Consider the following 72,089-nt stretch of genomic DNA (forward strand, 5'->3'; position numbering starts at 1 on the left):
ATTAATAAGATATAATTATATTCGTGTACTGCGACAAGGCTGTGTAGGGCTGTTTCACCTCTCTCTTCATGTGACTCTATTAAAAAGCCATTTAGCAAAGAGGGGATGAGAAGAGTGACAAACTAGTATACAGTACAGTACTTTAGATCTTTTTTTCTGAACCGGGGAAAATCTGATCATGTTTCTCTATAACAATAATAAAAAACATTGCCACACCCGGATTGTTAAACCAATGCATTAGCACGTCAAAGCCCATTGAGGAGCCGGGCGCAATAACTGTTTTGTCCCTTGATTTACTGATCTGCATTAATTACAGAAATCGAGTTCCTGCTCTTTGCAGACGACCTGGTCCTGCTGTCGCCCACAGAACAGAGGCTGCAGCAGAACCTGGCACTGCTGGAGCAGCACTGTCAGACCTGAGCGCTGACAGTCAATCTGGACAAGACCAGAGTTATGGTTTTCCAGAAAAAAAGCTAGACCTCCATTAGACTTCCTGAAATCGTCGGATTATGAACGAATAAAAGCATCTTATTAAAAAGACGTTTGCGTTTGTTTGGGAGCTATATTATGTATTTTTCATATGTAAGATATAATGATGTGTTCCTGCTTACATATCGCACGACTTTAAAAGCTAGAAAAACAGGTTTCGATTCACATTATCTGGTGAGCCTTGTTTTGTCAAAGGACAGCACAAAAAAAACAGACAATACACGGGGGGGAGGGCAAGCGAGAGGGAGAGTTTTTTACCCTCTGTCAAAAAAAAACAAATCACCCGGGGTAGAGACTCTGGGGGGATCATTGTGTGGTACAGAACGGAGCTCAGTCACTCCAAACAAGTTCAGCGCTGATTCAGTTTAAAAAAAACTGCAACGGACATAAAAACTCCCTTGCTTTTAACAGAGTGTTTCATAATCGCCAACTACGAAATTTATTTAAACTGCGACACTTATCATTCAACCAGAGCTCGAAATATCACAAGGATCCTCTAGAGCACAGCAAAGACTGTATTAAAAGTATACTAGTGACAAACTAGTATACTTTAGATATTTTTTTCTGAACCGAGGAAAATCTGATCATGTTTCTCTATAACAATAATAAAAACATTATTTTACATATCACCTGAAGGACAGCACATACAAGGGTTAATTGCACAATGGACCGCGCAAAGAAATTTAAAATAGTCTTCTTTAGGTGTGAGGGCAGGAGTGGATCGCAGAAGACATAATCAGCAAATTAGGAAAACAAAGAACAGGACAGGTGAAACGTTTATCCAGAGAGCGAGTGATCAGTGATACAGCTGTTACGCCCAGGTTTTACGCTCTCTCTCTGCTGAATGAATAAAAGCATTTTATTAAAAACGCGTTTACGTTTGTCTGGGTATTGACTTTGTAATCTGTGGTTTAAATCTACTGTATTGCTTTGAGATGCCACTTTTAAAGGTGATATGTAAAATAAAGTTTGATATTATTGTTATAGAGAAACATGATCAGATTTTCCCTGGTTCAGAAAAAAGACGATTAAAATCTGTAATCTTTCCACTTGTATGTCATCGGAAAATACAAGAAGTTTCTGCTTTGTGTAAGGATGGTATCAAAAAGTAATCTAAGTGGTGAGAAAGCTGTGCTCCTCAAAGTGCTTTACAGGATAAAAACATCAGCAATAGTGTTAAGCTGGGCAAACAATTTTTTTTATAGAAATACAAAATTAGATATAATGATGTGTTCTGGCTAAGGCATTAACGAGTACAACCCCCCTCTCTGCGGGAGTGCTGGCTGTGACGAATTAAACCGGTTTCACAGGCATTTTCAAAGTAGAAGGGGGCGAGATTTCCAGCGAAAGACACCTCCCCCCCTCAAAAACCCAGTAAGTACAGTACTTACTAGTTAAGAAAGCTAGGCTCCTCAATTAAATCGCTTTAACATGCTAATGCGTTGGTGTAACAGTCCGGGCGTGGCAAGCTTCTAATGTCAACTCGACTCGATTGGAAGACAATGAACATATTCTAGCCCTAAATGAATTAATAGCAAACATGGTTTACATAAAAAGACATTTTTCCAAGAAAGTTTATAATAATACGATCTATAGTTGAAATCTGAGCCTAAATAAAAAGAAAAAGCATTTTCAGAGAGCAATCACGCTGTGTTTATGTAGAAAAAGCGATTAGGTTTATGAGCAATCTAATTACTTATTCGTTTAAAACGCTATATAAAATAAAGTTTATTATTAATTTGCTGGACAGAGCGGTGAACATTATTATGGATAAGACATAATAACGATCCTGATCAGTTTAGAAATCTGTGAACGCTGTAAGGTTTTTACTTTTGAACTTTTAAAATACACGTTTCGAATAGAAAGAAATCATCTTCCTGGTACAGTATGTATAGCAAACCAGCACCACCAGACACAGATCGGCGCCAGACCAGGAGAATGCCCGCAGCGTAAAAGAAAATGCCTGATGAACTAGGGATTGGACAGTTTCCAAGTGCTTGTACAATCGATGGAAATGTTCAAATAAATGTGCAAAAGAAATAAAATAATCATTTATTTCTTTATCATATTGGCTAGCTAATGTCCTCTCTTTGCTAGTTAGTGGCTGTGTTTCTGCGTTAGGCAGCAACGGGTGAGTGTTCTCAGGCAGAAGATGTAAACAGCTTAATTTTCGTGTTAATTTTTTTAAATTAAAATTCATTCTATACAGCAATCGCATATTTGGGTACTGTTTCATAAAACTTTCATGCTTAAAATGTTTAGGGAGAAATGGAAGACTGATAATGGAATGGAATGAATGAATGAATGATAAGTGTCGCAGTTTAAATAATTTTAGTTAGAAATTATGAAACGCTCTGTTAAAAGCAAGGGAGTTTTTATGTCCGTTGCAGTAAAAGAAAATGCCTGACAAAGTAGGGCTTGGACAGATTCCAAGTTCATTTTTGCAATTTACGTTGCATTGCCCATTGTGCTGCTGTAATACAGTTTAAAATAAGTCTAAACTTAAGGGAATAAGGGAAACGTTTCATTTTTTCAAAGAAATGTTTGTTAAAAAAAAAGTCACGGTTCCACAGTGGGATTTGATCACAGACCACATGACATGGGAGTCAGGAACCTAACCCACAACACCACCAGCAAGGTCACATGCAGAGTGCTGAAAAAGCACTACAGAAACAGACAATGTACAGCATGTACTATTCTTGTGTTGCGGTACATGAATATAATTATAACGTTATTAATTTCTTTAGATACGCGATTCCATATTATATTCCCTTTTAATCAAATTCTAAAAGTATGCTTGTTGACTCTGGTATCTCGTTAGTTGAAGACTTTGATGCTTAAAATGTTTAGGGTGAAATGGAATACTGGTGTGTATTTTTTCTTTAAAGTACCAAGACCAGCCATATACTGTATGTTTATGTTCCAAAATTAATATTGTTTATGGCCTTCACACGTGTTACAGTATGCTCCTATTCTTTTTATGCTCAGCTACTTAGATTTCCCTTCAGTGGTAAAATTCCATATAAATATTATATATAAATATAAATATATATATAATATATATATATAAATATATATACTACAAAGGGCACAGTAAAGATGTTTACTGTAAATCTTTCTACGACAGACTAACGGACCACGAGTGCCCCTGTCGGTCAACCAATCACGTACTGCGGTACCGAGCGTCATCGTGCGTCACAATGCGCGATGCCATAGCCAATTACCTCCAGTACGTGTGTGTACTGCGCACTTTGAATGGCTGCATCTGTAAATGAAGAGATAATAGAACTATCCTACATATCCTCTTATTAAATAGCATGTCTGAACTCTATTTTAAAATAAAATGTGAAATGTGAAGTTTACACATATTACAGAAAACATTATACAGATACCTTAAGTCAGTAACTCCCCCTGTGCCAATTTAATATCAGGAATACCTACATAATGTGCATTACTGCAGAGTCACAAAGTTGGTAAGTGGCTGGGTTGACTGTCATTAAAATATTATTTTTTCCTATATCTTGTGTTTATATGTCTGAAACTTGGCATAATATCTAAGCAATGAATTTGATTATTTTTTAATAAGGTTAATATCTAGTGCAGTGGCCTAAGAAATAATGATTTGTTGAGCCAACTCTTGAAAAGACAACTTGGTTTTCAATTCAATAATTTTCCTAGTTGCATAAATCTTAAGATGAGATTTATACAACTGAGAGGCAAGTACAGTTGAATTATGTTTAATGTAGCCTTTGACTGTGTCCCATTAAATTCAGAAGCATTTTGATCTATTGAGTATATGATTCATGACAGAATTCGTATCCTTGCCCAGAATAATATCAAAGTCAGCTAGTTCCAACAGGGATTAGGACAAGATGTTAAAAGATTTGGTTTGAACATCGTAGGGTCATAAAAAGAAATAAAAGCTATTTTTCTGCAATTAGTCTTTCACCATACTAGTCTCCCTAATATATCCCACCCTAAATCTGATACAGTAATTCAAAAAACCCTTTGCAATACAATTACAACCCCTTTTATTTTGCTCTTCACATAAAAGAAACTACCACACAGCAGTGCTTATTTAAAAAAAAATCCATCAAATCGTAAACCTATACCATGCCAATAGCTAGTGTTTTGCCACGGTATGGGTTTCTCATTTGATAAATTTGCAAATAATCCATATTTTCACAGCAAATGTAGACAGTGAGCACACTGAAGCCCACTTACATTCCAGGAAGAAATAGAAACATTAGTAATTGTCACGACCACCAGCCAGCGGAGATCAACACGTAAGCGAGCCAATCAGCACCAGCAGCGGATTACTACTAACAAGCGCCGCCGCACGAGTTAACACACCTGCAATTGCTCTACCGTGCGGCACGCCGGGTTATTTATACCATTCGTACCTGATTCCCGTTGCTCGGTATTGAGTTCTCTACTTGTTGCTCAGCCTAGCGTTCTCACCCCCCTCTTTTGCCTTCCTGGAATTCTGCCTGCACCTTTTGCCTTCGGACTTCGGATCTCGTCTCGCCCTTTGGATTGTTTGCTATCATTGCCTGTTTTGGATTTGACCCTGTAGCTCTCTTTTCGACTACGATTCTGTCTCACGTTTTGGATTGTTCGCCACCAGTGCCTTTACCGGATCTCGACTTACCTTCGCCTTCGGACTACGGCTCAGCTCCTGGATTTGCTCGGTACGTTTACTTACCTCCCTGCGACTCCTGCATCTGCATCGGATCCTTTTCACCTCTACAGAGCATCGTTACAGTAATATGTCAAAAACTAAATCCTATATCAGCAAGGAATTGTCATGTAGAATAAAGACATTATTCTTTTTTTACATCTGTAACACGAATGTGGATAGGCAGTATAAAAGAGGTGAACTCCTTAATCTTTAGCAGAGCAAATCCCCCCCGACAACAAAAACAAGTATTCCACTTTCAAGGAGAACCTCATGGAAGAAAGGGAACTCACATTGCTAGAATCCAACCAAACTCCACTAACCAAACAACACACACCTAACTTGTTCCCACCCTCATAGAAAACTAAAAAAGTAATTCACAACAAGCCTCAGCAAAACACACAAAATGTCATGGGGTAGGTGCCAGTATGTGTGAGAGAAAAAGTAAAATTATAAGAGAAAAATAAAACGTGAAGCTGGTAACAGTCAAGAGGATCTCAGTCCTTAATAATTATTTGTAGCACAAACAATATTTCAGAGCAGACACTCCCCATGCAACAGGAAACTAAAGAAGAAGAAAAAAGTACAGGCTTGTCTCTGTGGGGCTGAAGTTGGACTGGGTAGAAGTACAGTAAATATCCCTTTGCTGAGCAAGCAGGGATGGACTAACCACTCCACTCCAAAAAGGCCTATCTGTGTGTGGACCAGATAAATCTGAAATGAAAATCCCCATGCCTGTCAAAGCCTCTAGAGAAGTTAACACAAAATAGCTATCAATGAAAACTAAAATGTACTTTAGATCACAGAGCTAATGGGCAGAATGAACAGGCTCTTTCATTTGGAGAAGGTCGTTTTAACGTAACAAGGACACACACGTTCACCATTTCCCTCAGAACATAAATAGGCTTGAGATATTAATGCAATTCATGGCACAATACAATGTGGAAAAGGAGAACAAACCAGTGAAACATCGAAAATGACAAATGAGTGTTCATAGTTTTATATGGTGTTATCTAAACTCTAAATGCTTTTACATTTCAGTTGGGCTGAACTCACTCTTTCTTCTGAATTCTGTGGAATGGAAAAGAATAACAACAAAAAATATTCTCAGAATGTTTACTTCCTATTCCATGCCATGATGTTTTACATTACTCTGAAAAGCCTCAAAATAACCAAACCCTGAATAATAGTAATTAATTAGCAGTGACCTAGTCGTCTTGTAATTTCACATTAATACCATAGTTAAGTTTTGTCTGAACAAAGCAACTGTATCTTAGTCATTTGAATGCCAGATAAGGTCAGCAGTATAGTTTAGGAGAGGTTAAAGTAAGTTATCAACTACCCCATTTAATCTGAGCCAACTAAGGAAACTGCATGAGAGAACATAAGAAGGTGAAGGAATTGTAGTTCAATTGTAGTAAACACATAATATAAAATCTTACATATATTATTTGTAGAGAATTTAGTGTAGATTCAGGAAATGAGACTACAGTTTACTGTATGTGAACTTTTTTAGGTAAATTGTGAATTGCATAGCTCACGTTAATAAACTACAACAACGTCAGACTTGGAAAAATGAGTAGTACAATCTGAAGAGCTGCAAAGATAAAATGTCGAAGTCTTTATAAACTGCACATATGATGCAGAAACATTATACTAACAATTGAATTGTTACTTTACTGTACTACAGGGTGTTACAAATTAGATGGATATCATGAAATCTTCAGCTGAAGGCCATTTATCATACATATACTTGACATTACTATGGGTTTAATCTAGATTGTGGAAAAACCCAAAAGAGCAGAAAAGATCAAATTAAAAATAAACTGATATACTGTGTGTCTTCTGGTCCACATAATGTGCTTATAGAAATGTAAAAAAAAATATGTTTTATTTGAACCAAATCATTATCCATGAAAAGATTCTCCATTAATTCAAGAAATACACTGTGTGACACGCAAGGATACACTGATGCACAATTAAAAGGCAATATTCCAGTTTTAATATCCAAATAAAAATGGAGACCTTTATACTTGATATTACTTGATAAAAAATGAGTACTATGCTTAATTGACCTTTGATATTATATTATATTATATTATATATAATATTATATATTGACTTGGGATGTACCTAATTCAATGTTTAGCAAAATAAACTTGCTGTGTACTGCACAGGTTGAGATTAACACAAATTATCAATTAAGGTGGGGTGTATTGTGCGTATGCAGCCCAAAGATGGTATGTTTTTCACTGAAAAAGGAAGACACATTCAAAGCTGATGAATGCAAACCAATTGATTGCTGACATTTATTTAAGGCGACCTGTGTGTAAGAGAACTGAAGGAGCATCCTGTCCAGGATGAAAGCATTGTTACATACTGCATAACAATCAGAGTAAAAACAGCACATTGTGCACAAAAAACATGTACAAGCTTAGAAAACATTTAAACATCTTTGATGGTTCAAACATCAGAATTGTTTTCTGATAGGCAAAGAGTAAACAGTTCTGGGTAAAGGGTACGTTTACCTAGAAGGAGGGATCACTTTATCATCTATTCATAATTTATTTCCAGTATGCCCAGAAAATGAAGTGTCACCCCCCTTTTATAAAATAGAACATATTATATATAAGGAACAAGTAACAGGTTTATTCCATGCTGAAAAGAGAAGAAAGAAAACACAATATTTCAGCCCTGGAGCCTTCTTCAGGTGTGAGAAGGCTCCACGGCCGAAACGTTGTGTTTTCTCCCTTTTCTTTTCAGCATGGAATAAACCTGTTACTTGTTCTTTTGCAGCCTACGCATGCTGACGCAGCTACCCACCTGAAATATTATATATAATTATATAATTCAGTTATAACATTTGCCGTGAACTCTAGCAGATTCATTAACTTGCAACCTATTATCAACACAACAGTTAATGATAACAGAATAAGAGATCCATTCTCTGTGGATTCATGAGTAACCTTCCATTAAAACTGCATGAAATAGACTGGGTACCAAGCCAGACCGAAGAATTCCCTGTTGTTCCGTCCATCTCCATTTTAAATAGTAATGCCTTCAAATGTTCTCCCCATCAGATAGAGTATTGCAGTGAAGTCCTTAACACTTACTGAAGGCCCCAGATGTATCCTTTTCATGGGCCAGTGATTGCTTTTGGAAACATGGAAAAATTATCTAAAATCTGCCACAACAAGCATTTCTGAACAGTGCAGTTATTTCTATCCAATGTAAGGATAAAAAACTTGGAAAAGATATGTAAACATTTACAGATTGTACTTTTGCTTGAGTAGAGTAGAGAATCTAAAATATTTTATTGTTAATGTTAATTAATTGTGCAATTACAGTATCTGATTTAACAGTTATTCAGTCAGTGCTATTAAATTATTTTACAATTTTTTAAGGAAAGTTCCAACTCCTTTTCTTGCTATACTGTATATATTCAAAGTCACATCTACCAGTAGTACTACATTTTGCTGAACTACAGGTATGTGATATATGTCTTTGTTTTCAAAACTTTTTATTTAAAATTGTGGTGATCGATCACAACATTATTAGAAGTAAAAAAGGATGAATATCAGCAAAACATACAAATATATGCAATGTACCATATGTCAAATGAGATTTAAGTTGACTTAACACTTCTTTCTTGCCATTTACCCATTCAGGCCAATGTATGTAGGGACCAGGATATTTTCTACATATAATTTTGCATCTCAGAAATGGAACTTTGCAAATCGTTCAAAGTCACAATGATACCCCTGACCAGTTTCTTGCATGCTCAGATGCTCACTTTGGAACAGTGGCCTGATCTAGGTATTATAATGAATCCATTAAATGATGGACTTCACTACATTCAAAGGAATAAGTAACCTTCTTCAGACCTATGCCACTCTATGACTTTGTCACCAGTTTGTTTCAAAGGCTTCATCGATGTTTCTCGTATTGCCATGTGCCATTGTTAAAATTCAATATCTACTGTATGTGAGGGAAATCACACAGACATACAGTATTCACTCTGAAGTCAAGTACATACTCATTTGTACCTCAACTGCTGTTGGGTTATGATTTAATCTTCTATTTTTTTTTACAAATCTATAGTTTATTTTACATACTATCAGCTTTATTTTATTAGCTGATTTGCAAAAATAAAGTCATAATTTAAAAGTGTCATGATTGCAAGCTCAGACAACAACAAAAATTGCATTGTGAAAAAAACTGTGAGAAATATTTGTAGGAAGGGTCAAATATTTGCATGACACTTTATAAATGTTTCTGGCAGAGACAGAAATCTGATTTTATGATCATGGGGCAGTTTGAAAATAGACTTTCTTTTATTGAAATGGATAGTTTCAATAAAACAGTAGTTAAGATTTTAGATTTTTCGGTCCACTTCTCTTTATTCATGCTTCCTTTTATTAGTATGTATTATTCTAATTTCCATTTTCTCCTGCTTTGTATCTTTATCATACTTATCTGTAGGAAATACTGTGCAAATACTTTTCTTTAAATTGTTCTAATGGTATCTCTGCACAACCTGGGCCAACAAGTTTTCATCTGGACTCATTTTACCCAAAGACAGTAGGAAATGTTTACATCTGTAGCAAATAAAGAAGTAATTATCTTTAATTAGTTTTAGCTGGTGCTCTCACATTTATTCATTCCTCCTGCGTTTAATAATAACAAGAAAGTTTTTCTTTGATTCCTGGAGCCCAAATTAAATCCACAGCTTTATATCACATTCAAAACAGAAAAGGACAACAATATGCAAATTTTAAATTAAATAGAACCAATGTTGGGACTGAGAGCAGGAAGCAGAAGGATTAGTGTTCAGAAATAAACTGTCACTTCATTAAGTATTCATCATTCCACTTGGCAAATTATAATAGTAAGGAACAAATAAAGGTTTATTCCATGTTGAAAAGAGAAGAAAGGAAAGAAACACAACGTCTCAGCAGTGGGTCCTTCTTCAGGTTTGAATTATTATTATTATTATTATGTTTTTATTATTATTAAATAAAAGCTAGATCTGAATTAAGGGACAGAATGGATCAAGGAATACATCATGTCTGTCCCTTCCAGCTTTATACTGCCTCTTGATTTAATCCATGCAGCCGCCAAAAGATCTATTTAATGATTAAACAACTGTCTGGCAACATTCTACAACAAAAAGGTCATCGTAGCAGAAGAACCCTGGGTTAAAACATTATAAAAGCCACTGATTAAAAAAAGCTGTGCAGGGGCTGTAAGTCACATAATTACATGGGAAAAAATTAAGTACATCAAATTAACAAAACGTGGTCTTCTCCATTTCAGGCCATGATGTGGTAGTGAAAGAAGACAAAGTTAAAACAGATTATTTTTTTGAAGTTTAAAGCCATTTTTTTTCTTTGGTTCTGACAAAGATGACTTGATGAGAGTATTTAAATTTCTGAAGAAAACTGTCACAGGTAATCCAGAGCAAACATCAGGACCAACAATGAAACAAAGACCCAAGCAAACAGATGGCGACTAACGAACAGATACTGTAAAGGTTGATTCCATGCTGGCGCAGCTCCCTACTCAAACTTGCCCACCCTTCTTTGCAGCCATTCTTCCTTTCCTTCCTTTACGAATGTATCACAGGCTACAACGAGAAGAGGTCATTTGACCTCTTATCTCCTTCAGTAATAATGCTCCTCATTGGTCTCTTCCTGGACGCGCTCTCATCATCTCAAACTGAGCTTCTCTAAGTCTACTTTTCTTTCCTTCCTCTTCTTCCCCTTCTCTTGTTCTCTCCATCTCTATTGCTCTTGACACCACCACCATCTCCATTTCCTCCTCTACCCAGAACCTCAGTTTCATTCTTGACCTCTAACTCTCCTATTCCATTCACATTTTTACTCTGATCCACTCCTACTACTTCTTCCTGAAAAATATCTGCAGAACCAGCTCCTTCCTCACTGATTTATGAGCACAACCTTTAGTTCAGACCTTGCCCTTATGCTCAAGACTATTGATTTTCTCTAACTCAGAAATCTGACACTTTACTGGTCTTTTCTCTGCATTGTTTTTCTCATGCCATACCATTACTATGGTCCTCCACTGCTACCTACAGCTGCACACATCAATTGCAAAACACTTATTCTTGGCTACTGCTGACCTAGTTATTTTCAGCCTCTTATCTCACCTTATACCCCTCCAAACGTCTATGCTCATCCTCCTCTGTCAGACTGTTTTTCCACTCTGTTCCCTCACATCCAGGGCCTGATCATTCTCATCCGTGGTCCTGCAGTAGCAAAATGAACTACTCACTGAACCCAGAACTGCTTAGTCCCCAACCACCTTTTGGCATCAACTCAACACTCATCTGTTTAAACTGCATCAGTGCTCTTTCTTACACTGTCTTCAACTTTTACAATAATTTAGATTTCACTCTGCTGTGTGTTGCACAGTCATTGCAAAATGAAAGAAATGGGCTCTGGGTCCATTATGCTAGGGCTTTCGGGCATTCACAGTCACTACGGGGATTTCACTAGGAATAAGAGCACTCATGAATTAAGTGTATTGAAAATATTTTCGAATGTTTAAGTCACAATATATTTGGTTTAACCTGCTTGGCTGAGGGCCAGCCTCCTGGCTATAGGGCGAGAAAGCTGGGGCCAGAATGAGGAATGACCAAGCGGCAGTAGCAAATGTAGAGATAGGATGGAGGAGGGATGCAAAAGATAAATATGAAGGAGTGAAAGGGCTTATTTACGGCATCTATAATTTTTATAATGTGATGAAATTATGTCAGGAATGATTATGATTCAGGACAGCTGAGGCAATTGAACACGACTGCTGTTACCCCCCCCGAACGTCCATTGCAAATTCCATGTCAACTGCAGGGACACCCCCATCATTGAGCTGCACCTGGACGACTCAATTTCTGCATGAACAGTGCAGATGGCTCCACAATCTGGGGTTTGAATCCTGATCATAGTGAACAGAAAACTCAAGTGGAGCAATGTCCAATGCTTGCACCACCTCCACATTGGGATTTTTATTGCTCATCATCACTGATGTTCTGTATTAAATTAGAAAATAGCTGAGCACATGTTACCATGGAGTTTACTGGAGAAGCAACCATGAAGACTGGATATGATAACATGCTGATCTCGACAAGCTGTGCTTAATTTGTGCTGGAGCTCCTCCTCCTGACATGAAAAACCAAATATGTACATTTGCTCTACTATATAAAAATAATTGTAAAGATTGTCACAGTTGTATCTCATTAACACCTTCATTACATTTCCACAAAAAAATCCTTATTTGCTCACAATGTGTGAATTCCTTAAAAATAGATTTAAAGTGAAAAAAAACAGATCAAGATGCAGATCTGCTGACACACTGCTCTTGTTGCCAGTGTAGATTGTCAGAAATTCATTGGTATTGAAATAGGAAGGATTTTGCATTCCAACTGCTGAAACAACAACACATTTCATCAGAAATGGGAAGAAAACATTTAACAAGACACAACAGTGAACTTCTAAAATCAGGCTAATGCTGGTAGAGGCTTTCATATTGAACAAAAAGTGCTTTATTTGTGTTACACACCTGCTTGTACCTTTTTTAAACCAAAAATAATATCTGGCTTATTGTGGGTGCACACGCTGATAAGATAGTTTTCCATTTATTTCTTATACACTACACATATTACATGCATCGCATTTCATATTCACTTCTCATATTGTTCTCCATCTTTGTTGGACGGGATTGTGAGTGCGAATCCGCTTTCGTCTTCCTGGAAAAGGACCCAATTTGAGCCGTAGCCGCTCAGGCTTGCTTTATCGTGCCTGGGTCAGGGCTTACTTGCACATTACCCATAAAAGTGTGGGAGACAACATTAAATGAAGCAAGGTTAAACCATACGTTGTTTAAATATAGTTAACGTAATACTGTGTCATACTGACATGTAATTGGGACATATTGTTAATATATATGTTAGTGAAATGTATGTGTTATAATATCTTGATTATGTACCTTAGTGTTAATTGTTGGAGCCTTTTTGGTATTTGGTCAAAGGGGAGGGGCTTCTAGTAGAAAAGGACCACCAGCTCAGAACATGTTAAGTTGTAGATTAGTGTTGCCTGTGTAGTGCAATTATGTTTTTTGAGGTTTTGTCTTATTTGTGTTCATACAGTATATTATTTTTTGTTATTTGCCGGTTTTTGCATGAACATCCAAAGAATGGCGCCTTTTTTACAGTTGAGTGTCATAATCACAGAACCCACACAGACCACAGGTGAGCGCCCCTACTGGCCCCACTAACACCTTCTCCAGCAGCAACCTTAACTTTCCAAAGGGGTCTCACATCGAGGTACTGGCCAGGCTCAGAGGACTCCTGAGCTTCAGAGGACTCACCCTGTGAGTTGCAGGGTGATATAGCTGCAAGCTGTCTTATATACAGTAGCTGTTGACGTTAACAGGTGCATTTTGGGATTACCAGGTTTAACATCTTGTTGCACTAAATACTTTTGCGGCTGAGCCATTTTACTTTCTCTTCTTGATAAAGAGTTTAAAGACCTGCATGGGCAACATTAACTGACAATGCATTACACTGATGTTAAATGTTATGCTCATATCATAGTTCAGCTTATGTCTGGTACATCTTTTGCCCCTTGTACATCCACTCTCTTTTGCTCACATTGAGCTATGGTACCTCCTGATTAACAAATTATGCACTGTTGACAAGGTGCTGTGACTCATGTCTTGAAAATCATGGCTTGTCACTGAGGGCTGTTTTTGTGTGCTCTCTCTTGCAGGTTAGAAATTGCTGGCATGCAGCAGTGCACTGACTTAGTCTAGTCTCCAACATACTGACGGAATAAAAGCATTGTTCTTTGGATAAGGGAATAATATTGGTCCTCTTCTAGTTTTTCATGAGGCTTGCCATTCAACAGGGTAGATCAACTGTACTATACCAGCTTTCTCACTAACACATTTTTGTGTTTTATTCTACATTCAAAATCCTACTTACTCTATCAGTAAGAAATGATCAATTAATCAAAATACAACAACAAAGACATTTAATCAGTATGCCAAATGTCTATACTGTACATCATTTTTTAATAACATAATTTTGTAGAATAACATCATTTATTTCTATGTGTTTTCTCCACATTATATGTACATTTTATAAGGAAAGCTTTTCATGGTTTTAATGTCTTCTAACAGTATGTAGTTGAAAATAATTCTGACAATGGATATTAATTAACTCTTGCTATATTGCAGAATAGAGAGGCAGAGCCATCTAAACACATTCTAAATCATTCTTTTCATATATTAAATCAAAACCTAATTAATATTCATTCCTACATTATGTTTGTGCATGTTAATTTAATGTCTTTATAGTCTTGATCAGTGCTGGTATTGAAGCATTATATAAAAATGTCATATCCAAGGATCCCAGCACTGCAGAAAATACTATAGATCTGTAGTTCTGTCAATGTACTGAATTTGCTGAAATACAGTGATTGCGTACTGCCTCATCCTCTGCACCAGCTCAAAAGGGGGATCTCATGGTAAGGAGGCTGAAAGTAAATCATGGCAGGCAGAGCTTCATAAAGGCCAGATTCTATTAACCTGAATAGGATTGTGCTGCACCGTGCTCTAGGTTATTAGAAAACAGTGAAAACTGAACAGCAGAAACTATAAATATCACTGACAACAAACATATTTCATTGAACTACAGTAAGCAGTGTATTGATATAATATTTTTCATGTCATGCACAACTAAATGGTTTACAATATGATATTTTTTTTAATATACTGTATTTGCTATCTATGTGACTTTGGTGAGAGAACAGACTTCTATTCTTCAAGCCAGCACCTGGCTTCTTCAACTGATTCTGCAATAACAAAGTGTTTTTTATTTTCTTCATTCCTGCACATACGGAATTTGTGTTGCATTATGCTTGTATGTTTTGATGGATGTTGCCTATAAGAATAAAGTACACTTCCAATTGAATTGAACATACAGGGATTTGTCTAAACCTTGACTTATTGAGTACATTTCTCAAACGTATCTGTCATTCCCTACATTACAAAGAACTCTTACAAATGAGGAATGTAGCTCTTAAGTGAGAGGTGCAGGTAAAATGGCTCTGCTAACAACCCAAAAGCAGTAATGGTTCGATTCTATAACTGTTTGTTATAATATGTTGTGCTAATTTGGATCTCTAGAGGGCAGCACAATACAGACAATAAATAGTATTAAGGTCAGCAATGAAAGCAATTTTAGACTGAGTGTTTTCATAGTCTGAATTATTGATACCTCATATTTTGATATTTCATTTTGGTTTTCTCAGAATACTTGTTTAATTCAACAGAGCATGTGGTGTGAAGGCAGAAAAGGGGATTCTTTATAATGTAACTATAAAGATACTTTATTGAAATTGAATACGTGAAAGCTTCACTATTGTACTAGACTTAATCAGATATGTATAATGTGCTTGAGTAATGTAACTATGACAAACCTTTGCATTGCTGATTTATATTTTTCACATTCAGGAATCATAAGCCACAAAACCCATCAAAAATAGGAAATGCTTTGATTTTTGTATAAATGAGGAACTGTTACACAAAAGAAAATTAATGTTTGTCATCTGCTATCAACAAGATGTTCAACTGCTGTAGTTAAAAATGTCACCCCTGTTCAAAATTACTATTTGCATTTTTTGTTCTCTTGTTATTGCTGAGTAATGAAAACAGAAATACAATTTAAACGTTGGCACCAGAAAGCTGTAATACATTATTATTAGAACTCAGCGCAACACAGTGACAATATAGTAGGTACTGTATACACAACATTAACAGCAGAAAATGCTAGTCCTTTGTATTCCATAAAGTAAATATGTTTAAGATTCAGTAGTTTTTTCATAAATTTTAAACATACTGTACATTATTATCGTATGGTTAGCTTGGCGAGTTACTTTAAATGTCAATGTCAAGATTGTGACATGCATTGACATGCTGTCTGTATCTGTAGAATATCTTAATGAAATATCTTCAGGAGTGGCATTACAGTATGTACAACATGTTTCTGCAATTACCTAAGTAAATAATGTGTGGTAATGTACTGTTGCATATTGAAGCTTAAATATCAACTGCAAGACTGATGTGAGCAAGAACAATACTACATCACAAAGCATGCAAACAAGAGGAGACCCACTTAGCCTGTTTGGTTGTTAGTATCTAAGTGATCTTAGGGCTTCCCGCAACTTTCTGAAAAAAGTGATTGTATCTGCGTCTACAACATTGTTGCATAGCTTGTTCCATATAAGCACATATGATGTGATAATAAACTACTAGAAGTGTAGATAATCTTCTACAAGAACTTCAACAGATGTGTTTGAGCAAGTGAGCAAAGAAGAATGTGTGAAAATCTTGCAAAGAATTGCAGCTGTAATAGTTGCCAATTGTACCTCAACCAAACATTGACTCATGGAAGCGAATACATACTGTATGCAATACGCATCTTTTAGTTTTTGATTATTCTCTGAAGGTTTTGCTGACTTAACTTCTATACCCGTTAAAAGTGCTCAGTTTCAGCTTTTAAAGATTAGATTACAAAATTCACTTGAAAAATATGCAAGGCATTGCAACAGTATATTGTAGATTTTGTGTTTAAATTAAAGAATCCAGTTGTTAATTAGATCTTGATTATAATAAAATATTCCAGACATAATATTGATGTATAAGAACATTAAAATAGAAAATAGTAGCTTATGAAATCAAAATGCAAATAATTTGAACTTGGAAATTGATGGATAAATTACACATTGATGGGTCTAAAATCCATTAAGCCTATATACTGTATAAAGAATCATTAAAAAATCCTTAATGTACAGGAGTCTTTGTACATTATGCTTTTTCCAGCTCTTGACAGTGTGGCAGGAACCTAAATGTGATGTGACACCCACTGAAGAAGGATTATGCCACAAAAGCAGCAGAATTATCTGGGAGTCTATTTCTACAGGTGTGGAATGGGTTCAACCAATTTCTTTTCAACTCTTGATTCTTGTCAAGCTTGTGTAGGGATACAAACCATGTGTTGCTGAAGGTAGATTAAAGATAAAGGTTCTCAAGATTTTTCCTCACCTTTTTGTTCAGATATCTGTGCAATGTGGAAAGTACTGTATAGCACTGGGTTTAAAGTCAAAACAATTTGTATGAATACCTTTATAAAATGTGTAGTTTAAAATAGATAAAATGAGCTTCAGATTTTTCCTTCTTGTCAGCTGAGGTGACAACAGCAAATTCTTACATCTACTCATCGACAGCAAATTTACATCTACTTAATGGAAAAAATATACAGTATAATCCTTCATAAATGGGGAGTGCAGTGGCTCTGTGGCTATGGATCTGCGCCTGTTACCAGATTGTATCCTGCGGCTGGCAAAGGAATCCTACTCCGTTGGGCCCCTGAGCAAGGCCCTTAACCACAACTGCTCCAGGGGCACCGTATAAATGGCTGACCCTGCGCTCTGACCCCAAGCTTCTCTCCCTGTCTGTGTGTCTCATGGAGAGTTGGGGTATGCGAAAAGACAAATTCCTAATACGAGAAATTGTATATGGCCAATAAAGTGATCTTATAAAATCAATGACTTTGCACAGTTGCATAGTCGCATGCTTGCAGAGGTCCAAAACATAATTCATGAGAGGTTTCTTATACTTTTACCAATCAGAAAATATACCTTTAAAAAATTTTTATATTAAAAATACATAAATTAAAACCCACTGTCACGCAATGCCTAAGGATTAATGAGAAGAAACATTTTAGTCACACAAATATTTGTATCTAAAGCAAGAATAAAAGATTAGAAGATCACAAGGCTTTATTTTCCTAATTAAAATAAAAGTAGCAAATGTAGAAAATGCAACCAATTATTATTCAAAATAAAGTAAATGACGCATCCCAGTCCATTCCAGTCCATCCCTGTCATCATTCTAATTCAACACAAAAATACACTCAAGTTATTTCAACTCTTCACTGAAACACATCTAAAATTAAATTATTAAAAATTATTCCCAACAATCAGAAAACATCCTTTGGCATTTCCTAATAGCAAACATGAATATTTTTCTCCAACAATTATTTAGCATGTTCAAACTGGCACATCTGGTGAGGGATCCCACTCACACCCACAAAATATAAGGTCTGTAATACAAGTCACAAGAAGTTTAGCTCGGTCTTATGGTGTGTATTTTATACAGTTGACATCAGTATAGTAGGTTGAGTTGTATGTAACATCTTAAAGGTTAATTTGAACAAGAGCCTTATAGAGGAATCTTCATGTAGAAGCTAAGATTTAATATGTATAATAGTCTTGTAAACTGTAGGAATAAATTTATTTTAATTCAATGCCCAAGTACATTAAACTCTAATAAAAGTACATAGAAACAGGTTTATAGTCAAAAGTAATTGATAATATAAAACCATACACTGTATCTCCTCACCTCACTTTAATGCAAAACGACTGAAATGAATTGATATGTTTGATATTCAGTACAGCTTGAATATCTTGGACTTTTTTACAAAACACTGGAGGCTGAAATCCAACCAGAGTTATCAAACAATTTATACTTGTTAGTGAAACAAAGGCACTGAGTGCACTGAACTATACCTTCAATATTTTAATTTAATTTCTTTTAATTTCATGCAGAAATGCTGTGGTTAGTTTGTGTTGTTTTGTTTTATAACTTGAGTACACACTGAGCAGCCCTGTCTTGTTTATGCATATAAAATACAACCCTGCTTTCCAGATATGTTATCTTTATTATTCAGGCCAATCAGACAAGTTTCCATGGCTACGACCATGCTTGATTCTGTTGAGCAGCAGAAAGACAAAGCATTTTTTTGAATTAGTGATATAGCTGAGGATCATAAGGGACTGCAAAGATCCACAAAGGTTTGATTGAATTCAATTAAAAAAAAACAGATGATGCTTTAAATTTATCAGTAAATACTAATGTAACTACCATAGTCTTCCTATCAGCAGGAGTTGGGACTGAGTTAGGGCTCCTATGGATTTAATTATCATATGGGTACAATAGAAGCTCAGGCTATAAGCAATCTGGTCTAATTGTTCCCCTTGTTGTTTTTAATTTCTGATCCTGCTGTTATGATCTATTAGAGATGTTTGTTGTTCTTGGTGCTTTGGCATGACACACAGATGCTATGTATACTGTATTTGGTGTTGGAGTATTTGGAGCCATTACAGACCAACATGAGTAGTGGCATAGAAACTAGAACTTTAAGCTTGCAATATCTGAGGAGTTATTTATACTCAGGCGTAATTGCTACTAGGTAGAGCTAGCAGCTGCAGTAAAATACCCAGGTGATGTAATAAAAATAAAAATGAACATACAGTAAATGATTGTCTCCTTGTCCATCTTAACCCGTGTGGTCACATGAAATTACTGAAGTGTACATATGTGCTTATGTAAGCATAAAGTGGTAGAATGAGGTAAAAACTATTTGAGAAAAACTATTTATGCAGAACATTCCATGAGCAAAGCAGAACCAAAAAGGACAATGGGAACAACTCCAGTGTGAGCTCTAGATTTCTAATGACCACAGAGAGTCAGGACCTCGGTTTTACGTCTCATCCGAAGGACGGCGCCTGTTTACAGTATAGTGTCCCCGTCACTATACTGGGGAATTAGGACCCACATGGACCACAGGGTGAGCCCCCTGCTGGCCCCACTAACACCTCTTCCAGCAGCAACCTTAGTTTTTCCCAGGAGGCCTCCCATCCAGGTACTGACCAGGCTCACACCTGCTTTCAATACAATACAATGATAGCATCGATAAATCATATAAAATATATGTAGTGTAGGCCAATTTGGCAGGTCTCCATTGCAGACTAAGTAAATTGCAGACATCTTGAATGTTTAAAAACAAGGGAAACAGCCATGTAAATAGGAGTCATGTACACAGAAATATTAAACAGTAAAATATTTTCTTGTAACCAATTTTATAAACCAAGACTTAAAAAACTAAACTGTAGTACAGGGCTAATTTTAATTTATATTGATTTAGTAGTATCCAAACATTGAATAGCACAGTTTTAAAGGATAGCACAATCTAACAGCCTAAAAGAACATTTTCTTCATTACTATTAGGTCAGAAAGCATAAAACAAAACACATACAATACAATTGAAAATTTAAATAGCACACAGACTGTGCCCCAGGACAAAAGAAAGACCCAAAATTTTAACATATAAAACATTTTTTGTAAACTGTCATACATTTTTGTTAAACATATATAGATAAAAAAATGATTAAAGGAAATTTTGTAATAAAAATATGATCATTGATTTTGCACGTCCATACAATACAGTAGATATAAATATATTGTTACTGCTGTTAAAATTGAGTTAAAAATTAAATGCATTTGTTTAAATACAATGCAGTCAGTATAAGTCAGAAAGAAAGACGTGGTCTAAGAATTTATATTTTAAAAGTAGTGCAAGAAATACAAATGTGACAAATGCAGCATTAGCATAGTAAAACAGTAAAAAAGAGGAATGTTGCACTTGGAACAAGGCTCTATAAACATTTACATTTCTATCTGTCTGCCTTTGTATGTTTTGTGTCTAACACTCTTGAATAATGTATAATTAGGCAATATGCACAGTATTTTTGCTAAAATGTTGTGTTGTTACATGTAGCATCTGGCTGCCTTTCTAAAAAACAGATGTGTCAAAAGTTAAAATTTGAAATGTATAGCTTATTTTTATCAGTGTCTCAGAGACAAAATATTAAACTGATGATGTCCAATACCCTTGGCTCTGGAGCTGATTTCCTGTCTAGACTCAGCTAATGTTTATCACAGTTCTCAAGAAAACAAATGGTCGTTTATGTGGAGATATTGAGCCTATACAACTTATAATGTATATTGGAAAGATGATTTTTGCCAGGTTTCCTTTTATCTTAAGGGTTATAGCACATGAAAGAGAACACAAATACTAGCATCAATGGAACTGTTTTCTCAAGTAGAGAACTTGAAATTAAGATGAAAGGAAACAGACATAAACTGAATCACTTAAAGCCCATTTTATGTATTCAATGTTATTGACAAGGGACATTGCACCACCTCCTGAACATATTGACAGTTTCAGACGTGTTAAGACAGGATAAAACAGTGCCTGGCATTATTATTATTAGTAATAAGTGATTTTAAAGTGAGCCTTTCCTTCATTTGGGAGCTGTTTTTTTATAAAACAATCTGGTAATCGCCATCCTGACAATCAAGCTAAATATCTGGTCATTATTTTAAAGGGCACCTTTTCAAAAGAGATTAATGGCTGTGAGATAAATAAAACACTTTAAGGAGAGGGTTGAAAAGCTAACAAGTCTTACAATTTCCCTTTCCATTGCACAGCTGCTCTACAAAAAGCAATTTTTGTGACAATGCAAAAATAACTAAATCACAAAATGACTTAATTACCCAGCTTGACAGAACAGCTGTCAGCAGTTAACGGAATTCCCCTTTTGTACCTGCATTAAGTTCAAAGGGGAAGAACAAACTGAAAAGAAACTAAATATATGACAACAGATATTGAAAAGTAGAATTTAAATTCTAAGTAAAATCATTTATAAATTGTGGAAAATATAATACCATGAGTATATACAACTGTTCACCAGCAATGCTATACTACAGGGTAGCAATTATTTAAATTTATTCAGATTTCCTTTGAGGATAAAAATCACTAAAATGTTTAAATTATTAAATGAAGTTTGTTGCTCTTAACTACTTATCTTCACTGAGTCATTAAATATTTAACCTAGCTTAAAATGCAGATACAACAAAGATAGATGGCATTGATAAGTCATCCCTGAACCTGCTTCACTCATTTAATTACTTTACCTGTTTATTTTTCCTTGTCTTTTTCTGAACAACCACTGTATGTATGCTGTTTACAATTCACAGATGTGTTTTTCTTTCAGGACTCCTGATGTCAGCAAGCCTCACAGGAACTGATGCAGTAGCAGCCTTTTCTGCCTTGCCTGTCTACACAAATGTAATAAAATTTTAGTATTTAATAGAAAGCATACAAAACCCACACAAAACAAAGAACTTTAAAAAGTTTTCAAATTAGAAGAGGCCATTTAACCTACATGGCTTATTTGTCTTTAAGGAGTTCTTTCAGCCATTTCACAAAAGCAGCAATCATACTCATGGGTGGGTAGCCTGATTCATACACTTACAACCACCCTTAAAACAATAATTTGTTTATCTCTTGTGTTTCTAACTCCTTTGACATTTCAGCATCTTCTATGCTCTGATTATTTAATACAGAAATTTGTGTTTTTTTAAATCTGAAGCATATTAGTTTCTTATCATGCACTTGAGAAAATAATAATTTAATACAGTGATCTTTTCCTTTTATTGTCTAAGTTTGCATTCCACAATTACAAAATCAGTACTGACATTCCCTCTAGCAGGTGAGTAAAAAAAAAGAATTGTTTCCTCTGTCTACAATTTTAGATTCAGTGGCTTACATTGTTGATGTTTTAACCTTAACATCAACCTAATCTGGGTGGGTGAAATTAAAGTCTCCTCTTATTATCATGTCTATCTTTACATATATACCCATGATTTCACTATACAAATTAGCACTATGAATCATATCTGAATTTGGTAGACTGTAGCATTATACTCTTTGAATGTACTGTATCAATTCTATAAATCTGTCCCACATAGATTTGTAACCCGTAATTAACTTAATTTGCCGTGAGACTCTTTCTGATAAATAGTGATGTTCCAGATACTTCTTGCTCCTTCCGTCTGCTCCTTATATACAGTTCCCTCCAGAATTATTGGCATCCTTGGTAAAGATGAGCAAAAAAAGCTATGAAAAAATGTCTTTGTTGTTTATCAGCTTGATCTTGCACTGAAAATATGAGAGAAATTTAACCTTTCAGTGAGGTAAAATTATTAAAAGAAAAAAATCCTTATAAAAAAATAAACATTTTTCTCAAAAACACACGTGCCACAATTATTGGCACCCCTGCATTTAGTATTTTGTGCACCCTCCCTTTGCCAAAATAACAGCACTGAGTCTTCTCTTATTATGCTGGATGAGGTGGGAGAACACATTTAAAGGGATCTGAGACCATTGCTCCATACAAAATCTCTCCAGATCCTCAGAGTCCTTGGTCCTTGCTTGTGGACTCCCCTCTTCAGCTCACTCCACAGGTATTCAATGGGGTTTAGGTCAGGAAACTGGGATGGCCACTGCAAAAGCTTGATTCTGTGGTCACTGAACCATTTCCGTGTGGATTTGGAGGTATGCTTTGGATCATTGTCATGCTGGAAGATCTAACCATGACCCAGTCTTAGCCTCCTGGCATAGGCAGCCAGATTTTGATTTAAAATCTCCTGGTATTTGATGGAATCCATGATGCCACGTATCCTAACAAGATTCCCAGGGCCTTTGGAAGACAAACAGCCCAACAACATCACAGATCTCCCACCATACTTCACAGTGGGGATGAGATTCCTTTCTGCATGACGTTGACTCTTTTTACACCAAACCCATCTTTGATGTTTGTTGCCAAAAAGCTCTATTGCGATGAAAGATGCTATTTCATCAGGTCAAAATTCTGATTTGCTAAACAAGCCATAGGAGGGGGTTGTATCCCATTTGACCACTAGAGGGGTGACTCGGTTTTCCTAACTGGGACCCTTAATCGATGTGGATGGATCAGAATAATCTGTTTTCTAAATCCAAAATTCTTTCAATAATGCTTGTTGCAATCAGAATTCTGTTTCTTCTGTTTAGATAAACTGACAAACTGCTCTTTAATTTAAGACCAACCAAGTGATATCCATGGGCATTTGCTTGGACATCCCTTGTTCCTTAAGGTTTAATGCAGTTGGTTATGTCTCTTTTTGGTATAACCATATGATTTCTTATTTTAATATCAATGGAATGGCAAAACATGGTGTTTGTGGCACATAGGATATAAAAACTGGGTGATTTTAAGGCATGTTTGCTCAGTTTCTTGAGACTGCAGCTTACAAAAGTACTTCCTTGCATTCCTTGCTAAGTAGTGGCCTCAAATTTATGGCCTTGTTTCTGGCGTTGGTGAATCTCTTCTCTTGGCTTGAGAATCACCAGGCCTACTTTGTTCATGGCCAGTGTCTATGGAACTCTTATCTCTCCTTGAACTGTTCACAGTTCAAGTAGCCTTGGTGGAGCCACAAGGAATAACAAGCCCCCATTATTCAGAGATGCAGGCATGAGGACTTATCAGTTAGCAAGAGCTGAGTACAAACGCACCTTAACATCAAATAGTACTGTATGCCCTACACTCTTTATGGATATTTCTAAATACTGCTCCCTTTCATTGTAGTTAAACTGCTCTTGAATTCCTCAGTAGATCCTTACCTCAAGCCCAGTGGTGCAAATCCACTGCATTTCATTTAAATTTATTAAGTTACCAGATTCATGTATGTACAATTGCAAGACTCAATCTATACAGCCTTTACCATAGAATGTATTTAGTAGTAGAGAAAACCGGGCCTTCTTTAGCACATTAAGTTCTCAATCATTTACAGTTACCAATTAACAGTTGAAGTTTTTCTTTACCTCAGTAAGGTGAAGGTAGGATTCCTGAGTAAACTGTTGATTTGTTCCCGCTGTTTAGTTTCTTTCCGAGGATTGTGGATTTGCTTTAATGGAACGAATGCTGCTTATGCCACTGTTTTGTGTCCCAAATGAACAACAGGATCTGGATCTTAATCTGTCTGTGCCAGGACCCTATTTGCTTTTTTTGGAAAATATCAGCCCCATGGAGACAGGATACTGTTTTTCATTCAGTGTCCTTATATCCCTGCTAAAAATAGTCTCACATAATCACCACTTATGTTTTCACATATATTTATTTGTATAGGTACTTACTGGGGTTGTTGTGACATGGTGACATGAGTGAAGTGTTTGGTATCTTGGGAACTGCTGCCCTGGTGATCAAGACTTGTTTGGCTATGTGATGTTAGGTGGCATTGTTGTGTGAGATTGCTGCTTCTCGTCTCTGTTGAAAGACAAGGACCATAACCACTTCTCTGTGTTGGTGCACTAACGATACAGGGTGCATACCAGTATGAGTGTTTAGTTTGCCACTTCCTCCATATCATGGTGATTAGCTTCTCCAGTTTATTTTTTAACGGCATGAGCTAGCAATTTTCACAGTGTAATCTAGTTGTTCATGGCTTCCAATTTGATCACATAAAAAAGCATTAATCACATTTTTAAATGAAACTAAAAACTATATGCTGAAAATAGTAAACACTAATAAGAGCAAAACAAAAATATTTATCTAGCTTTACAATGGGCATCATAGTGCATACCAATATAACTGTTACGAATTCAGCCAGTAAAACTGAAACTAAGAAATGAACCCACTTGCAGGAGCTGAAAAATAACCCTGAAAAAAATCCTTGCCGCAATACAAAAATCAAGTCTAAAGGGGAAGCCAGTAGTCCTAAATCCAGAGAGCACGAATGAGGAGTCAAAGCCACAATACAAAAACCGTAGTTCAAGGGAAAAAGCCAGGAGTCTGAAACCAGGGAGAGTGTTTTCCAAAGCCAAGCTGTAATCCAGAAACCATAGTCAAAACAAAGAAAAGCAGTTCCAAACTGCAAAAGAAGCAAAGGGGAATGAGGCGTAACGCAACGAAGTAGCTCACACGGAAAACCAATACTGAGCAAGGAGGTAGGTAAAAACTGTGCTTAAGTATAAAATGAAATGGAGGTGTGGTGGTGAATACATGATCTGATAGGTCGTCTAATTCAATGTGGATGATGCCTTCTTCTGCTGACCGAACTCCGTTTCCGGGAAGCAGGGATCGTAACAATAACAGAAGGACTTCTTAATGTTCTGACAATGTTACCTATCAGAAATCTCAGAAGATGATGATTTTTTAAATATTTATTTAAAATTGCACTAGCCTGACAAGATTCATACATGGATAGCTGTGTGCAGTCAATAAGGTCCTGCGGGTATATGCATACTGTTGAACATATAACGTATATACAGCAGCAATACTCATTTCAGAAACCTTCAACATCACAAAAATACACCTAAATTAATGTCTCCCCATTGAATTTCATTCAAGACATTCATTATTTTGGAAGCAGATCTCTTTTGTATAAATCCTTAAATCCATTAATGCTCTTAAGAAATCTGAAACCATACATACTATCAGCTGGAGTATGTAGAATATGGAATCAACCACTAGAGAAAAGAGATACTTGGTTTCTATTTTAATTGTAGTGTGAGATAGGATTCTTATTTGGTACAGATTAATTCTGTACACATCATTGCAATAGTTAGGTCTGCCTGAGGTAGTGTAATGGCATGGTGAGTTTTTAACTGCCATAGATGTTTAATCTAATGTGATGTGAATGTGATGCTCCAGAATGGGAAAAAACAAACATTGTCCATTGTATCCATTTTCCAATACTTGTTTATAAAAAATATATAATAACTTCTATTGCACATAAGTCTGTGATATATTTTTATTTTCTTTTTCTGCATTTGTTTTCATCTGTATCAATTAATCTGCATGAGAGATTTTAATAAGCAGTTAGGAGAAGGTTGTTTAGGAGAAGGAATGAGCACACATTGCTGGTCCATCAGTTTTATTTGTTTCCTTAACGTTGTGGCATATTATAAGTCACTTTCTTGGGTAGGAACACCTGCATTTGGGAGTGGGTCTCACAGAATAGAACTAGGGCAAATAGAAAATTAACCTTGGGAGTAGGACAAATTATAGTAAATTTTTCTATTGGTTTAATTGTATTGCCTTTACACAGATACCTCAACACTAGAATACCTTTCTTTTTGACAGCTATTCCTTACAAGAAAAGGGTAAATAGGTGACACATACTTCAGACTTCAGTAGAATCCTGGAGAGAGATTTAGTTGGGATTAAAGCCAAGGATCTGAGATAGTTTTCCAAAACCATTGTGCATAGAACAGCAGTAGGTTCGACCTGCCTGAGGCAATGTAGCAGAGATGCAGCTGGATGGAGGGAGAAGACTACAAACAGTGTTTTCTAGCCCTTACCAAGGAGGGGATTTCTTAATGACTCAGTCAAGTGCCTCAGACTAAATCCATACTGATAGAGTAGCGGTTTAGGGATCCTCAGCACTCCTTCATCCAGTATATTTTGAATTTCTCTCAAATGTAGTGTTAATTATTGATGAACCCATTGTCACTGTGCAATGCTATTTCAAACAGAAAATAGCTGTCAAGTTCAAACTTTTTCAAATAGGCTGTCAGAAAGCATTCGACAATAGTGGAGTCCATCATGCTGCATAACACTTATAAAACTCAGTTTTAAAACCAAAAACCACCAAGGGGCTTTTTGATGGTACAATAGGTGCTGTTTTTAGAATTTCCTTTATTTCCAGGAAAGCAGGGAAATCTTATCCTTTTACATGTCCCGCACCCTAACCACATAAAAAATCAATGTTAATGGTGCTTTAGGTTGTTTAACAAATGTATAATGTGTAAAATAAAAAAATACAAATTGCATTTTAAAAGCCAAATTTCCTCAAATCAAAACACAATAATAGTAAATAAATCAAAAACCCAAAACAAACAAAGTTTTAAATTCACAACAAAAAATAAATCATTTTATATTTATTTATTTTTTTAATTATGGCAGTCACAAAGCTGTGTTGTACCAAAGGGAGCAATAGCTGATTAAGCTCTCTTCACAAGCTGTGGATAAGCAAGAGCCCAAGAACACCAGAACTGAGCCAGTCTTTCTAGAAAACTCTCTCAACAATTCCTTTTTTCACAATGTAAATTGATCAATCCATTCTCTTCAATGCTGTCAAGCTTATTAATACAATAAACTTTCCGAGCTGAAATATCCATTCAAAGATGTTTGAAGGGTATCCAAATAGTTGCAGATTTCTGGAGAGAAAACTGAAGTATTTCATTGTTTTTCATGTCTGTTTCAAGAAGCATTTCCTCAAGAATCAGAAAACTGGCATCATTTAAATTTTATACTGTTCTCTTACAAAAGGACTATTTAGCCAGAAATGCACTCCATTTTTCAGCAGCATCCAAGATGCTAATAGCTGGACCTTGAATAGATATTTTTATTGTTTAGCTGAGAGACTATACCTGCTAATTATTCAAAGAAAATAATAAAATCTTTGCTTTCAATTTGCTGAGAAAAGGGATATTCTTTCTCCCTCAGCAAAGTGACATTTCAACTCAAAGTTCCATCAAATGTTAGAAAGCCTGACCTCTGAAAAGGCAGCCAATCTCTGTGTAGTAAAAAAGAACTTCATGGCAAAGCTGCTTGAATAGGTAACAGTTCAGAGTTCTAGCATGAATAAAGCTGGCTGCTTATACAGCTATTGACAGGACATCTTTCAGAGTTTCTGGAAGCCATTTAGAAGCCAAAGCATTAAGGTGCTAGAAGCAGTGTGTCATAATGATACGTGGAGCTTCTTTCTTCACCATGGAGGAAAATCCAGAGATCATTCCCAGCATATGAGGTGCTCCATCGATTCTATCACGATTATAGTCCCCCCTCCTTAAGGGTGCTCCAGCCCTTTCACTTGAGACTTTATTCTGTGCACCCATTTCCTATTCCCAGCCCACCTTAAAAGCCAGGCGCTGACGCTCATCTGGGCTCTGCATCTGATTTCCGTATCGTGCGAGTCCGGGACCTGGAAGCGCCTGGTCCCGTTAAGGTTTTAATCTCGGTTCCCGTTCCTGTTCCCTGTCTGCCGGTTCCAACCTGGCCTTCGTGTTTTAATTCCTTGTTCTGATGGATCTCCTGGTTTTGGACTTACCCTTGTGTTTTGGATACTCTCTAAGGACTACTCTTTTGGATTGTTCGCCTCGGCCACACCTCCCCCGTGCACCAGCGCACCTTGGACACGTCTTCAGCCCCGTATTCCTGCATGACGTTTCCCCACTTCTTCGGATTGTGTCGTCCGCATAGGGTCTGGAAAGAACTGTTCGTTACAGATTCATATTGTTTTGAGGTGCTCCTTCCAATCAAACCCTTGTTTGAAAAAGAGAGTTTTTTACTTTTCCAAGGAGGTCTGAAGCTTTCTTGGATATTGGACGAAGCTTGCTGTTACGTCCCCGTGTGTGTCCGTGTATTTGTTTTTGTCCACTTCCTGTAATCAGATACCCCCCCCATCCCATTGGTCCATCATAACGCCATTGTGGCAGTTGTGATGTCATCTTCAATCAACTCCAAACCAATCAGCAACTAGATCTACAGTTTAAATACCAAAGAAGTTCCAACATTGAGAGCTTCTCGCTCGACTTCTTGTAGTTTCATTTATTTGTATTATCCTTTATTTCACCATTACCTTATAGAGTACCAGCCTCTGTTCTCTTTTGTACCCTATTCCTTGTCTGCAATCATTTTCCCTTATTTGTATTCGTAGTTCACTTATGTATTTGTGTGAACTTTTGTGTAAAGGGTTAGTTAAGGTTGTCGGGTACATTGTGCACAAGTAGTTAGTATTAGAAACAGTAGCTGGTACAGGTGAGTGCCTTTTGTCTTGTATGGTTTTTGGGTAGTCAGTGAAGGTTAAGCTAGGGCGTTAGAAGACGCTGAAGACGCTTTCAGGTTTTGTTTTGTAGTTAGGTCGTCTTCCCCTCACTTTATTAGCCAGCTCCATTTTGTTTGTTATTTTCTTTCCTTTGGCACCGCTCAAGTTCCTTTTCCTTTGTGTTTTTGTGTCCTGTATACATACCAGTCACTTATTAACTTTAAAATAAATCACTTTTGCACCAAACTTTTGTTGTCACACTTCCTAAGTCCCTCACCAGAAACCCACTTGCATCCAAATCCATCCTAAATGTTACACTCCTTTACCCCTAGACACCTGGGGTCATAACACTTGCAAAAGAGAAGTTCTTGTTTTATGGTACTAGTGTGCACATAACAAACAAAAAGGAGAAGCTCACTGCAGTGCAACACATATGTAGTCTTTTTTATAACCTCTTTCAGAAAACTTGAAGTTGTGTCCACGATTCAATAACAAATTACATCTTTTCACAAAGGAACTTCCTCAATCTTTCTCTGGTCTTTATCGCATATGAGCTCAACCATCTGCATAGCAAAAGGCTTAATTAATATCTCTCCAATAATGAGTAGTTTCTTATAGTTTGAAATAAAAGTGTGACCTTGTATGATGTTTCTAAACAAGGTTTTTGTGTTGGAGCAAATCCAAGTTTTAGCAAAGTCCCAAATACCTCAAATCAATCCTTTTTCTGTCAGGACAAACCTTAAGATAGTCTAATACTATTTCTTCATTGTATTTAGGAAATAATTTATTTCTGTTTGATGACTCTGTAAAACTCTCTAAATATTTATATCCTAATAATTTTTAAAGACAAGAATTTGGCCTTGGATCTCCGAAACAGTATATCCACACTTCCAACTTAACCATTTGTTTCTCTGTTGCATTGAAATTGTAGGTGTTTGATCATTAGAACTGTCAAACTCTGGCTCTTGTTTGTACCTACACTAAAAGGCACAAGTCGCTTCTAGTCTCTGCAGATTTATCTTGACTCCCTTTCTGAGAAATATGTTTTTAGAATACTAGATCATATTTTTGGCTTTAAAGTAGGCACACCTTTCTTTTAGAAGAACGATTTATGCATTTAAAATTTCGTATAATGAATCTCAGCCCTTTATTTCTGTTTGCTAGGATATTGTACACCATCAGTTTGACATAGAAGCATTTGTGTTAGAGATGACAAAACAAAAGATGCTATTACAATATCAACTGAGTGGGATCAAAAACAAACAAAACAAAAAGAATGGAAAAGGGAAAACAAGGAAGTACACAACACTCTCAGATGTCCTTGCTTTTGGTTTCCCAGAGTAATGAGGGCACCCACAATAAACCACAATAGTCCACAATACTGTGATTTTCAGTGAGAATTGCTCTCTGGTTTGTGCCAGTTTGCTTGGATCTTACTCAAATGTATTCTAAATAGCATTGTTATAGGAATATCACTTACTCCCTGAAACCCAGATTTAATGTTTTTATAAAAATTTACAGTGTAGAGGCTACATTAATCAATCAAAACCTTTATGTTTAACATTTGCATTCTAAAACATTTCTGTTCGGATATAAAATTTCATTTCAATAATTCTCTGAAGCAGTCCATCAAAACGGAGCATATCCTGGAGTCATTGTTTCTTGCCAAGCACAAGAACAACACCCTCTTTATTCAGTTAAAGATGGTGAATTTTTGCTTCCCATTTGTACTGTCTAAATTGTTCTGTAGGATAAACAGTATCCTACAGAGTCATGCGTCACACATTGATATTTAGTTAAGATATTTTTTAGTTTGTCTTGATTAGTCATTATGGCAGAGTGTGGATGCAAAACTAAATGGCTACTTATACAATTCATTAAATGTGCTTTCTAAACAGCCATCCTTCCACTCACAACACATAACTACTCTCTATTGCAGATTGTATAAAATAACCTCACCCTGTGGACCAGTGCTTGTTAGTAAATGGTTACATGATAACCTACAGGACTGTGGCTGGGCAGCATGGTGACACAGTTGTTAGCATTGCTGCCTTGCAGTGCTGGGGCACTGAGCCCAGTTCCTGGGGTCCTGTCTCCATGGAGTTTGTATGTTCTTCCCACGTTGGTATGGGTTTCGTCTGTGTTTTCTGGCTTCCTCCCACAGTCAAAAAATTATGGTACTGTAGGTTAATTGGCTTCTGGGAAAACTGGCCCTGGTGCGAGTGTATCCCACCTTGTACCTGTTGCTTGCCAGGATAGGCATCACATCCCCCGTGACCCTGCATTGCATAAAGTGGTTATAGGATTGATGGAAATTGGTTTAATGTACAAATTTAGAAATAAATACAAATGATCACAATAACCTTCACACTGTGCATTATAAAATCGAGTATTTGTGTTCTCATCCAACATTTGAGCAATGGTGAGATTCATATTTCTGACAATAGTAGCAAACATCTTCTTCTCATTTTATTTAGATTTTCAAAATTCAAAATTCACTATTTGTTTTGGGAAGGTAGAATGCTTTACAGTACGTTTAAGGGTACAGAAACTTATGCAGTAGGTTTTCTCCCATGAGTACTTTATCTGTCAACAGTCTCATTTTTCATCCCTGCACACTAAAATTCATTACATACAGGTTTCCCTTAATCTTTCAGCACCAGCAATCACATCTCTATCTAAAACAACCCAGCTACATAAAATACCTATCATATTGATGGATACAAGTGTAATTTCAAATGATTCTTCCTGATAGCATTGTCTTCCCAAATGAAGGACTGCAACATCTGGTGGCAAAAGTTAAGAAAAAAGATTAAAGTGCATCATGTGGAAGGAAGAATATAACTAAACTGCAGATCTTTATTTATGCCACAGATTCCAAAGAGATTTCTGAGCTGTCTTTACCTTTAATCTAATGTATTATAATTATAATTATATTAAAACATGAAAACTATTTTAGATGTTGTTTTACCAACTTATTTTATGAAGTCGTACCATCGTACCATCAAGCATGGTATACTGTAAAAATCAGCCATTGTTTTGTTTCTGAATTATACCACCATTGGTCTAATTATGATTTTGTAAAATTAAATAAAATGAAAGTACAAACATTTTTTTTTAAATTGAAACTGAATTAGTTCTCTTAAACAGAAATGTTAAAAATGTCTGGAAAACTGGGGGAAGACACTGGAAAAATAGAAAGTCTTAAAGATGAGCACACAAACATTCAAATATGCCTTCATTGCATTTGGAGTTTGGTCCAAATCGAAATAACTAACATTGAAATGAAATGAAATGAAAACTGATTTTTTGCACTTTATGTACCACTCATACGTGTCATTAAAGAGCATTGTTACCAAGCCAAACACTTAGTAATCAATCCTTTCATGTGGTGAGAAGCTCTAAAGTGGTTGGAAACAACATCTGTTCAAATGTTCTGGAATTGTTTACAATTGCCAGTCCTTTATACTACATTTCCTCATATATATGAGTCTTTTTCTGTTAAACAGTCTGGGCAGAAGCAACGTCTGGATTCCCTCCATGCATAAAATTAGGTGTCAGTGGGAGACTCTGGGAAATGTTACAATTTGTGATGCTCTAAACTCATTCGTTCAGTGAGTTTAATTAGTACTTGCGTGTCTTCACAGTCCCCTCTCCATCAACTAAACTCATGAAAACCCTTCGAGGTTTGTGATGCAGTCCTCCTTGTGGAAGACAAAGACAATGGTGGAAGAACCTCTGAAACCTGGGTGACTGCTGATGTTCCCCACTTATGCACATTAGAATATATGGATGGCCCTGAACTGCATCCACTCCCAACATGAAAGATGTGCACTCTTACGGATTAAAAAAATTAATTTAATAAAGGAATCACCAAACTGCTAGTAAAGCAAAGTGCAAACAATGAAATATCTCGGAAGATTGCTCCATTTGTGCTCATCCCAGAGGTCCTACCACTACTATTTCATATTTGGACAGGAAAGCAATCATTAAATACATCTATAGATATGTCATTGGTCTCACTATTGTCTTATAAAGAAATAAGTGATAATATTTGCTTTATATAAGAAAATAGACAAATTAAATTGAATACATTTAAAAATAGTATACCAATTAAATTTTAAAAATGTAATGAATTGTTAAAATACCATTTATATATCTGTTATATATATATGTGCACATATATAATGTATTGGTATGGAAGATTTATTACACTGTTTTCAAAGTGGGCAATTCACATATAATTCTGAAATTAACTATATGTTACATATGACTGCACAGTCAGAGTAATGAGAAACAGTTTTGTAAGTCTCCAATAAAATAATTTTAAAACTGAGTTTTTAATGTAGATAGCCAAATTCATGGAGGGTGTCTGGGATCATAAGATGTGGCTGTATGAGAGAGAGAAACTTCATCAGCAACAAATTGAGATGGCTGACAGGCCTGTGGGACTGTGAGTGAAGAAAGCTCAAGAAAATACAGTTTAGATCACAGCGAGGGGTGTCATTCAGTGCTGTAGGGCAGGTGGGCTATTTAGGTGGCAATAGTTTGCCAAGTTAAATGGGTTTGAAGTACACTGTTGAGGAACAGTGTTGGCCATCTGAACCAGTACTGATTGGAGGATTGGGATGTTACTTGGCAAAGTAGCAGTGTACCTTCTCCATGCAGTAAAGAGTCTGAGGCATTTGGATGGCGAAAGCTGGAGCAGCGTCTACTCCGTTACCATGAGTCATGGGGTGGTGTCTGAAGGACCAGAAAAAGGGAGTAGTCAGAGTCATCTTCCCCCACAGGGGAACATTGAGGAGGAGCTACAGTCGGAGAAAAGAAGAGGTTTGAAGAATGAAGGAGCTCTTAAAATGTGGAAAAACCTAAAATTACATATTGACCTTTAAAACCTTCAAAAATCAGACTATAAAGCAGTCAAACCTACCTTTATACAGTTAAACCTTGATATTCTTAAGTTCTGTAGTCAAAATTTTCAGAATTTTTAGTGACAACTTTTCCACCTTCTGGGACCAAAATCACCTTTTCAAGGGATGCACATTTGGAGTTTATATATGCAAGTAGGTGCCCGCACCTTCATCACATGGATCTACATCACTTGACCCGCTTCGATTACACCAGTAAGGACATGATTGATTAACAAAGAGTCAACATGTTTATGTAGAAGTGCGTCATGGGATATGCTTCAGTTATTCAGTTTCCTTCAGGAAAGCCTTAGATGTGCATTGTGTGTTCTAGATGTGCAGACCTGTTATCACAGTATTTCCTCTATGTTATTCAGGGTTGTGCTACAAAATAAAAGAAACGTTAAAAAAAAGACTCGGTGGTCTCCAAAGGTATCACGGTCATGGTTCTCACTTGTTTTGAGAAAAATTAAAACAAAACAATTGAGAAGAAAGAGAATTAGACAAAGTTCAGGAGCAGTGGAGTTGGCCGAGTGGGAAGGGAACGAGTCTGATACTTTCTTGTCTGTTATTACTGTGCTACTGTAATAAAGTACTGCATTTAATATTGTAATAAAAACAAGATGTAAAAATTAAGGAAATGTGCTATACTAAGAATGAAAATTACTACTATAGGGTAGGCTGTGATTTAGTATACAATGATTCGATTTATTTATTCGTACAGATACATGCAATCACTTGAATTATAGGGGAAAATATATATTTTTAATTTCCAGTACTAATTTTCATTAAAACTACTTGCTACCAATAACACTATTTCTGAAACTATTACAGTTTTAAGAAAATTATTAATACAGAAAAGCTTGTTTCATGAGCCGTGGAATCATATGGTATTTTCCCCAGAAATTATGAATTTTCAAATTTGAGGATTTGCCATTAGCTGAGACATCAAGGTACCTAAGCCTCACAAATATCTAGGTTTTATGTTACATCACATTGATGAAATGTATTGCAAAGAGTACTGAATTTATCATCAGGCTACAATGTCTCCTAGGTTCATTAATCTAGGATCTGTGACAGAGTTCCGTGATAACTTAAAATTAGAGGGTATGAATTAACTAAAAATTAACTAAAAATTAACTAATTGGTTCCATATTCACATGGGACCACAAGATGGAGATGAATGAAAAACAAATCAAGTTTTTAGGGCAATCTCATAGGAAGAATGACATGCACAGAAATGTGAAATTCATGGTGAAAAAGGCAAGTCATCTTTAACATGAAGAACAGAAATGGAACTTTATAACATCGCTTTATTAACCCTTTACAATTTCTTGCATTAGGAATTTGTCTTTTCGTATACCTTTTCGTATACCTCAGCTTGCTCTGCATGAAACACACACACAGACAGGAAGAGAAGCTTGGGGTCAGAGAACAAAGGTTGGGAGGTTGGGAGGGAGGAGGAGTGAGAGGCGGGAGCAGGGGACAGAAAGAGAGGCCAATCAAGAGGTGTGAAGTCAGAATGGGTGCAGAGAGGTGTGAAATGAAACTTTCAATGAATGGAGAAAATTTAAAAGAACAGTAATCTGTCATTAAGGGAAGGGAGAATGTGTGATCCTAACTGCAGAATAATTTTAGTTTCGGTGGTCTTTCTGATGTATGAGTTCGGAAAACCGTCTTTGAGAACACAGACGGAGAGATTAGTGTGGTTGTGGCCTCCCAACCTTTGTTCTCCCGCTACTTTACCTTTGCCTAATGCCCTGTCTCTCTCACACCTGAAGAAGGCTCCACGGCCGAAACGTTGTGTTCTCTTTCTTCTTTTTTTCAGCATGGGATAAACCTATTACTTGTTCCTTTGCAGCCTACGCATGCTGACGCAGCTACCCACCTGAACTACAATTCCTATAAATAGACACATGAAATTCGATACATTTAAAAAAACATATCTATTATGCATCAAAGTCAGTGACTAAAGGTTATGCAAACAAAAAATCGGTGTGCTTTATCAAGTGTCTAGAAGAATATCTAAGAATGCTTGTAAAGAGTTAAACTGAATATTTTATTCTGAGATCACTTGGGCCTTGGTGGCCTTTTTCTTTGTGATACATCTGACTTTTTTAGCAACAGCCTTCAGAGTTGATATTTTAATATACAAAAGTTTTGACAATATTCTGCATGGGGCGGCAGAAGACTGGATGGCCAAACAATGGACATTAAACTACAAATAATTTAAGTAGAAATTATTTCTTTGTCTATTCAGATAGCGCAGTAGCTCAGTATTATGAGGAATAAGTCTGTCTCCAGAGGCCTCTGAAATGAAACTTTCAGAAATGAAAGCTGAGCTCTGCTTTCCAGCAGTTTGTGGAAGTCTCACATCTAGTCAAGTGCGACAGGAGGGGAGGAAATCGATTTGCTTTCCCAGGTGTAGAGTTGTTAGTGAACATACCTTGTTGTTCATGCTTGTCAACAGAAAAGTTCCACCTGAATTAATTTCATTGATTGGTGAAATTGCAATTGACTCGCTAATCACAAGATATCATTTGTTGCAGAGAACCTTGGGCAGAATTCTGGTTATTTATGGGCTCACTTGTTCCAAGTGTGACGTTTTGAATTAATGTTCAGTTTCCTGACATTGACAGTGTGGTTGCAGTCACATGGTCAGTGCTTTTACTATATTTCAGGTACAATGACAAAGCAAAATAAACAATGTTTTTGGCCTTACAATGCAAGTCGAGTATTCTACAAGTCCAGTAACCGCAGACGGTGATTGGTTGTGACACCAGGTGTAGTGTTCTTCTCCACTCAGCTGGTTCCTCATTGGTGAGTCATCGTTGGATGACCGAAAAGTCACCTGCAGCTCAAGATCTCAGTCCAGATGAGTTTGAATCCTGGAGGATTCCAGACTGAGGTATCAAGTTTGCTTGGTGCTTAAGTACTGGGGGAAAAATGAAACCAAGTGCACAGACAACGTCTGTCTGTTTATATCCTCGGTTTATTTGTCTTGTACTCCATCCCAAAAACTGTAATCCAAAGTTCCTTATTCCTGAAATGTTCCAAAGTTTCCTTACTATGCTATTTAAATCCATTAGCTCTTCTAAACTCGCAACGTTTATTACTCCTCTCCTACTGCTACTGACACCGCCATAGCCGGAGGCAAGCCCGGTTGAGAAAGGAGGAGCCGATGCCCAATATCCAGAGGCAGTTAAATAACTGGACCAAGGCTTGGTGCACCAGACTGAAAGCAGGAAATGCCTTTCAAAAAGACGCACTCCAAGCTCAGGGATGTGGGTGAAGACCAGAACAACACTGAAGGCGACCTCAAGTAGCGGGGGTTATGGCTTCACTGCCGAAAGTTGGCAGGCATGGCAGTGTGCTTAAGGTGGATGTAGATGGTTCCCATCGAACCGGCCAACAGTCTACCCCACAATACCATTGAAAGCAGCTGGGGGAACATATTGCAGTAGAATTTTCCATGATGACATCATATTTAGTTGAGTGAGGATGTGGACTGGGCTGCTGCTATTTGAAACGGCAGATCTGCATCCGGCAGGAGAGGGTGTGGGGCTCCTCCGGTCATCATGCAGCGAAATCATCACAGCGCGAAGAAACTTGATCTACGGACCAAAGCTAAGAGTGGGCACGTGGAATGTGCGCACGCTGTCAGAAACGGGAGCGGCATGTCTGTTGATAAAAGAGCTGGACGCCGCACATGTCGTGATTATGGGTCTGCAGGATCAGATGGGTAGATGCAGGCATGACCTCAGTAGGCAGTTATGGGTTGTTGTGGTCAGGGCCACCTGAAGGGCAATCTCGTCAGGGCAGCATCGCCCTCACCCTCAGTTCAGAGGGGGCAGCCTCTTTGGTCTCGAGGTACTCGCTGGGTTTCAACATCGTTATAAAATAATGTCAATAGTCGTTGCATACGCGCCAACAAACGATGCTTTGGATGAAGTCAAAGAAGTCCAGGCCTGTGTGGCATCTCGACAGAAATGATCAAAACCAGTGGCAGCTGTGGGTGTCAGTGGTTGACTCGGGTGATTCAGCAGACATGGCGAACTGATATCATTCCCGAGGACTGGAAAAAGAGGATAATTTTGCCATGCTTCAGGGGCAAAGAAAACAGACAGGAGTACAAAAATGACTGGGGAATAACGTTGTTGTCAGTTCCTGGTAAGGTATTCACCAGAGTGCTGCTGAACAGAGAACGAGAACGCCTACGTTCATTACGGCAGAGTGGCTTCACTCCTGAATGCTCCACCGTCAATCGCATTACCATTGATGATGGCAAAATGATCCCTTCCTCCATTCCTCAGAAATGACACCAGTTCTGCCAGCAGCCATATTACTCTGCAACTCACAACTGGCAACCCACTGAAGCTAAGCAGGTGTGAGCCTGGTCAGTACCAGGAGGGGAGACCTAGGAAGAACTAAGGTTCCTGCTGAAGAGGTGTTAGTGGGGCCAGCAGGGGGCGCTCACCCTGCGGTCTGTGTGGGTCCTAATGCCCCAGTGTAGTGACGGGGACACTGTATTGTAAACAGGCGCAGTCCTCCTGATGAGACGTAAAACCGAGGTCCTGACTCTCTGTGGCTATTAAAAATCCCAGGGTGTTTCTCGAAAAGAGTAGAGGTGTAACCCCGGTGTCCTGGTGAGTGTACTGGCACACTATGGCTGCTGTCACATCATCCAGGTGGATGCTGTACATTGGTGGTGGTGGAGGGGAGTCCTCATTACCTGTAAAGCGCTTGAAGTGGAGTGTCCAGAAAAGTGCTATATAAGTGTAAGCAATTATTAATTATTATTATTACTTCGTAAAGTGGTTGACCTCATGTAAGCTCCGTATACGAATACATGCAGTTGTGTTCAAGCAGACAGGGTGAGATCAGACTGGTTTCTGGTGTGCAGCGGAGTTAGACAGAGATGCAAGATCCCTCCTCACCTGTTTCTGGTGCCTATGGAGCTTACAGTCCATTAGGGAATGGCTGGAGCAACCTTCGGCCATCAAGTGTTTACTGACTTTCGTGATGATGTGGCACTACTGGCAGAAACTTTGGATGTGCTGAGACAGTCACTGTGTTACATACGTGATACATACGTGATAAAGCTACCAAGTTCGGTCTGCACATCAATTGGCAGAAGATGAAAATCTTGGAGGTTACTGCGGTGACTTGTCCAGTGTTAGTGTGGATGACCAAAGTGTGGAGTTGAGTCGTTCATCTACCTTGGTAGCATCATTCACAAATCCGGGAGTTGCAGTATGGAGCTCGAAAGACACATCTGCAGATCCCCCATTAGGGTCGACACTAAGGTGCATTTTTATAAGACCTACATTGTCCCAGTAATGCTCTATGGATTCAAGATGTGGATGCTGACCAAATATTTATGCTCTTGACTGGACTAATGCGACATGGTGCCTGTGGAAGATCCTGCGGATCCCTTATACCAGACACGCAATGAATATGGAAGTTCAAGGCACCACCGGTTGTCGACCAATCTCCCAGTTGATCAATGTGAGACGACGCTCTTCTTTGGCCACATTGCACAAGCTGCCCCATGTCAAGATTATCATCACGCGACCTGAAACCTTTGAACATAGACCTGCACGCGGCTTGGAGAAAGGTGTCTGATAGGGACAGCTGGCAACACATCGTAGACACCGCTATGGAGTCTGTGTTCTGTCATACTGTAGACGCACTCAGGTTAGAAATCTGTGTCTGTGGCTGGAAGGTTGCTGGTTCTATCCCACGGCCGGCAGAGGAATCCTACTCCGCTGGGCCCATGAGCAAGGCCCTTAACCCCAACTCCTCCAGGGGCGCTGTATAAATGGCTGACCCTGCACTCTGACCCCCACCTTCTCTCTCTTCTCTCTTCTCTCTATTCTTAGGAAAATAATGATAAGTAGGTTATATTTTTCCAGGATGTGAGCTCCCACTCGTAGCTGGAAATTTTATATATTAAATAAATTTTAAAAATATCAAACAAAAATCAGATACTCTAAAACAACTAAAGAATTCTTTGAGTTACAAAATACTGTCTAACAAGTAAAAAAACATATCTATTATACTTTATTTCGACTCTACCCATTGCTTGCCGGGATAGACTTTGGCTCCCCTGCGACCCTGTACTGGATAAAGCAGGTTAGAAAATGGATGGATGGATATTTTATTTCAGGGCAGATTGTTTGCAATTCAAATGCTGAAATGTGCAAACTCAGAAAATAAGAAGGGACGGAGGACGAAAAACCAGCTGTGAAACATCCCTGGTGAGCAAAAGGCTTTTCTTGTGGGAGTGGAACTGACTTTGTGCTCTCTCTTTCCATGTGCTCCTGTGAGATATTAGTACTTGGATACCCTTTCAGGATGAATCATCTGCTGCTTTTTAAGGAATTATTAAATACATAAATTGGGTTAACTGTGCAATTTGCTTATAGCAATGTCTGATATGGAAATAAGATGACCAGCATTTCAGAGGAAATCTTCTTTGCTGTTAAATTAACAACTTTATATAGCAATTATAATGTATATAGTTTAATGTCTTAACAATTATTCGTCCTTGGAATGCCACATTTTACTATTTAAAATACGTTACACTGTTGATATGTCAGAATCATAATTTTTATTCTTCCTATTATTATTACTAAGATTCCTGCATGAGGTTAATACAGTGGAATCTCTATTAGAGTTATGAAAATTCCATAAGAGATAACTGGACTTTTCAGGGAGCTACAATGCCATTTGTTTTCATCAATATAAATCATATAAAGGTCATAGAACATATGTGAAAATTTGTACTAAATCAATGCAGTGACCTTTCATTTTGGTAAACATAAGTCTGACTGTAGGCTGCAATCAAATGTTAACTTTATGATTTGATGTGTAATAAGTCTCAAAGTAAAATAGTACAGAAATTCTTGTCCATGCTCCAGCTTATTAGAATATCTGACATTTTAAGGAGCATTAGTAGCAGACATGTATGGAGAATTGTCAAAATCTAGGAATTTGTAGCTTAAGTAATAAAACATTAACTATGCCATTTATATAATATGAATCTACATAATATTTAAAATGAAAATTACATTTTTCATGAAAGAAACTTAATTTCCAACTACCAGAGCATAACAATTACAGTAAAACTCTCAGAAAATGGCTTTATTGTAATCTATTTCCCTGTACAGTGCCAACGTTAAAGCTATAAAATTAGGGCATTTTTATTTCACTTAATTCCCTTGCAATAAAATGAAAGTTCCCATCACATTCTACTAAAAACAATGTTCTGTATTAAAACATAATGTATAACATAATGCAGTACTGATTAATCCTTATTTTAAGGATTTAAAATCCTTTATATACTGTACCAACCCACAGTACAAAAGTATTACTGCATTTTTTGGGGAAAAGACAATGCAAGGACAAACCATGGAGCCAGGTTAACAGAATAAAAAAAATCTTCAAATACAGTATACTTTGAGAACAAACAAGAACGATGAACATTTACCAAAAATAAACTATACAGGCCCTACAATTTCTAGACTGAAACTGTCTCTCCTAGCAGTTTATGCTCCTTAATGTAAACAAACTCACTCAGGGACGCCTGGCAACAAGGGGCAAAGGCTTAAAAACTGAGTACAATAAATTGGTCAGTAGGCCGGCTGACCCCCCTGGCTGACCACCTTTCCAAGCTTCCATTTGCTCTTTTATTTGGGGCCTTTGCTGAAAACCACCTGGAATCAGTGCTGGCACTGCCAGCTTTGGGTGTCCGCTTCCCAGTGTGTTCTATGGGAATGCTGCAGATGCTTGACTACAGATGCATCTCAGCCCCACTGCTGTCTTTTATATGCCAACTTGTCACAGTAGGTACAACACAATTCTAGTCCTTTGAAAGCACGGGGCTACATGGTGGCATGGTGGTTAGTGCTGTCGTCTCGCAGCCCTTGGATACTTTTGGCTTTTGTGTAAATGTTGCATGTCCTCCCTGTGTAGAAAGGGCTTTTTGCTGGGTGTTCTTGTTTTTTCTTTTCCAAATACATTCTGTCCAGGTTATTCATTGTCTCTGAGTTATCCCTGTGTGGTTCTCGGACTGTGCCCTGGCATAGAACGATCAGGGTCGATTCCTGTCCTGCATCCCTTATGTTTCTGGGCCAGGCTTCAGGTTGCCAAGTGCCAGAACAGTCACTAATTCCTTTCTAACAATGGATGGACAGTAATCCCTACCTTTCAAATTACCCTTTATATTGTAGTACTGCTTTGCAGTGGCCGCAAAACCATTAGAAGACATTCAAACCCTATTTTAGAGGAGTTTCGTGAAATTGATAATAACCATGAAATCATTCAATTGATGATAATCAACTAATAAACTAAGAAGTTTTGCAAGATTGCATTGTTTTGCTTAATATTTCAAAAGAAGTGCTCCTCAGAGTAAGCGTGCAAGTTATTAATGTACTACACTTAGAGTACGGGTGTAGTGTCTTTTTAAAAACAGGTGTCTTTTAAAAAACAGTCTTTTTAAAACGGGTGTCTTTTTAAAAAAAGGAACCACTCATTGTAAACTTTAGTATTTTTACTAAACACGTTTAGAGTTTTTCTTTGATCTGTGAGTGAACTGACAAGGTTTATTTTTTAAATAAATATTATTTTTATAACAATAGCATTGTTTAAGACTAGTTATTGAAGAAATTCTAGTTAGAACTATCAAACAAAATTAAAGGTTAAAGGCTTTCATACTGACCAACATATTGTTTAGTTAAAATCTTTACATTGTGTAGTGTATAATGCTCTACTTATTTATAATTATCAGTTGAACAAACAATAGCATGCAAGCATTTTTTGGCTTAAATTCTTCATTCGCTTAATCATAAATGTACAATACATAGTCAATTAAAATGTGTCCTGTAACATCCTGTACTTCAGTTTCTGATCGGTACTGCAGTTTTCTTGCACCCCACACCACCATTCTTCTTTCACCAAAATAATTGCATTTAACAATAGAGTTGATTAACAAATTGATTAACATACCATCAATAAACACAGCTGATCTTTAGAAAAGCTCAGATTAATCCAGAATTTGCCAGAAAAACTGACATCTTCTAATCCTCTAATCAAGAATACTTCCATTTGATTCCTGACCCTGCTGTGCAAGTCGAAACTGATGCATACTGATTTCTCCATCATAGACCTGCAGAACAACAACCATATCATGCCAGACATCCTTACACCGTTCTATCACCAGTTAAGCTGTTTTGAATCCCAGTGGTTGCATCGCCTGTATTTCTGGCTCACTGAGAGTGGTGCATAAAATGAATGTTCTGGTCCCCTTTTGCTCTGGTGACTTATGTGATACTAAGATGAGGACAAGCTCTAACAATCTTAACACTAACAGATGAGAAATGGCTGCTGGGTGGGTATTATAACAACGTGCATAACAACTGGTGACACATCCCAGGTGTCTGGTTCTTCTCTACAATTGTCCACTATGACATCTTGCAGAAGAATGAGTTATTGCATTCTTTTTATAGAGCACATTTACAATGCATTTGCATCATGGTAATCACATGCCGAACACATACTGTACCTGCCACCAATTGAGAAAAAAAGCTGACAAAATATATGTTTAATTCAGATTTTTAAATGAATATTATTTTTATAACAATAGCATTTTTAAAGACTAGTTGGCAACAAGATTGGCAACAAATGTGCCCTGAAGATTTATTACCTAATTTCCCTTACCTCATACTGTACATTCACAAGCAGTAGTAACTATGAATCTACAAAGGATTCACCTTGTGTGATTCTGTTTTCCTCTATATACTGTATATGTATGATGAATATGTTTATAGCAGTAAGCTAATTTATTTAAATGATTGTATCTTATTTTCTTACAATATTCAATTTGGATTTTATCACCAGTAAGTTGGAAAAGCCTGAATCTTTAGTGTATAAATGTATATTCCCAATTCGTACCAAAAGACAGTTGTTTCTTATAAAGAATTAATGAAATTCCTCTGGAAAACTGAATAGCAGTGTATATAATTCCACTACAAATATTTATAATACTTTAATTATAAATATTTAGTGATCTTTTCAAAGCTAAACACTAAAAAGCTTTTAAAACACCTTTTCTAAACATTATTTTTGTTTGTGACACCAGACGTCACTAAGTAATAGAACCCCCATGCAGTTTTTCATTCTGTTTAAAATCAATAAATATTCAGACAGCCATTATGTTTAACTGCATCCTTAATTTTGATTTATATTATTATCAAAATAGGAACTATCTACAGTAATAAAAGCATTTTTGATTTCCTTTCCCCCTCCCTCTAACACAGTCTCTTTAAAGTCATTCACTCAGCGCCTTATAATCAGGTTATATTCAATTAACAACAGCATGAATAAATGCCTTCAAGAATTCAAAAGCACATTGTCAATAGACAAGTGATGAGCTCTTGTAGTGATATAATGCATCTATGTGATGATTTGTCAAAAGGACACATCTGCCTCAGCTGCAACAATTAATTTATTAGCATTTCTGAGGCTTGTAGACAGTTGTGTTGTGATTCATACTCTTCAGAATTCAGGAATATCACTTGCTCATAACAAATATCCATCAAAATGACACCATTTTGTGAGTAAGCATAATTATTATATTTTCCCCAAGTATTTGTAAGAGTGTGAATTTTAAAAGGTTAAACTTTGAGGACTTTTTCAGATTTACATAGCAGATTGACTTAAACAGATATAGTCATGAATACACTTCAATATCTAATAACCTAGAAACAAATCCTGTATTATTTAAAAATCTGTTTTTCTTGGTCTTGGTCTTAGTCTTGTTCAAAAGGTTTTTTTCCCTTGGGGGGGGGGGGGTTATGTGGGAATTTTGCTGTTGTTTGCATGTTCATTTTGTGTTTAATCACAAAAAAGCAAATTGTCTCAGAATGGCAGTACCAAATTGGACAGCTGTTTATCAAAAGACAAATGGGTCTAAACAATTTAAATACACAATGCACTGTTTCAGAACAATAAATTGGAAGGATTATATTGTAGCTGTAAAAATCTAAGCAATCTGGTAGATGCACAGCTGCAGATGAATTAAGAGAGCTATTAACATAACCCAGTAAATCCTCATATAATCAGTGCAACATTGTTTCTTTCACGCATATCTTCTTTTTTAATCCAATACTTCAATGTATGAGTTTTTGATGAGAATTGATTTGGAAACTAATGTGAATACCTGAAAATGTCAACTGAAGATGCCTTATCTGTCTTGCTTTCAGTTTAACCTCTAAATGTTTATCCCTTTTTATATAATGGACATTTAATTTCCACATAAATGAAAGACTGCAAAACACAGACAAACATTACAAAGGTGACAAACCATCTTGCCAAACAAAAAAAAGACCATCTTGCTAATATAATTGCTAGCATTTTAATTATTCAGAAATTCAATCAAACCATTTTTAATGAATCCCACAGAGCCACCTTCAACAACATAGATAGGGAGTTGGTTCAAGTCTGTCTGAAGATGTTTGTTTTGTTTCTTCTCCTAAATAATTCTAAACCTACTGTGATGATGATGATTATTTAATAATAATAATAATAACAACAACAACAACAATAACAATAATAATTATTATTAATAGTAATAATAACTTCTTACACTTACAGATGCAGCCATTCAAAGTGAGTTTATCACCTTCTGCAATGCTTCTAGTTTAGCAGGATTTGCGCGATAAACACATCGCACATAAACATGTGTAATGGGGATAACAGTACCCATGTCTACTGTATATCACTGTACGACACAGGTTTGAGTCGGAGTGTCTGTTAATAAAACAGAGTGCCTTCCAATACATATAACTACTGCATGATTTCTTTATCCCTTTCAGCTAAATGAGGGGAATAAATCAGTCAGAATCTCGGAGTGTCAATTGTAAAAATAACCCTTCTTCCCTCCTTTGTTTAACTTAAAAAATTTCGCAAAGAAATCCTTAATCACAATATCATCACTTAATTTATCCAGATACAGAAATTCACACCAAAGCCAACAACAAGTTACAATAGTGGACTATTTTTATGTATTCACTATATAAGAAACAAACCTAAAGTAATACTCTGATTGCTCTTTGAACCATTGGGTGCAGACTTTGTCCATTACGACTACAAGGACAATAAAAGGTTTTTGAAAAGAAACAAAAGATGTCAAAATGTTTCTGAAATGTCTACCTGTGATATTTTAGCTGCTTACACGATTCCATATTCTTATAACTATGAAGTGATGTTAAATCACTACGACATTTATCTTTATAAAATAAAAAAATGAATTCAATTATTTATGATGAAGGTGGAAGTTTGTGTACGTTTTTCCAACTGAGCAATCCTGTTTTTATAAAATATACACTTTTTAATGTTTAACTTGCTGTAATACACAGTTTAAAACTATTAAAAGTTTAAAACAGTATACAACTTAAATTCTTATCTCTATTAATATAACTACCAAGTTGTATTAAATAAATACAACTTTTTTGTATAGATGACACTTTGTTCTAATGTATTTAAAAAATAAAAACGATTTCAATCTAATCTTTCCATGTGTGATGCCATTAGGAAGTACAAAACGCTCCTGCTTTGTTTAACGATGGTATGAAAAATAAATCTAAATGGTGAGAAAGCTATTCTTAAAGTAAATTAAGGGACTTAGAAGACAAAGATAACGATTTAAGTTGTTTAATTTTAAAAACTAAGTGATAAATGCAGATGCACTTGGTGCCATTCCCACTGCGAAAGCTCAGGCTGTGCTGCTCCCCCTACTGATGGAGCGCAGTATTTTCACAGCCTCTGATTGGGGAAAAATGACCAACTGATCTGTCCTACACAACAGGAAGAGAAGAGATTTTGATTTTTTTTTTCTGTATGAAACGTGTGTTGCTTTTACGAAATTCAAGTATATTAAACTTTTAATTAAAAAGTAAAAACAGCGTACACAAAGATTCTAAGCTGATCACGAGGAATTGTTCACCTGTTTTTCATGCATTAATAGTATTTCATTTAAAAAAATAAAAAAATATTTTGCCGATCGTGTTGATAGGCTGTTTTCTGATTACTGGCAACTGGAAAAAAAAATAACTATTCCCTCCTCCCTTGTTTAGAATAGAATAGTGCTCCCATCATTATACTGGGAATTTTGGACCCACACAGACCACAGGATGGGCGCCCCCTGCTGGCCCCACTAACACCACTTCCAGTGGCAACCTTAGCTTTCCCAGGAGGTCTCCCATCCAGGTACTGGCCAGCCACAACTGTTGAGTTTCAATGGGTTGCCAGTTGTGAGTTGCGCGGTGATGTAACTGCTAGCAAACTTGCTGCCTTAATTTCAGTTCCCTTAATTTCTACAGTATGAGTGTGGTACTGCTTTTTTAAAATGGAGGCTAGGCTTCCCAACATTTCCAAGTTAGGTTTAAGCAGTGCATTGTATTATTTTTACATAGCTTCACTCTATTTAAATTCTGAACACTTAACTATGCAATATAATTCTGCATTCTATTGGCCTTTATTGCTATACTATGCTGTCCAGATGATGAAAGTAATGAATCAACATAAACTCATAGATATTCTTGATTTACTATTTATTCTAGCTTAGTGCCACCCATGTGATAGGCAAAATATATCTCTGCTGTATGTTACCTTGGACATTTGCATATTAAATTTAATTTACCATTTGTCTTTCTAATGTTTGTAATATATTTATTTTGCATTGTTTTGCACCTTAGAAGGCTCCACGGCCGAAACGTTGTGTTCTCTTTCTTCTTTTTTTCAGCATGGAATAAACCTATTACTTGTTCCTTTGTTTTGAATGAGACACATTGTCTAACTACTGTATGATGATGGTTGGGGGCATGGTGCCACATGTCAGCAGGTTTTCTGTTTTGTGTTATTCAATTTCAAACACTTTATAACTATTTTTTTTATAACCACTGAAGCAGATATTTTCTCTAATTAATTAGTTTATAGATCATTTAAATCCCTACAACCAATGAGTTGTGGGAGTATCGAGCAAGCTACTAGCTAAAGATGATACTTTGACTTCCTTCAAGAAACAGCTAAGTTACGAACTACTAAGCAGGCCAGATGAGTAAACATGTAAGCTAACATTTAGCCAAACAAAATTGTTGGGAATCAGTTATATCAGAAAACATATACTGAAAGGCATTAAAATAGCAACAAATTACAGCATTTTAAATAAATAACAACATAATTTATTGCATTTTTAATTGTTTTTCATGATATACTAGTTTATCTTATTATTTTCTTCATACCAAAAACCAAGGGCTTAAATTAATTTAATCTCAATAGTTTTCAATCATTTTCTTAAAAAGTCCTATTTTACTAGCCAACAAATGAAGGGGTAGTTAATGGAACATTTAAGTGTAAATGCCAGTGAGAAGCCCTTTTTTAAAACCTCTTGTTTTCACTTACTTGGACCTTTGGCCACTGAGACGTGGATGCTGGTGAACTTGAGGAGGACACTCTGAAGTAAGGTTTATTCAGGGACTTGTGAATTCTGTTCAGCCTCAACAGAAGACTGTTAGATGTGGAAGGAAAGATTAGTCATGTTCTCTTGTTGTTCAATTACTGATGGTTAATGATAACATTTAGTAAATTCATTATTTAGTCTTATGCCATGGATCAGGGTGACAGTTTGTTTATGTGCCTGACCTTCTGTGAACAGTTGTGATTGGGATCTGTATTCTTTATAAAATAATAAGTCAGCACAAGAAGCCTTCAGTATGAAGTGACAGATGTTTAGGAAGAAAAAGACTTAAGATTAGTTTTTGAACTTGCATATAAACTTAATGTTTTTTTAAAGCAAGCTATCTATTGCAATTACCCAATTTATGCCCAACAAAATAAAAAAATAAGAACAAAAAGCTTCAGAGTATAACACATTTCCCCTGAAATGACTTTTTCCCCTTATCGAGTAGTTTTCCATCTCTGATTGCCATAGAGATCCCACCTGTTCCACAACAGTGCGCTGCCTTAATCCCTCTTAGTTTAACTTTTCTTGAATTCCTGCACACGTTTCTGAAGAATGTACTTCACATAATTTCCCCTATAAATCAAAAAAGACTAAAAAAGATGGTGTAAATGAGAACACTCGTTCTCTCATAACATCTGTCATTTTCCTGATTTTTATCGCAGTGGTTTTATATCCTTTTTAGAGGTATACATACGAGAACTCCTGAATAATTGAACAAAGCACAAATCAAGAAAGTAATACAATATTTTCCCAGGACACCAAATCTCTAGTTGGAGACATAAATACTGGATAAATGCAAACAGATAGGTCTTCATATTTCTAAATTGTGCCTATTGATAACACTGAGAAACTGAAGGGAAGGCAGGAGAAGGGGGAGAGCTGTTAGCAGTGGTAATTTTGCCAGAGTGTAAATAAAAGTACAACTCTACTGTTTTCTATCAGAATACCTTGAGAACATTCAAAATGTACATATTAAAGATCATTTCTGACTCTTAATATTGCGATGAAACAGATTTTTTAAGAAGTTTATAAATAGAGGTTAGCAGTGTTTCCTCAGCTCTCCACCCAATGTATGGTAAAGTAAATGTAATACTGTAAATTGGGATACATGTGTAGCTGAACAGAAGACTGAATGACAACAGAGGCACAATACAAAATCCACCTGTATGTTCTACCTTCCTGTGGAGAATATGGAGACTAAATTATATAATTTATCAACCAAAGGAACACTAAAGGATAAGAGAAAATAATGGGAAAATTCTAAGTGATGGAAGGGGAAAACTGATGCATTTAGTCATGTTTTTACCAAAGAGAAAATCAACAACTCAGGCTGAGGAAAGAAAATTCTAAATAATTAGCTTTAGCATAAAAGAGGGTAAAACGTAACAGGTAGCAGAAGCTCTTAAGATAGCTCTAAGGCCTAATGGCATTATGCCAATTCTACTAATTTATATCAGTGATCTAGATTCTAGAGTTGTAATAACTATTGAAATAAGGAAATGTTGCTTATGTGGGTTCTTTGGCTTCTCCCTCTCCGAAAGTGTAAAAAAAAGGCTCAACCGCAAAACACTTTTGTGCAAAATGTTTAATCCAGACACATCCAGAACTCACTTATTCATGTAAAATATCAAAACTATATACAATAATGGACAAAAATGGACAAAACATCACTGAATTACATAGACAACACTACTCTACCACATGAGACCATTGTTCAACCACTAACATCATCCTGATTCAAGGAAGTTATAACCAGCCTAAATGCCTGCATCTAAGCTTGGGTCCTTCACAAGAAAACAGTGGATTGTTGGTACAGAGACAACACAAAGACAGGAGTGCTCCACATACAGTTTAGACAGATAAGTAAATTAAATTAAACATTTTAAACCTATGTGTATGCATGTATTTGTTTAGTTTGTTAAAAGATTAATTAATTAATTATTATGGATCAAATGTAAAACTAAATGCATGTAGCGTGTATGAACGGATGAAAGACCAGCTTAAACTGTGTGTGTGCCCACAGTAAACTGGATAATAACAATGTATGCGTTATAGCTGCTTCAGGTCGGTGACAAAGCCCTTTGTCATATTAGATAGATACTTTATTGATCCCGTGAGTGAAATTGCAGTGCAACAGCAGCTTAACACAGCCAACACAGCTCATTTCCACAAGCATGCCATAGAGGGGATGGGAGACGTTGAATATGATGGCCTCTAGTTTGGACACAATTCTCCTCTCAGCCACTACCTCCAGGGGGTCCAGCCAGACCCAATGACTGAGCTTGTTCTTCTGATGAGCTTGTTCAGCCTGTTAGAATCCCCTGCTCTAATCCCAGAGCCCCTGCATACCACCATGTAGAAAATGGCGCTCGCCACAACTGACTGATAGAACATATGTAGCATGTAATACATACTGTACATTAAAGGACCTGAGCCTCCTCAAGAAGTAAAGTCGGCTCTGACCCTTCTTGTAGGTGGCTTCGGTGTTCTTAGACCATTCCAGTTTATCATCAATGTGCACTCACAGGTACTTGTATGAGTCCACTATCTCTACCCCACTCCCATGGATGTAGACTCCACAAAGCTGCTGACCAGCCCTCTGTACTCTTCCTCCTCCCCACCCTTGATACATCCCAAAATTGCAGAGTTGTCTGAGAACTGCAGGTGGTACGACTTTGAGTTGTATTTAAAGTCCGAGGTATAGAGGGTGAAAAGGTACGGAAAAAGAACTGTTCCCTGAGGAGCCCCTGTGTTACTCACTACCTGTTCAGAAACACAGTTCTGAAGTCTCACAGACTGTGGTCTGCCTGTCAGATTGTCAGTGATCCATGAGATCATGGAGGCACAGACATGCATCTCCTCCAGCTTCCTCCTTAACAGTAAGGGCTGGATAGTAATGAAGGCACTGGAGAAGTCGAAAAACATAATCCTTAATCCATAATCCTTACAGTGCTGCCAGCCTTGTCCAGGTGTGAGTAGCCCCTATACAGCATTCGCCAGGCATAACTCAAACTCCATCATTAAGACTGCGGATGATACAACAGTCATAGGCCTGATCACAGAAAGTGAAGAGTCTGGGTACAGGGAGGAGGTTGAAACCCTGGCAGCATGGTGCCAGAAGAACAACCTCTCTCTGAACATCAGTAAAATGAAGCAGATGATTGTGGATTTTAGGAAACACCGGGTAGGAGACCACATACCTATTTACATCAATGGGACTTCAGTGGAGAGGGTTAGCAGTCTTAAGTTCCTGGGAGTTAACATGACTACATGGACATATGGTTTTCATTGTATTCAGCATACACCACTACTTGGACATAATGTATTGCATACACCCTGGACGCAGCTTTGTTTATATTGAGTTTTGTCTGAGTTAATCTTATTCAATTTCTACTGCAGTATTAGTTATCATTATGTAACCTTATTCTGTAACCTTAATTCTGTGATTTTTATCCACACCCCCCCTCCACCCCCTGGTGAGCTCGCAGAAAAGACATTTCATTGCCAGCAATGCTGTATTGTTGTGCATTTGATAAATGAACTTTGATTGATTGATATTGATTGATAATTAATCACAGCCTGTTCTTCCTTCAGTGGTTTGCATTCTGTGACATAAGGAGAAAGACCTTCATCTGTGGTAGCCATGTGAACTAGTGGTTAGGGCTCAGGATTCCAGGCCAGATGACAGTGGGCCAAAATCCCATGTGGGGCACTGGTGCTGTATTCTTGAGCAAGATACCGCTCTCAAATCGAAAATTTAATTGCAATTATATTTAAGTCCTCAAGTAAATTCCTACATTATGACCTGAATTGGATAAAGTGGTTAATATAATACTTGCTGCATAAATGGAGGTCTTGAAATTTGGTTACACTCATTACATTAACTTTTTGTGGTATCACACTGTTAATCTTAAATTTACTACATTTTAAATTGATCATAGTTGTTCTTAGCAGCTAAACTACTATGTTATTTGTTTAAATAAACTATCAGGAGAAAATGATGGTAAATGTGTTTTGTCTACTAAACCAAAGTTTATTTAGCCTTTATAGTGCCCCCAAAATACAAGAAATACCACAGGGAATAATGGACAGTGATATCTTAGAAAATAGAAAAGATAAGATAATGCAACATTTTTAGCAAAGATTATTAAGAGTACAGTAATAAGGCCTAAAATACTACAGTGTAATATTTTCCCTTTGTAAAACAAACAGTCTCCAACTGTTCTAATTCTATCAAAAGGGTGACTAGTATCTTGTGTGCATTACTGGCAGAGTATTCTGCATTTGTTTTGCTTTGAGTGATGGAAACATATTTTGAGATTAATTTTCCATGTCTGTAGCTGCTGTTCTCCTCCTATATTTGTATTCTAATATATCATTATAAAGATTGCAAGGCTGAACAATTGTTTTGAAATTGATTAATTGAAGAAACTTACTGTCACAAAAGTAGGGCATGAACTTAAACAAGCAACCTATTTCTTTGCTTTTCACAGTGTACGCATTGCCATATTCATTTACAACGTATATTTATATTACAATAATGATTACGGCAATGATTGCAGAAAAGCTTTTTGACTGACCTTTACCAGGTGTTTTGTAAAATCAGATGCCCAAGCAGCCTAATGAAAAGCTTAATCTTTCTGTTCAGTTTTCATTTCCTCACATGATGAAAATTCTAGTGCAAAGATCATGCAAAGTATTTTTCATCAAGCATTATTTATGTAGCTCCATCCATCAGACTTGTCTTTCATGCTTCCAATAGTACAAACTATCTAGCTGATCTAGCTAACAATAATCCAATTGCAAACATTTTTTTTTCTTTTGACATACAGTAAGAATGTAGAAGGATTTACATTTACCTTTTTTAACTTTCTTTAAGCATTAATAATCTTCTCTATTAGATGTCACTCACATTTCATCTTAGTAATACCTTGGTAGAAGCATTATGTATTTTGCCATTTGTAAAGGTAATGGAGGAATGTGACATTTTCATCCTGTTGATCCTACTTTTTTAGAATTATTACCATCAAAGCAGAAACCAAATCATTTTAATGCACTGCTTTGTGGACATTGATTTTTCCACAAACTGAAAAGTTCAGCATAAAACTGTCAAACTATACTTTTAATGGGAAAGTCAGCATATTTCTTTTAAGGAGGGAAAAAGTCTTTAGGGAGCAACAGAACAATGAGTAAATCCAAAAGGTCTCAATCTGTTCTAAAACTGCTGATCCCACTATAAATGAAACCATATCCTTCATGCTGAATGTAATGAAAAACAGTAAAATGGAAATACCTATATTACAGTTAAAAGGCCACATTATTATTATTAAAACTGGTGCTTTAAATACCTTTATTACATTGCTGATTTCCAACCTATTAGAGGTACTGTAACTGTGTGAGGGATGGTGCTGGTTCATTAGCTCAGAAAAACACAGTACAGCTGTAGCCAAAAGCATACACAGCTCACAGGAGAGTGAGAAATTGAATGGTGTTTGTCATATCTACCAAATTAAGATCATTTCACAGGTCTAGGTATAGGTATACCACACTGAGAAAACCTAGTAGCTGCCTGTGGTTGCTTGGCTTGACACTGTAATATATGCAAAGGAGACTTCAAAGTATCTTCAGGCATTTCCACTTTCTAATGTTGTAGTGGGGTCATAGTTAATGAACATTCTTGAATCCAAATATTTGAGAAGATTTATTAATCTGAATTGCTAATCTGACAGACATAAGCATCTGTTACACAAGCCACAGGTCACTTCATTAATTTCATCACATTTTAATTTCCTATAACTGGAAAATGAAGTAACCTGTATACATGTGATTATTTTTATTATTGTCAGTCTTAAGTATATATAAAGTATATATATCGTGATTTAAACTCCACTTTTACATTAGACGATATCCCCGATAGAGATGTCCATTACACATATTTATTCATATACATGTACAGGAAAACATTTTCTGCATTGCTCAGATCTTCATGTGGCCAATCAATATTAAATACAGATGGTTTCCTGTGGGTTCAAGTCTACATTTGAGAATCAGGATGAAGTCTTTAATCAGCATGTTGCCAGAAGGCTTTTTCTTAGTTTTCTGAGAAGTCTTTGGAAGTTATAGTTGTACTTTGTAATTTCTCTCCCTTGTCCACTAATTGGAAAGTTAACATTAATTTGGCTGCTATTAAACAGCATAGCTTGATAAAAGAAGAGAAGCAGAACTGCACAAGTGGTAGACTTCATCTTGAGAAAAGGGCTCATGCATACATACAGTACGTGATTGGTGTTTTCATTCACAAGGAAGTCTGATTGCTGTTTGTCAAGTTTTTCTCATGGGAGAATTGTGCCTTTAAGCTGTATTTCCAGATATTTTTTTCTGGCCAGGGATTCGAAAGGGAAGTGAAGAAATCTCAGTGGATTATTGATCAATCTGAATCCTCATTAATTTCTTGCAGGTTCTTAGGGCAGTACCGGTAACTCAGGAATGATCATACTACCTATCTTTCACAAATTTTCTTTCCCTAAGATTTCTTCACCTTGGGATTTGGAAGAGATATTCTGTCTTTACATCAAATGATTTTTTCTCTGTTATGGCTCAAGGCTTTCTTTCCTAAACTTCTGGGATGTAGGTTTGAATCCATAAGGGAATTAATGTACAATGAGAGCATAAGAATATAAGAAAATGAGAAGGATCACAAACAGAAGTAGATCTTGTGGTCCATCTAGCCTCTTTGGTAGTTAGTATTTATTGTAGATGATCCCAGAATCTCCTCCAGCAAAATCTTTAAAGAAGCCTGGGCATTGACTCCAACAGCAGGGCCATATAGCTTCTTCTCTACTCCCACAGACTTTAAGTGTGTTCTGTCCTTGACTTTAAAAGCACTTCCACATGGTTTCCTCTTTTGCCCTGGGTGCATGTTTCATTGTTCATTCTGAAGAAGTCTGTGGGTTAAATATTTTTGTAAATGCTTTGAGGATTCTGAATACTAATAACATCTTCACTGTTCAAGACTAAAATATTGAGCTCCTTCAGCCTGTCAGTGTAGGACATTCTCTTAGATCCTGGGATGTATCTGGATTGATTAGAAATCTTTTCTATATTGTGGTGACCATAGTCGTACTGTATGCAGTATTCTAAATGAGTTCAAAGTCATGCAGTATGTATTTTTGACACAACACCCCTTTAATAAAATTCTAAACATTGTTTCATTTTCTGTTAAATTTTAACTATATATCTTAACATTTTGTTTGCCTTTTCAAATGCTTCCCTACATTGTCTTTGTGGCAAAGTAGTTAAATAGTCCTGTGCAAGACGTTGCTCGTTCTTTTCAAAGTATCACTAACAACAAAGACACGAACTCTTCAGTGGTTTCTTATTTTGAGTAGCATGTTTTTTTCCCCAAGTACAAAATGACATTAACGTTTGCCTGAGATTTGTGTATTTGACTTTACATTAGTGCATTTATTTTACATTGAATTGTTATGCATCCATTTTCTAACTGTATTGTACAATACCTTGTCACAGGACAGTTACAGCTTATCCCAGCAAAGTACGAATACACAGACACACACTCACACCAGGGCCAGTGTTGCCAGAAGCCAATAAACTACCAGAATGTCTTCGGACTGTGGGAGGAAACCAGAGAACCTCACCGAAACCCACATGAAGACAGGACAACATACAAACTCCACACAGATAGCAACCCTAGTCTGGAATTGAACCTAGTGCCCAAGCAGTGCGAGGCAGCAATGCTGACTACTGCACCACTGTTATTACTTTGAATTATAACAAGTGACAGACTTAACAATTTAACAAAATAGTTTATTTATTAGCAATCATTAGGTGTCTCATATAAGTAACCAGATTCATTTTTACAGAAGACAAAATAAATTAATATAAACATAGTATTATCTATAATTTTAGCATTTCATTTTTTGTACATTTAAAAAATGGAAAAGTTTGTTTTGAATTAATTGCATTTGTGCTGCTTCAAATCCTTATAAACCAACTCACAAAAAAACAATACTCAATAGCCAATATGTTTTAATTTTTAAAGAGATTAACTATTCTATTTAGAAATTTAAAATAAATTAAATAACTTTAGAGAAGCTGTGATGAGTTTCCAGGATGTCACATAAATTACTGTACATAACTCATTATTTTGTGCAAAAAGGAAAGCACAGACTATATATCTTCACTGTTTTCTTAATGCCATGAGGAAGGAACAAATCAAGTATCCATTAATGCTACTACTCTTAAAGTGTATAGATAGTTCTCTATACATCCTTGTAAACCTCAGGCACAGCCCTGGTTAATCAATGCATTACTTATGAGTAATATATTACCTAATTTTCAATGGAATTAAAGTTATATTATTCAGAAGAATACATATACAGAATCATACAAGGCTTTATAAAATGTTTTCATATTTTAAAAATAAATGAAAGTCACATCTTACTGCAGTACATAGATTTCAAATTATTTTTAGGGATTATTTATTATTATTTTTACATTGCTGCCCATAAGTGTCTTCAACATAATTACAACTGTGCCTGATATTACACAATCAAGTCTATAGTATTTATTAAGTTTAAAAAACGTGATAGAAAATTAACTATAAATTATTATTTAAGCATTCCATGTTAGATTGCCACCTTAGTATTAGTAGTATTAGTATTTACAGGGACTAGCAGTTTACCCAAATACTGTACCTGTTTTAATTGCCAAGTTAAATAAGAACATTATGCAATGAGGCAAAATTACCCATTTCTAATCCAATTAATATTTATATATTAAGTGTGTAGTGTAATGAGCCAAAGGAAGAGAAGTGTGAAATCCAGCAAATCTTCCTTCAGTAATCCCACAGCTGCTAGGGCTTGTGCAGATAGTTTCCAGCTGGCCATCTAATACATGAGAAAATAAGATGAATAAATTAAAGCTTGTAGTTGTGTTCTCAGCTTTCTCTTGTAACCTTCAAGACATAAATGTGTTCTCCAAAATAACAATAAATGAAATAAGAGAAGACAAGAGGGTTAAGTTAAGCCAATGTGGATATATAACATAAACCCCTAGTGCGAGTATACTCGACACAGGTACTGTTCATGCCACAGAAACGTCTGTGCACAGATGAAAAAAGGAGATCAAAGCATTTGCAGGAGAAATTCTCTATTAACTAGAGAGCTATGGAAATGGAAGCCCAGTGCAAGAGCACGGTAAAAAATAAGATAATAAATCTCTCAGGTTTGTCTTCTTTATATGTAAATGAAGCATCCAAACAGTCACTGTCCAGCGCTGTTAATTCAGCATCTGGACTGCATGTTTTCACAATAATTGTACATTGACATTCAGAAACGGCAGATTCATGGTCATTGGGGAGTTGTCAGGTATCCCTTACCAATCAGGGCTCCACGGGCAAGCAAACAAATAAAAAATGATTAACAGTCTTCACTAGCCTGCATTCAATGTGCTTTTCCAAACACAAATAAAGGCTTCCAGCTACCAGACACCCTGCTTACCTGCATCTTCCAATTCCTAAGTGCTACAGTAGTTCCCTATGATGTACAGTAGCATGAGTTGGGAGGCATGGCCTTGACACACCTATCTTGTACCCCTGCTTACAATGGTCTATCTAAAAGATTCAACGGGTTTTACAAAAGAAGAAATCAGAACTCGTCCCTTGTTATAGAAGGATCTCCATCACTGGTTAATTTTAGCGTAACTGACACTGTTTTACAGGGGATAGGAGGGTGTTAAGACTACTAAATTGCATGGGCTAGATGGCATTTTCCCAGTTGCTCTTAAAGAAACTAGGAAGTTTGTTTATACAGCCTTAACTAGGATAATTCATGAGTCAATAAGTATATGGTATCTGTTCTCATAGGTTGGAGATTTACAAATATAAAATCAATTTTGTATTTATCTTGGTTTTTTTCTAATGCCATGGTTTGTTTGGGTTCTTATTCTTGTAACTCTATAGTACCAGTCTATGGAGTGGAGAAAATCCATGTCAAATCCTACAGTATATAGACGTGGTTCTCAAACTGTGGTACGTGGAGCCCCACAGCTGGTTCGCTGGATGACCCTGGAAATTTGTTGTATGCACTGAAAAATTGGGAATAAAAAATTGAATAATTAAAAATTATTTAAATCTTTCATCTGTAATTTACTTAATTGGTTTCAGAAAGCTTGAGACGGGTTTTCATATTTTCTATTTTAATAAAATTAGTTTATGTGTCAAATACGTAGCCTATGTACTTAACTACATCGATACAGCGCGTGCTAATAATTAAGTGGACACAAGGGTTACTATTAGAGGTCTGCTACCTGACCCGAGCCCGATGGGGCCCGACAAAGTATCGGATTTTGGGCTTTATTTTGGATCGGGTCAGTTTTTCACGTACTACTTCGGGCTTGGGTCGGGTTCGGGTTTGGGTTTGTTTTCTAATTAGTTGAAAATGAACTATTATTATTTTTGTTAGAAAAAATTAATAACTCATTTTCGAGTTCTCTCTCTCTCTCATGTGTGTGTAACAGAGCCTACCTTCCTAAAGGTTATCAGCTGTTCCCCACTTTCAAACGTATTACAGATTTATAAAATGCCAGTTTTTTTCAGTGCACTGCATTTTCTGCCTATCAACTCAAGTGCATAGCTGCTGAGCAAAGCATTGTGAAACTGCATATGTGAGAATCCATCTCCATGTGTGCATGTGTGTCTACTTGCTCTGAGAGGAAAAGAGAGGGACTGAATTCAGGTTCGGGTTTCAATTTTGGCAGTACCATTCAGGCTTGGCCGGGTCGGGTCTCAAGGTCTCAGGTACGGGCTGGGTTCGGGCTTTCATTTCATTCAGTTTCATGCCCGTGCAGGCCTCTAGTATGTATACTGTATACCATTGTATAGGGATGTGTGAAACGAACCTACTGTAAGTGACCAATTGTATTAAAATAAGTTATCTTTAGCAAATAGGGAGGTAGGAGAATGTGTGTGATTTTGGAACATTGCCAATCTTGTAAGCACAGGAAAGTGTGATAGACAACAGAAAAATATTTAAGGACTGTTCTAGGTTAATTACTTTGAGAAAATTACACCCAACATCTCTGTGTATTTCACTCCCATGCGCATGAAATAAAAACTTCTTTTAACTTTTGAGATGGATTCCTGACTGTCTTTTGAGGGGAATTTCTCTAACACCACCACATTTGCCAACAGAACAATTGATCAAAAATGAATACCTTGCACAAATCAAGTATTATGTCACGGCTGAAAAGAATAGACGCTGAGAGTACTGACACCACTGACAAGATCACTGCTGTGAAGAAAAAGCTGCAGCTTTTTGTTAATAAAATCATTGCAAGGGATGTTTCTGCTTTCCCAACTTTGGAGAACCATCTGCACACATCTGAACAGTTCTCAGAGTATTTTTCAGTTGAGGCCACACCAGAGTGGATCAGGAACCCCTTTACTGTTGATGGAATACCCAATGATCTGACCTGTGCCGAACAAGAGAAGTTGTTCGAGTTATCATCGGATGAGACTTTGATATCAGAATTGAAATGACAGTCGCTGTTGGATTTCTGGATCCGAAGACAGAATGAATATCCCAGCCCTCTCATTAAAGGCTGTGCAGTTTTTTACATCTTTTGCCACTACCTACCTTTGTGAGAAAGGCTTCTCTGCTCTCACTGCAATCAAGTCAAAGTACTGCAACAAAATGGATGCTGAGCCAGATCTGCATTTGAAGCTCACTGCCCTTGTGCCTGACATTACAAGGCTTTGCTTGACTAAACAGGCTCACCCCTCTCACTGAAATGGTAAGTGCTCAGTGCTATTTTTATTATATGTGTGTGTGCGCGTGCTCTCATGTTGGTCATTGAGATTTTCTGTGGTCCCAATGAGAAGATGACTTGTAGGTGGTACTTGGATGCTTTGGTTTGATCAGAGGTGGTACTTGATCCAAAAAGTTTGAGAACCACTGCAAGCATGCAAATGGCTTTGTGGTCAGACATGACAAAATTGGAACTTTTTGGTCTGAACGCAAAGCATTACATCTGATTCAAATGTAACACATTGTTTCAATTAACCATAGTAGTGGAAATATTATGAGACTGCTTCTCATCGGCAGGAAAGGGATAGCTTGTTTAAATGGAGGGGGATTGAACCACAGTGGAGTGATCCTTGAGTGAACCAATCAGAGTTCTACCTTGAATCCAATAGAAATTCTCTAAGACTTGAAAATTGCTGTCAAACAGACCTTGACCAGGTGTGCAAAAAAGCATGGGTGAAGAGTGCCCTATCCTTATGTGCTATACTTACTGTATGTCAAAAAACCATTGTGCAGGTTTGATAACAATATCATCCCTGCTGAAGAGTGACTGGAGTGCCTGAGTGAGGCTGGGCCTGTGGGTCCTGCAAGCAGAAAAGTTTCAGGATCCAGATCCATTGCACTGGCTATGAAGTACAGATGCAGCCATTCAAAATGTATGGTACAAACCCATACCGCGGGCAACTACGCGTGCGCCACCACACCATACCGCATTTTTCTTTAAATTAAGACCAGCCATATACAGTACAGTTTACATACAGTAATATGTTTATGTTCCTAAATAATATATTTTATGGGCATGTGAAAGGCATGGTGAATCAGAGATTCTCAAGACTTACTTTGTATGATTGGAAATGAATGCATGATTGGATCAACTAAATGATGTTACTTTTTGTCAATGGAAAAATAAAGTCTTTTAGTTTACAAAGACAGTTACAAAGAATGTGGACAAGGGTAATACTTTGAGTTTACATCTTGCCAAAGTCACTCATTATTATTACTATTAGTAATATCTTTGGAAAAGACTTTGATGCATAAAATATTTCTGTACAATTAAAATATTTATGATAAAGGTAGGTTGGGTGCTTTTCCCCAACTGAGGAATCTTGCTTTCATAAAATATGCCAACATTTTAATGTATGATTATTAACATGCTGTAATAATGTTTATGTTTCTAAATAAAGGTCAATTACTGCCAAGAAGAGAAAACGGACATGCAGCATAGGAAATTCAATTCAGAATGGGCAAACAAGTATTTATTTTTTAATCGAAACCTGGTGTCTTCACATGTCTTACACCCAAGAAATACAATATATGTCGCTTCTACAAGGGAAAGCACTTAAGAACTGCAGGGAGAAAATAGAACAGGATAAAAATATAAAAAGATTACATGTAAACAGCTCCTGGGTCAACAAAGAGAGTTTGCAAAAAAAAACTAACGAATCATAAGCATGCGCAATTGTACTGTATGTTTCATTAGCCTTTTTTTTTTTCAAATGGAGAGTTTGGGTAAAACTGTAGATATCCAAGGTAATCTGTCCAGAAGCTAAAGATGCTCGGGGCATTGTCACGCCAAAACAGGCAGCAGCTCACAACCCGCGGAAGCCACGAGAACGCATGCCTCACGGGGCTCCGATTATTACACCTCCAGATCGCGTGCCGATTCGCTCCTCATTTAATCAACCCCAACCGTCTATAAAACACCTGAACTAGGAGGTGGAAGATGTTTTGTCATTTTAACTACCAGAGAAAGCTACACTCCGGTCTGTCCTCGAGCCTCTCGATTCTTATGAACTAAATCTAGACGAATCCCTGATCAAGACTCCTGTGCCCGCATTACAGTTACCTGAATTTGCCTTCACCCTGTACTGCCTGAAACTCCACTGTGGCTTTAACCCTGCCCGAATAACTAGCCTTTTTCCCTGCTTGGATCCATCTCTGCCCGCCAGCTCTGTTTTTTTTTTCGGTATTTTATCTCCTTGCCTTTTTTTTAATCTTTTTTTCCGGCAGTCTCTGTCAGTTTCCAGAAATCGCCGATCATCTGTAGTGGGATTGCATGCTTGGCTTTAGACACGGCTGTCAGTCCGCACAAAACCGCATCATAACAGTTATAGTCCAAGAACTCATACAATCAGCTACAAAGCAAAATTAACAACATTTCATATTAGTTAGATTAGATAAAAGCAGTGATGCCACTGACACGGCACAGATTTTAATATTCATCAATGCTGCCACTGAAACTCCGTTATTATATAATTTGCATCTGTTTTTTTTTCATGGCAGAACAACTGGGTCTAACATTTCAGAAAACTGTCAAGTAATTAAAATTGCCATTGGACACATTGGTTTCAAAGACAACAGACAGTGCATCTATCATGATGGGTTAACATGATTTCATTAAAAAAAAGCTTTTTGAGGATGATAGATCTGCATTGCTGAAGCATTATCCATCAGGAGGCAAAATACCAGATATAAAAAAATGGACTTTGAAGTGGCTGCCATTAGCTTCATTCAGACATAATCTCTTAACGACTGAGAATTCCAGGATTTTTTAGAGAGCATCAGTTCTGTATATGGTGATTTTCTCTATCACACAGATGTGAATGAAGGAGTTCAAGTAGGTAGCTGTGTCAGCATATGTAGGCTGCAAAGGAACAAGAGAAGGTTCATTCCATGCTGAAAAGAGAAGAAGACACACAACGTTTTGGCTGTGGAGCCTTCTTCAGTTGTCATGACTAAGCAGCGTAAAATTTTAGGATAATTTTTTTGCTCTTTTTTTGCAAAGTGAAATTAAGGCTTTTCTACGAGAAATGAGAAACAACTTGACCCCCTTTGGGGGGGAAGACAGTGCCTGGATTGCTAATCTTGCATTTTTGACAGGCATAACAACACTCCTGAATGACCTGAACCTGAAATTGCAGGAAAAAGACAAGCTCATGTTTGAGGTTGTCTGTGGATTTGAAATGAAGCTGAGTCTGTTCATAGGCCAACTTAAAATAAATAAACAAAGGTAGTGCACTCAAAGAATTACAACAGGTGTTTAGTGGTTGTTTTCCAGCTTCTGAACGATCAAGCTTCATTCAGGTTCTTTGTGGATCTGTTTTCTGTGGATTCAGAGAATGCTCCTTATTATTGTGAAGAAACCTGGTTTAAGTATGAAATATCAGTGGAAATAATTGAATTTATCAGTGAAATACACAATGAAGTTAAACCTGCTAACAAGATCTATGTTTAGACAAAGCATTGTGAGAGATTTTGAACAACCTTCTACCCAAGAAATGTTTGGTTGAGTTCAAGTAAGATATTAACTGCCAAGAAGTCTATATGGGCCAAATAGCCTGCTCTTGCTTGTAGCTGTTCTAATGTTTAGTAAAGATTGTGCGCTTATGAAAACCCATGAATCATACTATACCTACCAGACTATTTTTGGAGGAAGTATTTGCGTTTTAGTTCTCCTGTCTACAAAGTGTACAATTTTAACTATGTTCTTGGTACATCCTCTAAAAAACAAGTTTAATTATATTTTGTCTAGAGTGCTTTAGGAAAACGTTCTAAAGAGCTACAATGTTTAGCACAGCTATAATTTGCAGTTTCCTTGTGTATTAGATATGTGTAGCTACATGCCCCAAACTGTAGAATGTTTAATCAATGACATTTTTACATTTATACAAATATGCTTTTATAAATGTAGTAATACTTTATTTTCACCAAATTACAAAAACAAAATTAATTAATCTTAGATTCACCTAAGAGCATTTGCCCATATTATGTTGCTCTCAATTTGATTTCAGCAAGATTTGATTTTTCAGACTTATACATACAGTATAATGGTGTTTGACCTATTTTCACTCTGTATGCATATACAAGGACATGTTCCCTATAATGTCTGTCATTCTTTTAATGTTTAAATATCCGGTTTACACTGAGTGATACGCTGGACTGATTGCTCCATGGAGAGAATTCATGGAGAGTGGCAGCAAGCAAGGGTAAACTGCAAGAGCAACACCGAAATGCTTTTATCTCAAGTTTTAATTTATAATTCAATTGAGACACATGGGAAAGATCTTTATTTATCTCTGGGTTTCTAATCATGATTCTTTCTTCAATTACTGGAATTTTTATAAACCTATGCCATTCCTGCACCAAAAAAAGAGAGAAAATGTAAAAAAATTCAATTTTTCTCATGACCCTTAATATACAGTATATAGAATTAAAAACAACTGATGTTTGATTTCCCTTATAAAAATATAATAAGAGACTCAGAAAATAAAAAAAAATTACATCATGTTTATCTTTTAACCAGACAAATATAAGATAATCAAATTAGTCTCCTGTGGGACTCCAGAGTTTCCTGCCACATGAAGTAAATTCTGAAAGACTTACTGAAGAAAGAAGCCTAAAATCTTACACTTATGAGGGGGAAGACTAGACAAAAATAGGAAGCAGAAAAGGCAGCCCTACAGCAAATGCCTTTTGCCAATATGGATTTAGATCTTGAGTCAGGTAAATCCCAGGAAGCAGAAAGGCAGCATAGGCTAAAGAATGCAGAGAGTACACAAACCTCAGGAATGGATTTCAGAGTATCCAATTCTGGATAATATTTAGAATGTAATCTGCCCACTATAAATGCCTATACCTACAGTATGCAAACTTACAATTTAAACAAGAGAGAGATGTATATAAAAGAAAATGTCACAGAGAAGCATTTAAAATTGCCTAAAGAATAAAGGGCACAGGTGTTTCTCTTCCATCTTATTTTCATTTAGGTCACGCAGTTTTGACCATGTGTTTTATCATGTGGGTCTAGAGAAAATAGTCTAAAATTTGAAGCAAACATTATTGGTCATATCTCAGTCATTATATATGACTGGTGACTATAAAATGTGTCCAACTGTAAACAATTTTCAACATCAGACTAAGACCTTCTGTTCAGGGAATCACTTTATTCTGGTGCTCACTTATACTGTAACTGTACTCAGTTTCCAGAGGTCTTTTACAAATGGGAGCAGCTAAATCTCTGTGGATCTACACTGCCAGGATAAACGTATCTAGTGAGATTTCACAGGTTACAAGTTTAGGTAAACTGTGTTAAAGCACACTCACAGCATAAAGTACACTTATAGGATCTTAACTAGGAGAAGACATGAATTCTTCTAATTCTTACCATTTCTCCTTTTTGAATGCTGAGAAGTGCTTTAAATGAGCCAGCTGCCATATCACCTTACAGCTCAAAGCTGTCAGCCCACTGAAGCTCAGCAGGTGTGAGCCTGGTCAATACCTGGATGAGAGGCCTCCTGGGAAAACCTAAGGTTGCTGCTGGAAGTGGGGCCAGCAGGGGGTGCTCATCCTGCGGTCTGTGTGGGTCCTAATGGCCCAGTATAGTGACGGGGACACTATACTATAAAAAGACAACCTCCTTTAGATGGGATGTAAAACCGAGGTCCTGACTCTCTGTGGTCGTTAAAAATCCCAGGGTGTTTTTCAAAAAGAGTAGGGGTGTAACTTCAGCATCCTTTCCAAATTTCCCACTGACCTGTACCAAACACGACCTCCTTATAATTACCTTCTATGAACTGGCTTCATCACTGTGTTCTCCTCCCCACTGAGAGCTGATGTGTGGTGAGTGTACTGTGTGCACTTTGGCTGCCATCGCATCATCCAGGTGGGGCTGCACATTGGAGGTGGTAGTGGGATTCCTCATTACTACAGTATATAATGATTACTATATAATATAGTGTCTAGAAAAGCACTATATAAGTGTAAGTATTTTTTCTTCTTCTTCTTCAATATCGACAGTTCCCATTTAACAAGAAGGTTTGGCACACACTGAATGGCCTGAAAGAAACCTGGCTAGAATGTCCTTAAGAAATAAATTGGATTAGTACACTCTGTTAGTGAGGCACAATATAGCACAAGCCCAAAGATCAACAAACCTTATAATATTTCTGTGGAGTGGCCCCAATGACAAGAAATTTAAATCAGGTTGATTACATTTTATTTGGAATATTTTTCAAAAGTTTTCCAGCAGGTTTAAGGGATTGTTCTTTTAGATATACACACTCTCCATGTTTTTAATTCACCACAATGAGGAACTTGAGTTTAAATCTGACTAAATAGGTTCTGCCAAAAATGTTTTGCAATGTTAAGAAAAGCATATCAGTTTATGGTTAAGCTGCAGTGGTAAAAAAAATGAAATTGTTTGCTCACAGATAGACCATATGGCCTGTCACTTAAAACACTTATTTGTAGAATAATGTTAATAACATTTCTTTTTCTTTCTTTTTGCAAAGCAGTCACAGAGGTTTACATGCAAATGCAAATTCATTCTAGTTTCTTGTTCTATTTTTAATAAACCTGACAACCATACAGTAATTAATATTGCATTTTACAGCGTTGTCTTAAATCAGCATATTTTGTTGAAGGTCCACAGTCATTTCTTAGCTGAAAAGGAATGACATCCAATGAAATAAAATCTTTTCATTCATTAATGAAAGACAACCCATCTGTTATTGTTTATGAAACTTTAAAATGTGATTTGAAAAGTGGTTACTTTAGTTTGCATTGCTCATGAGCTGACAGGATATGTGCTCAATTTTAAATTCCCTTGTTGAAAAGATGATGGTAATGATGAGATGTTTTCTTTTGATGTGTCAGGTGAATGTGAACAATAAACAAAGCAAAGACACTCCCAAGCATTAACATTATACATTTTAATTGTAGCTTTCTAAATGAAGATTATAGTAAATGTCTTTTAAAATTGGGAAACAGATGTCACTGTTCTCAGTATTTTGAAGGATACAGTATAAGCATAATATATATAAGCATAAATGTGGATTTTGTCTTCCAGAATCTGGCTGATGGTTGTTTCATCTTTGTTATCTCAGATTTTAAATATCAAGTATGAACTGTTCTAATTCATTTATTTTAATTAATTTTCCAAAACAAAAAATATGTATTTCTTGAGAGTAAGAGAGAAAACACATTCTGTATAGTCATTTAATTAACTAAAAAATGTACAGATTTCTCCTCCAGCTGATGTGTGGTGAGCATGCAACGGCAGCCAACGTGCTCCAGTATCATGCAGCTGGATGCTTCACACTGGTGGTGGAGGAGAGTCACAATTACCTGTAATACACTTTGAGTGAATTGTCCAGAAAAATGTTATACTGTAAATGTGTTTGAGAATGAGAAGCTCATTCTCTAACACATCTGATATATGTACTTAATGTAACAGGTGAAAGAAAACCCAAGACAACCCAAGCAAATGAGGTGTTGCCTGAAAGAAGCCTCCAAGATTAATTGTCTCTACAAAAAAACTTCTCCAATTCAAGCAAATGTATTAGTATAAGTATAAAAATCATTTGATGGGACAAAGCTGCAAGTAGACTTTCATACGTGACCAGTCATCCAGCCCTAACAGCAAATTTCACAGATTTACATTTACCTCTGTGTGAAATCAAAACTACACATTTCCAGTGGAGACATCATACATTATTACAGCTGCTTTTCTTTTAAAGTACACATTTGAAATAGGGAGTATGTTTTCATATGAGGACAAACTAAATAAAGTGCAGGCATCTTGGCAGATGCTATGTAGCAGAACTCCAGCACAAAAGGGAAAGGATCTGAATCATACATTATTCAGGCTATCAAGGCTGGTGTGCAGAAAAATTGTAATGATATATTGTATATACAGAAATAAGAGTATGTTGTTATAACATTCAAATAAGTTCAGTGGCATCTCCCCAGATGCAGTGTAAACTGTGTCCTGTTCTGTTGCATCTTCCCCGATCCTTAAGGTATATACTTTTTTGCTTAGTGGAAGAATTATTATAGGAGTGTTCAAAATAAATGTGCAAGTTCCAACCAGCTTCAGTCTGGTGTGCTGCCCAGAAGTTTTGGGCTGAAGATAAAAAGAAAAAGAAAAAAAAAACACAATAATGAAGCAAGTCAAGATTTATTCAGCCCAGGCAATCACTATATGTGCTAATGTGTGTGGTTTACTGCATGTAGCAAAGGAATGGAGGGAATGACTAACAACAGACCAACTGTCTTTCATTCCTCAGTTTTTTCTTCTAAAAGTAAAGACAACAAATAAATAGAACTGCATCTGCCAGGACCAAACTATAATCATCACCCTGAATAACTGTCCTTAAAACAACATCTCCCTCCCAACACATAATGTATTCATTGGAGACACCCATAAATAATTAAAATCCCTAAGGCTCTGGGCCAGATCTTTCTGCCTCTAGTCCACATTTTACTTTTTTGCATTTTTACATTTTTGGTATTGCTTCTGAAAACTACACCACAGGATCCCACTATTTTTTTATTTTGCTATTAAACTATCATTTACTTAATTGAGCACTTCTTCGTACTTAGAATTAATACAATTAGATGCATTTCGATTATGAAAGTGAAATGTTACATATACTGTATTTGATTAAAGTAAATAGAGGATGAACATTTCTTAACACATCCAATTTTCATTGTTCGATTATAATTCTACAAGGAAATAATAACAAGCAATGAAATGAAATCCAGAAGACAAGAAAAAGTTCTTCACTCAGCCAAATCATTGCATGAGAAGAAATACAGTATACAACAGTGCAACAGTGCTGATGTCGTTAGGTGGTTGAACAACCTTATTCAAAAACATACAGTAATATCAGCAGAACTTCTTATCTTATTTGTCTCACAATTAGGAGATTTGTAAGAGAACTGTTGCAATCCAAATGAAGCCTGTTGTAGTGTCATGTGATATTGATGGGAAGTAAGAAATATACACGTAAATATAAATAGGTAATTTAAAGGTTAATAACATCCTGACAACAATGATATTAAAGAACTAAAAATAAAACTAAATATATATATATAATTTAGAAAGAGATAATGCTTAATATACAATATTTGTATAGATTGGTATTACTATAAATATACAGATGACACAATACACAAAGACATAAAATAGTATGTGCTCACGTCATCAACTTGTACCAGATATAAATATACTGTACAGTATATATTGAAACTGATCAGTTTTTAGACTCTTTAGGAAATTAAAATTTGAAAAAAAGTTGTACACAGTATTAGGAATAATTACCCAGGGAATGATGGTTTAAGCTTTTTAAAAACATCAAGATGATATTCTTGAATTTCTTTAATTTTTATAAAGAAGTAATAGAATAAATGCTTTATCAGTCTCTTTAAAAATGTTCTGTTCTTGGATAACTGGCATCCAACTCCATTAGTTGACTATGATTTTAAAATTGTGGTGCCTACATTAGTAAAATAATTTGAAAAGGAATTAATTATATAATAAAAACAGGTTGGTAATGGGATTAGTTAACAATTACAAAGATTACATCACAGTTCTATTTTAATAAAACATTCAACACTATCTGTTCATAAAACATTCAACACTATTTGAATATGACTATGTTTTATAACCTTAACATTTCACCCAATTTAGAAAGTACTATAAAAATAACAATAAGAATCAATTGTGAAGGAGAAGCTGCAGCAGGATAAGCAGAATGAAAATGGATGGATATAGTGGTGGAAATAGGTCTGTAAAAAATTTTCACTAGAGTCAACAACATCCAAGAATTGAATTCTTCGGGAATAATGGGCAGCCTCCTGGCCATAGAACAAGGCGGCTAGAACCCCTTTCAGAAAAAGTAAACCAAGGTGCAACTGCAAGATGGAGAAAGGGTAGAGGAGGGATGCTTAATGCGAAGGAAGGTTTTGGGGTTCACTATGTACAGTAGCTAATTTCTTAATTGTAAGGGGAGCCAGTTCAGACTGCTCTAAATGCGTTGTTTAAAGACCTTACACGTGACAGTATAATCCAGAAGTGACTGGAGTAGGACATCAGGGAAGACACAACAGAATCAGGTCAGGTAGAAACACAGGGGGTGTGGTGACAGTAGTGAACTGGTGCATGGGGGGATCGCAGGTGAACAAGTCCAAAAGGAAGTCCAATGGGGGAAATCAGGGCTCTGTCCAAGGTCCAAGTGCCTGGAGATCCATCCAAGACGGACACAGGGAACGGGGGACTGGGAATACGGATAGTTAAAACTTTGATGGGACAAGGCGCTCCGAGCCCCGGATTCAGGGGCTGGGACACCGTGGTGAAGCCTGTGCCCTCGGGCCACTCCTGTGCTCGGTGGCAGGCGGGCTTCCGGGCGTCCGTCTTCCAAAGCTGAGCCTAGAACTACAGAGGCTTAAATAGGGAAAAAGGGATAAGACACAGCTAGGACAAATAAAACTGGGAACACAACATAAAAGGTAGGAGCGGATTATGACCATGACAATAATGATTATACAGCTATACGTGAATGACTTGTCATTGTTATCCCTCCCAAGCATCAGTTAATAACTTTGATTTGATAGGAAGTTTATGGGGGTGGAGCTGTGGTTCTGTGGCTAAGGATCTGCACCTGTGGCTGGAGGGTTGCCAGTTCAAATCCTGCAGCTGGCAGAGGAATCCTACTCCATTGGGTCCCTTAGCAAGGCCCTTAACCCCAACTGCTCTAGGGGCGCTGTACAATAGCTGACCCCATCCTCTGACCCCAGGTTTCTCTCCCTGTCTGTGTGTCTTTGTGTCTCATGGAGAGCAAGCTGAGGTATGTAAAAAGATGAATTCCTAATGCAAGAAATTGTATAGGGCTAATAAAGTGATGTTATGTTATGTTATCGCAAAAGAGGGTTCAAATAAGTCCATTGGTTTTTTTCCCTGTGGGATAAATAATGTCAACTTGTATTAATTAAAACCTGTTTACAAGAATACAAATCAATGAAATAGACTTATTTCAAATGTGTCAGCTGGCAGATGAAACAATTATTTTTGTGATATAATGAGGTTCACAAAATCCTGAAGCTGTAACATTTTCTGAGATTCTGGTGTACAGAAGATCAATTTTAATACACGAGAACTGTTGGTAATTAAAAGCTATTGAAAGTTTTGATATTTATAACATAACTATATCTGTTTAAAAAAGTAAAGTAAGTTAATATAATTAAAATTCTACTCTTTGGGGAAAAAAAACTAAATTTTTCATGTAGTAGGTTTTGATCTTCCAATACAGTTTCTG

Source organism: Lepisosteus oculatus, chromosome 6 (genome assembly GCF_040954835.1).
Source record: "Lepisosteus oculatus isolate fLepOcu1 chromosome 6, fLepOcu1.hap2, whole genome shotgun sequence".
Lineage (NCBI taxonomy): Eukaryota > Metazoa > Chordata > Actinopteri > Semionotiformes > Lepisosteidae > Lepisosteus > Lepisosteus oculatus.